We start from the raw sequence: 71349 nt of genomic DNA, 5'->3' as shown, positions 1-71349 counted from the left end.
AAACTGAGATGAGGAGGAACTACTTCACTCAGAGGGTGGTAGGTCCATGGAATATGCTGCCCCAAAAAGCTGTCGAAGCTACATCATTACATAAATTTAAAACAGAAATAGACAGTTTCCTAGTAGAAAAGGGAATTAAGGGTTACGGGGAGCGGGCAGGAATTTGGACATGAGTCTAGGTTCGGATAGGTCATGGCCCTGTGGGTAGCGGAGCGGGCCCAGGGGCCGTGTAGCCTGATCCTGCTCCTGTTTTCGTGTGTCTAATGCTGTTAGATTCAGGAGATAGTCCTGTCATAGTGGATTGGCGGTTAGGATCAGATCAGCCATGATCTTATTGAATGGCGGAGCAGGCTCGAGGGGCCAATTGGCCTACTCCTGCTCCTATTTCTTATGAACCCTGGACATCAGTGAGGGAGCGAATCACAGAGGAGAACAGTCATTTTATTAAACATTTCACACACAGAAACCCCAGCTCCAAAACTTCGCGAGACGCTTCCTGTGAGGTCAGGAGGATGGAGACCAGTTATTGGCGCCCGAGCTAGGGTCCTCGCGCCAGGACTGTGTGGGCAGCTTGCAGTGTGCGTGTCTGCGCAGGTTCGGGGTCTGGGACAAGCTGCCAGGGTTCATCAAACCGTCGCTACAGTCGCCTGACACGGCATTCTGACAGGGTCTTGTGCTGCAGGGATTTCTGTGGCGAGCGCAGCTCCGCTCCACCTGCCGAGTTTCCAGCTCTTGCTGAGGGTATTGTCACTGGCGCATCACTCCGCCTGGTGTCTCCGGGACCTCGTGAGTTAAACTGGCTGAGACCCGGGCGTGTGTAAGCGCGGAGGTTTGGATCATGAGCTGGTGTTCTATTGAAACCACATGCTGAGTTATATTTATATCAGACACTGTGGAAAGCAATGGCCCCGGACCACAGTCTCAAAACTGTCGTACACAATAGGTCAGGGGTCAGGCTGGTTATAAGTCGACAGGTCTGTCGTAACTGTGTGAGCAGCACGCTGGGAATGGCTCCAGACCACTTTAAACAGCACCACACACACCAGTGCAGGGCTCAACTCTCCCCACACACCAGTGCAGGGCTCACCTCTCCCCAAACACACCATTACAGGGCTCAACTCTCCCCACACACCATTGCAGGGCTCACCTCCCCCCACACACCAGTGCAGGGCTCAACTCTCCCCACACACCAGTGCAGGGCTCACCTGTCCCCAAACACACCAGTACAGGGCTCACCTCTCCCCACACACCAGTGCAGGGCTCACCTCTCCCCACACACCAGTGCAGGGCTCACCTCTCCCCACACACCAGTGCAGGGCTCAACTCTCCCCACACACCAGTACAGGGCTCACCTCTCCCCACACACCAGTACAGGGCTCACCTCTCCCCACACACCAGTGCAGGGCTTACCTCTCCCCACACACCAGTGCAGGGCTCACCTCTCCCCACACACACCAGCGCAGGGCTCACCTCTCCCCACACACACCAGTGCAGGGCTCACCTCTCCCCACACACCAGTGCAGGGCTCACCTCTCCCCACACATTAGTGCAGGGCTCACCTCTCCCCAAACACACCAGTGCAGGGCTCACCTCTCCCCAACCACACCAGTACAGGGCTCACCTCTCCCCACACACCAGTGCAGGGCTCACCTCTCCCCACACACCAGTACAGGGCTCACCTCTCCCCACACACCAGTGCAGGGCTCACCTCTCCCCACACACACCAGTGCAGGGCTCACCTCTCTCCACACACACCAGTGCAGGGCTCACCTCTCCCCACACACACCAGTGCAGGGCTCACCTCTCTCCACACACCAGTGCAGGGCTCACCTCTCCCCACACACCAGTGCAGGGCTCACCTCTCCCCACACACACCAGTGCAGGGCTCACCTCTCTCCACACACCAGTGCAGGTCTCACCTCTCCCCACACACCAGTGCAGGGCTCACCTCTCCCCACACACCAGTGCAGGGCTCACCTCTCCCCACACACACCAGTGCAGGTCTCACCTCTCCCCACACACCAGTGCAGGGCTCACCTCTCCCCACACACCAGTGCAGGGCTCACCTCTCCCCACACACCATTGCAGGGCTCACCTCTCTCCACACACCAGTGCAGGGCTCACCTCTCTCCGCACACACCAGTGCATGGCTCACCTCTCCCCACACACCAATGCAGGTCTCACCTCTCCCCACACACCAGTGCATGGCTCACCTCTCCCCACACACACCATTGCAGGGCTCACCTCTCTCCACACACCAGTGCAGGGCTCACCTCTCTCCGCACACACCAGTGCATGGCTCACCTCTTCCCACACACCAATGCAGGTCTCACCTCTCCCCACACACCAGTGCAGGGCTCACCTCTCCCCGCACACACCAGAACAGGGCTCACCTCTCCCCACACACCAGTGCAGGGCTCACCTCTCTCCACACACCAGTGCAGGGCTCACCTCTCTCCGCACACACCAGTGCATGGCTCACCTCTTCCCACACACCAATGCAGGGCTCACCTCTCCCCACACACACCAGTGCAGGGCTCATCTCTCCGCACACACACCAGTGCAGGGCTCACCTCTCTCCACACACCAGTGCAGGGCTCACCTCTCCACACACACCAGCGCAGGGCTCATCTCTCCGCACACACACCAGTGCAGGGCTCACCTCTCTCCACACACCAGTGCAGGGCTCACCTCTCTCCGCACACACCAATGCATGGCTCACCTCTTCCCACACACCAATGCAGGGCTCACCTCTCCCCACACACACCAGTGCAGGGCTCACCTCTCCCCACACACCAGTGCAGGGCTCACCTCTCCCCACACACCATTGCAGGGCTCACCTCTTCCCACACACCAGTGCAGGGCTCACCTCTCTCCACACACCAGTGCAGGGCTCACCTCTCGCCGCACACACCAGTGCAGGGCTCACCTCTCCCCACACACACCAATGCAGGGCTCACCTCTCCCCACACACCAGTGCAGGGCTCACCTCTCCCCACACACCAGTGCAGGGCTCACCTCTCCCCACACACCAGTGCAGGGCTCACCTCTCTCCACACACCAGTGCAGGGCTCACCTCTCTCCGCACACACCAATGCAGGGCTCACCTCTCTCCACACACCATTGCAGGGCTCACCTCTCTCCGCACACACCAGTGCAGGGCTCACCTCTCCCCACACACACCAATGCAGTACTCAACTCTCCACACCCGCCTCACCACCTCACGGAGCTGTGGAATGTTCTGGCAGTCACGGCCTGTCACCGGTGTCGCTGGAGACCAGTCACTCAGCCCCTCGCCTTTCAAATAAGACACTCATTGCATTCTCAAAATGGCGGACCTCGCTTTGTTGGGGGTTCAGGAAGGACCAGCTTCTCCACGGCAACTCGGGATGGACAATAAAGCCACGCACGCTAGCACAGGCTCGGTGATCGCAGCTCCAGGAGCTGGCGTTGGCCGCAGCGTCTACATGTTGGTTAAGGGAGATCATTGCTCCCATCTTTTCGGGCAGCAGGTGTTGGTAATGGTTCTGCTGTTTCTGTTTACGCCTCCCCTAGACCCATCTTTTGTTTCTTTACTTGTCCCAGTACCATCCCCCTCCTGCCTCTCTTTTGTCATTTAATCTCTCCTGCCTTCCACCCTATCACAGACCTTCCCTTTTATTCTTTCCTCCCTTCCCCCCTTTCCCTGCTTTAAACCTGTTACATCTCCAACTTTTTCCACTTCTGACGAAAGGTCATTGACCTGAAACGTTAACTCTGTTCCTCTCTGCACAGATGCTGCCTGACCTGCTGAGTATTTCCAGCATTATCTGTTTTTATTGCTGATTTCACTTTTATGCAACAGCTCGCACTAACTGGAAGTCCAACCTTGTGCAGACAAGCGAGTGGATTATTGAGCCAACTTCCTCGTCTTCATCAAGAATCTCTGTGTTGTGGTTTTAACATCCCCAAAGCTGTTTTGTCTGGCATGCGTCTGAGGGGGTTTTGCTGATCGAGCTCATCTTGTTATCCTGGTCTGATTTGTGGCAAAGATTTGAATTTGCCGTCTCATTGTCTGGTGCGGAGGCTTCCTCTCAATTCCTGGAGAACCCACAGTTGCTGGAACATCTGCCACGCATCCTTTCATTTTATATTCCATTTTTTCAGACAATTTCCCCCTCTTCCAGAAGGCACGGCATCCACAGGCCTCTCCAACCCCGTCCAACCGTCCAATCTCCTACCCTGTCCAACCGTCCAATCTCTGTCTCCGTCCAACCGTCCAACCTCCAACCCCATCCAACCGTCCAATCTGTGTCTCCATCCAAACAGGGAGTCTTGGCAGGCTATTTGACTGTAGGTGGCATCACAGCTGAGCCTAATTTTGCTCACGCTCACACTCACTCACACTTACACACTCTCACACACACACTCACTCACTCACACACTCATACACAATCACACATACTCACACACTCTCACTCTCACACACGCTCACTCACACGCTCACTCACTCACACGCTCACTCACACACTCACTCACACTCACACACACTCACTCACTCACACACACACACACTCACTCACACACACTTACACTCACACACATTCACACTCACTCACTCTCACACACTCACACTCACTCACTCTCACACACACACTCTCACTCACTTACACGCTCACTCACTCATACACACTCACACTCACTCTCACACACACGCTCACTCACTTACACGCTCACTCACACACACACACTCACACTCACACACACTCACACTTGTGAAGGAATAGCCATGATTCAGAGAAATACACGATACCATGAACAAATTTTGAATATTATTAATACAGAATATACTGGGTTTAAAAATCTAAAGCCTCAGAGACACAGGCTGTAAACCCTCAGAGACACAGGCTGTAAAGCCTCAGAGACACAGGCTGTAAACCCTCAGAGACACAGGCTGTAAACCCTCAGAGACACAGGCTGTAAAGCCTCAGAGACACAGGCTGTAAACCCTCAGAGACACAGGCTGTAAACCCTCAGAGACACAGGCTGTAAAGCCTCAGAGACACAGGCTGCAAACAGATTAAGGCTTCTGAGATAAGATCAGTTGGTAACAAAGTTGTAAACAAGCTTTGAAATGGGAATTAGTTAAAAATACTAAAACAATGAAAGATTGAAGCAACCCATTGGTGGTTCCGAAAGGTCTAGAGTTTGGAGGTAACACAATGAGAAGACCCAGTTTAAGGTGTTACCAAATAACACGTAAAACAGAAATACAAACATTAAAAGAGGCATGTGCCTTTGAAAACATGACATCAAGTAAAAGAAACACCTGCTGGTCAAATAGTTTTATGTTAAACTTGGATGACAGGAAACACGATTAAATATGCAACCAATTGAGATAGCTAGAAATGCATGAAACATTCAGTTAAAGTGGTTTTGATTTATATATAGTAAAAACCATACCAACAAGGACACTTTGAAGATATAACTTCAATAGATGACACCAAGGAATTACATTGAGTTTGTATTGAACTTGGAGCAGTAAGGGGAGTCACAATGTCTGCTACAAACCAATAAAGCCAATATTAAGAATTGAATGAAAGCATTTTGTAGGAGTGACATCAAACAGAAACCATAGCTGTCATTGTTTTTATGATAGTTTTTGGTACACCTAAAGGTAGAGAAATAATTATGCATGCAATAGTTGAATAGACAGTAAGAATAGAAAGCATTCGAAAGAGGTATCAATAAAGACAATTAGCTGACATCAGCAGAGAACATCAAAGAAGAAACCACTGCCAAAAGAGTATAAAAATAAGATCTTTTCAACAGAAAGGCAGAACTCGCTGAACGGGCAAAGCGTTTCTCAACTCTTCAGAGGCACCTCTGTAAGTCTTTAACTATGAGTCTTGGGAAGTCAAAGTGATTGATTTTGGTGGATGTTCTGGATTAGAAATAAGTAAGAAATAAGAAATAACGAAGTAAAGATTTGAGAATAAGGATCTCTGAGAAATAAGAAATGTAAGCTAATTGTATTTTTGAATTGTTAATGTTGCGACTGATTCAACAGCTGTTAACTGAATGTCAGCTCTTAAATAAAAATATATATTTTTAGAATTGTCTCAAAGAGTAATTCTGTATAGACTCGCGAACCCAAATTCTGTACACTCTTTTGTAAGGAGTTGCAGAATTCTGGGGTGTATTCTGGACCCTCATAATATCCAGAAGGTTACAGTCAAGTTAAACTTATTAAAAGTACTATCTGGAGAACAGTAACATCTTCAGTCATTCCTTTCCTTTGGGGAGAGATAACCTGAACCTTTAGACCCATTTAAGCATCTTATGGAATTCGGCTATCTCTAACTTAAGTTGAAGGTGAATGTCTGGGGAATACACCTGATCTGGGATAGCCCAAAAGGGCTAGGACTGTAATTATCCCATCACACTCACTCACTCTCACACACTCACACACACGCTCACTCACTCACACGCTCACTCACTCACTCACCCATACTCACACGCTCACTCACTCTCTCACACTCACTCACACACTCACACACACCACTCTCACACACACACCACCCTTGCACACTGACACACTCACACACATCCAGCAGGTTCCTGGACTGGTTGAAAGGGGTTAGTGAGGAGAGTGTTGGAGATGTGGATGAGACCTTGGGAGTCTTGACAGTTTACAATCTGGGGGCACATCAACAATGCACCATGCTGTGTGTGAGCAGTGCATCGTGGGGCTGTGAGTGGCCTCAAACATCCCGAAAGAAATGGCGAGGGATTATTTAGAGGTGGTGGGGGTCTGTTAAAGAGCTGTGAATCCAAACAGAAAAGAACAAAGAGCAGTTTGGCAGGGATGGGGTTAAACCAAAGCTTGACAGGGCCCTGGGCCAGAGGGAGACCACAGACTCTGGATGGAGAGTGAGTCATGGCTCCTCACTCGACCTCGACTCTCCGTCTGAAAATCTCTGGCTAATCCATCTCACAGTCCATTGCAAAGGAGCCTGGTCCTCGTCAGAGAGCAGTCCGATCCCACAGAGAGACTGTGGGCGAATTCAGCATGGCATAGGGCATAGCACCATGTCTGTAGCTGAAAACAACTCAAAACTTCAACCCACTTTCATCACTGTCAGCAACTAGTCTGAAACCTGACCAAGGGTTTGTTAAGTTGACAGTGTTGGGAGGTTTGAAGTTAGTGGGCCGTGCTCCCCTCACGCTCGATGGACTGTCTCACCGATGATGTCAAAGGTTGAATCTCAGTGCGTCTGCCAACTGATGACATCATCAAGCGGAACAGCTCATTCGTAAACAGGGGAGCGGCATCGTATTGGTGAAAGGTCGAGATTTATGCTAACCAAAGGTCATTGACCCGAAATGTTCACTCTGTTTCCAGCATTTTTGTTTTGCTTTAGTTGGAGGTGAAGTTTTAACCATTTAATGACTGAACCTGGGGGTCTGGGCCCAGCCAATCACCTGGCTCCTTGTTGAAAGGTGCCAGATCCTGTTGTTGCTATAGCGCCGGTTAGGCGCAGCGTTGATGGGGATGGAGACGATGAGTGACAGAGAAAGATTTCTGTATCACAACTCAGTAACGTTACAGTGCGTCACACCCCTGCTCTTCGTCCAATAGTGCCATGGGATCTTTTACAGCAACAACAGCAACTTGCATTTATATAGCGCCTTTAATGTAGTAAAACCTCCCAAGGCGCTTCACAGGAGCGTTAGTCAAACAAAATTTGACACCGAGCAACGTAAGGACAGCCATATTAGGACAGATAAAGAGGTAAGTTTTAAGGAGCGTCTTAAAGGAGGAGAGAGAGACATCCACTTGAGAGGGCAGACAGGGCCTCGGTTTAACATTTCATCTACGTATTCAAGGTCCCACAGAACCCAGTGAGGTGGGGGGGGCATATCCTGCAGTGTTTATTCAGGTTCTCACAGATCCCGGTGAGCGGGGAAACATCCTCCAGTGTTTAATTTCAGTGTTTTTAGCAGCCCCAGTCTCTTTTCCGCTCAGCTGTGTGAGGTTTGGAGATTCCAATCACTGCCGTCCTCATTCCTGTGGCAATGTTCTCTGGTTAAAGCCCTAAATCAGAACACAGTGTGTTTCCAGCAGCCCTGCCCCCCCCCCAGCCACCCGAGCTGATCAGACATCCTATTCTTCCCGGTGCCAAACCTCAGCGATTCACTCTTCATCTAATGAGCCCTGGCTCTAGTCTCTGTTGTTCGCTGCAGTCTGTTTCAGCCGCTTGTTCTCTGGCCCCACAGTCTCTGCGGCAGACCAGCCCTTCCGCTCAATGAATTTAAAGAGAGGTCATTGTATTGATTTCTTTGTGGGTTCAATGACGAGACATTTATGAAAGAGAATGTCTTTTAATCTAAAGTCTGTTCAACTCTTTTTAACAGCTTTACAGGAGACATGATGCTAGTGATCCATCTAGAACGAAACTGAAACTAAACTAAACTGCCTTGCTTGTCTTTGTCACATGCCCTCTGCTGGTCAGGCACAAGCAATCAATACATGCAAACGTGCTGGTAAGGCATCATAATCAAATAGGCAAATACCATCTCTATTTGCTGATATCATTACAGTCATTGCCAGGGACTGCCAATGAATCTCGGAGTGGCACTGGTCGCAGGGCTGACGGGTACCGCTGCCAGTCAGGAGAACTCAGGGTGTACGTGTAACCTTGCCACCTGTTACACAGAATCTACAGCACAGACACAGGCCATTCGGCCCAACTGGGCCATGCCTGTGTTTATGCTCCACACGAGCCTCCTCCCAGCCTACTTCATCTAACCCCAGCAACATATCCTTCTAGATAGATTTCTAGACACAAAAGGCATCAATGGGTATGGGGAGAGAGAGCGGGAATATGGTGTTGAGATAGAGGATCAGCCATGATCATATTGAATGGCGGAGCAGGCTCGAAGGGCCGAATGGCCTCCTCCTGCTCCTATTTTTCTGTGTTTCTCCCTCATGCACTTATCTCACTTCTACCTTGAATCCATCTACACTGTTCACCTCAACCACTCCCTGTGGTAGCGAGTTCCACATTCTCACCACCCTCTGGGTAAAGAAGTTTCTCCTGAATTCCCGATTGGATTTATTCATGACTATTATACTTATGGCCCTAGTTCTGATCTCACCCGCGAGTGGAAACACCTTCTCTTCGTCTACCCTATCGAACCCTTTCATCATTTGTGTTGGGAAAAAACTGGCTCCCTTTCAGCTGGCTGAGGCCAGTGGGTTCATTGTTCTGCTTCTCTTCTGAGATGGAGGTGAGAAGTGCTTTGCATATTTAATCAAGTTCAATGGCCCCCTTCCTTTTCCCAGGACTGTCGGGCGAACCCATACATTCTGGATGACTGACAGTTCTTTTGTCACAGCCAACTGCCATGCGTTCTCTGGAGTTTTAACAAACCAGTCCCCCACACATCTGCACTGGGCGATCCCACCACAGGGAAAATGCCCTCAGAAAATCCCATAAAGTCCACAAAAATATTCTCGACTGAGTCCGTTCTTCAGAGAATTTGCGATCTCGTCAGTCCTCCGTTTGATGCTTTTCTTTCCACAAAGCATCACTCGACGAGAGAGCAAAGGCCAAAGTCGCCCACAAGTGAAGCTGTTTCCCTGATTTAAAGTTTATAAACCCCGGAACTGTACCCCTTACTGCGTGTCATAGTTCCCTTCTACCGAGTCAATCCATCAGCGAAATGGCTTCTTAACACATTCAAACGGCTGGGTTCCAATTCCCACCGACAAACTTCAAGTCAAAATACAGAACATTAAGATCCACAGGACGTTACCAAAAAGTCACCGCGCACATCACACAGTACAGCATTGACAGGTGGTAACACATTACAAAAATGCAACAGCGCACATCGCGCAATACAGAGTGCAAAACTATAACCAGAATACAATACACTTGCTTGCAGAACTTTGGTACATTACAAGTCTTGCAGGGAGGAACCATCATCAACACAAATCGAATTACACCTTTCCGGATCGATCTAACACCCCTTGCCACCGCGCTTGGAGCATCTGGCTCCGTCGCCTGCAGCTGGTGTAAAACAATAGCTTACAGGCAACAATTGTATGATAACTAATGCATGGGAACAGATGCGAATCCAGGGAGGAATCGCTATACTCAGACTGATGTCCCACCATGGTGGCGAGAACATCCCTTTCATCTCCTCCCCCACTTCTACTGTCTTTTGCTCTAAAGTGTAAAAATGTTTCTGGGAGAGCTCAACGCTCTTTATTAACTCAGTGAGGTGTTCCGGCAGAAAAGGAATCGTGTACCCGAAATGCTCCACATAGTCCTGGAGACGCGTGAAGGTGTTGTTCACAGTGAGGTGAATGGTCGAGGGGTCGGGGATGGGAGTAATTCGCTCTTGTGCCACTTGAACCTCAGCCTTGGGTTTTGAAGCAAAAACTGCTCTCGCTCACCGGACACCACATGTCCTGGCTGTACCGGTAGCGGAGCGCCTTTGTGGTGACACAGTATGTCCCACTCCCTACGTATGCTACCTGTGGAGGTACATGATCTGGTGCCATCACTTCCATGGTGCAATTGATAGGTTCCGCACCTGCAGAAGCAAACCCACATTCTGGTCGCGCAAAAGCATTCAAGTGCTGGGGACACAGTATTACGTGTGCACCCCGGCTCTGGCATCCGGAGAGGTCAGTGCCTGTCATAGTATGCTCCCACTTTATGACATACGTCGGGACCGCTTTAAAACGAACATGCACTCCCCCACGAATGACCCCGATATTCTCAACCCTGTATACCGGTGCTGGTTGGGATGACCCGCCCATTACCGCCATCCTCACTACAATTCCCATCACTGTATGGTTGGAGCGCCCGCAATCTACAGGGACAGGTTAGGTTTCAGAGGTTAAACGAAGCTGGCACGGGCTCAACGAATTGTTATACGGGTGCAGCGCAGCAAGATGCTTGTTGCTTAACCATGAAGGGACGCGACCTTGCCTCAGGTCCTCCAGGTTACTGCGGCCCTCGCCCAGCAACCATGCTCCGTACAACACACACACCTCATTCCGTGCAGCCTGCTCCGAGGCGTTCCTGTCCTCCCGTATCAAATCATTAACAGTTTTTGCATGCCTCTCCAGCTCTGCAATGACCTCCTTTAAATGAACGGCCATTGCCTGGTCCTCATGAAGCTCTGAACCCACCGCTGTATTCTCTTCCCCTAGAATCTTACGCAGTTGGTTCTTTAACCCAGTGATCTGCATCTGGAGTTGTGCATCATCCATACTATTAATAATACCCGTTCCTGTACTGAACGCTGTGGCTACATCGTTCCAGGTCCCTCTTCTCTGCCTCCCGGACCCCGCACTACCCCCAACATTCAGATTATAAAGCTGTTCTTCCTCTACATTTCCATAGTCCAGTTCATAAAATTCCTGGAACATCGCTTTTAACAGAGCTTCATAAAGCTTCTCCGTCTTCCTTGGACACCACACAGGCAGATGGACTTCAGTCAGTTTCAGGATCACGGATGCCACGACGTAGTGCACGTTCTGAAACAACACTTTGTCAGTAGGGATTAACACCAACCCATTCCCTGGACCCCTGGTGGTGGTGGGACACCCATCTACAGTCGTCTGTACCGTCAGGGCTCTGGGCAGGAGCTTCCTGGTGTATGAGATGAGCTCTGTGGCGTTGATGGTGTTCGGGGATTTTGGGATCACACAGGAGTCCACACTCCAAGCCCAACCAATCCCACCCCCGGCATCCTGCCATCGCCTGCTAAACACGATCGACACACCCGCTGGGCAGATCTTTTCCGACCCCCACATACACACATAAATCCCTCCCTTGGATTCCCACCACTTATCCCAACACACCTTCACTCCTCCCTGAGAACCCGTTATCGTCTGGTACGTGTCATTACTTAGTCCTTCCCAGTCAGCTGTCTGGTCCCCTGTATCCGCGCTCAGTTTCCTGAGCCACCACCACCTTCCCAGTGGAATGTGTCCCCTACAGCTAAGGCACACCCGTTTTCCCTCTGTTACCCTAACCCGGGAGGCGGTAACCCCTATTCTCGGGCTTGGGATGGACACTTCACTCGTCATGGCTGGAATACCGGGTGGAATTCGACCCCAGCCATCCAGGCCATCTTCCCTCGTGGAGATAGACACTTGCCCCCTCCTTTGAGCCACCTCCTGTGGTCACGGTCGGTCTGTCTCCGCCGGTGCAGCTGAAGATAACTGATTCCTCGGTGTCGCCCCTGTGACTCGTGCTGGCTTCAATCATGACGATCAGGACTACCATGGCTGACTTCATCTTGTTCTTAGGCGTTCCCTGAAGACACACAGAATGCAATGTTGTCCTTGGGTGATGCCTCACCTGCCCAGGCGCAGCTACACACGATTAAAATCCAAACTATACAGACAAGCTAAGGCAACAGACAGGAGAGAAAGAAGTTATGTACAGCGCCACCCATCTCCGGGTGGCCACACTAGGTCTCCTCGACCCTGGGCCTCTTACGACTCCGGCTTCCTTCATTCACCGGTGTGTAAGGAGGCGTCCACGGCACCCTCGGTCGTGGGGTCCTGGCACTCCTTCTCACTCCTGCCCCCACAGGCGGAACAACTGGTCCCTCTGTGGGCTCCTCACAGTCCCAGATTAGGGGCTGGAGACCCACACCTGTAGTACAGCTTACCACTCCCTGCTGTTTCCTCCTATCAGCTCTTTCCCCAGGGTTGAAAAGCTTGCACTGATTGATATGGAACCACTTAGTGCGTCGAAGCATTTTGACCGCATACACCATCGGACTCGCCCTATCCACAATACTGTACGGTCCCATGTATAGCGGTTCAAAAGTCCCTACCCTGGCGAAGTTTCTAACCATTACTTGATCTCCGACCTCCCACTCATGGTGCCTCTGAGGCTCAAGCAATAAACGATTTCTACAATGTTGCTTCCCCATGTTACTGGCAGCCTGCCAATGGATCTGTCTGAGATGCTCAAGCAAATTCTTAACAAACCTGTCCCGGTTCACCTCTCTCAACTGACCTTCCGTGAGAACCGGGGCCAGTACATGGCTGGGCATTCTCATGACCCTGCCAGTCACGAGATCATGCGAGGAATACCCTGTGCTTCTAGACGGGCTGGCTCGGACCCCCATCAGAACTAACGGCAAGACCTTCGCCCATTTTCTAGGCGAGTCTCCCGTCTCCGTCAGTAACCTTTCCTTGATGGTCCTATTCATTCGCTCCACAATGCCCAATGACTGCGGGTTGTGTGTGACATGCCATTTACCCTCTACACCTAGCATCTTCAGAGTCGCCTACATGACTGCCCCTGTGAAGTGACTCCCCTGATCGGACTCCACATACTGTGGTAGCCCCCACACTTCTCTCACTAGAATCCTTGCGGCCCCAAAACTGTGGCTATTCGGCATGGGAAGGCTTCTACCCATTTAAAGAACACACCAGGACCAGGCAGTACTTGTAACCCCCCTGAGCGGTGGGCAGCGGGCCGATATAATCGACCTGTATGGACTGCCATGGTCCCTCCACTCTCCTAGTGTGTCCCATGGATACCTTCCTTTTCTGGGGGTCAGGGTTGTTTGCAGCACACACCAAGCAATCCGCGCAGAAGTCGCGGACATCCTCCCTCAGTTGCGGCCACCACCCTGCCTGTTCCACCCGTTGCCAGGTGGTCTCCGGCCCGGGGTGCCCTGCTCCTAGACCCTCGTGGGCCAACTGAAGGAATTCCCTCCGGTGCTGCTGCGGAACTACCCATTGTTCCCCTCTGAAAACCATCCCTTCCTTTACCGTAATACCTGCCAGTCCGTATGGACCCGCTACCTTATCTCCCTTAGCCAGCGTCTCCAGAACAGTCTTTAGGGCGGGATCCCGTTCCTGGACCATCTTTAGGTCCGGGGCCAATGCTACCCCTTCACTCCCTTGGGTCCCACCTCTGTCTCTGATCGCTGCTACCAGACTCGACCCATATGGATCCCAAAACGTGCCCGTTCGAGCACCCTCTTTGGCCAGCACGTCGGCCTGCTGATTGCCCTCCGCACGGGGTTCTGTCTTAGAATGGGCCTTGACTTTGTGGATATAGAAATCCCCCTGGGTTCCTATCGATGTTGAGATCTGTCGCAACAATGGCTTGGTTGCTAGGGGTTCCCCGTCTGCAGATGTGAACCCGCGATGAGACCAAATGGCTAAATATTCTGTGCATGAATTGCAAGTGAACATGCTGTCCGAGCAAATCGTGTAGGGAGCTCTTCGGGGTGGGTAACCAGATACACCACCGCCGACAGTTCAGCGTGCTGGGCGCTCATGGTGCTCAGGAGTTTAATGGCCTTGGCAATGCCTGCCTTTGGGTCAAAAATCCCAGTGAGTCGCTCCCCGGCCACCACTGTACTGGACCCGTCTACATAGAACTCGCGGCCCGTGGGATGGATCCCAGCCCGAAACCCTATGTCTACATCCCATACCCCTTCAGCAGAACATTTGTGGGCCATCCCTGGGTAGATCAAATTTGCGGCGAGCTTGGGCTCACAGAGGCCTTTCGCACTCAAATTCATCTGAGAGAGCAATGAAGTCCAGCCAGCAATGTGTGCACTGCTCGCCGTGCCGTCCTTTATCCTCCCATCCAGAAGCATCTGAGTGGGCGTATGATGGGTTAAGAGAGTTACCGGGGACGCCCCCGTGAAGATTTGTGATCTCCTCACAGCCCAATGTGTGGCAAGCAGGTGCCTCTCACAATTGGAGTACCCCCTCTCTACATCTGTGAGGATTCTTGATGAGTATACCACAGGCCTCAGCTTGCCATGCCGCTCCTGGAGCAGCACTGCGCTCAAACTGTCCCCTGTGGCAGCTACCTCCAAAAAGAACTCCTTTCCCCCATCAATCGCTCCTAAAGCCGGTGCGGTCTGCAGATATCTCTTCAGACGGCTAAAAGCTGCCATGCAGTCCTCATCCCACCCCCAGCCCACTCCCTTGTGGAGCAGTAGAGGAGTTGCCGTAGCAGCATAGTCCTCTATGAAATCGCTGCAGTACCCTGTGAGTCCCAGGAAGGATCTTACCCCCGTTACCATGGTCGGGGCAGGTAGCTCCTGTACCGCCTTCCTCCTCTCCTCATCGATGGCCCTCTCCCCAGCACGCACGGTCAGCCCGAGGAATTTGACTTCCTGCTGGCCGATCTGTGCTTTCTTGGGATTGACCTTGAACCCAGCTTCCTTTAACAGACTCAGCAGCTCAGCCAGCAGTGGGCCGTGCTCCTCCCCCTCGTTGGAGAACAAAAGCAGGTTGTCCACGTACTGCACAAGCTACTGCGGTCTGCCGAACCCTTTTAAACAGTTGGCCATACATTGGTGGAAAATAGAAGGACTGTTGTGAACCCCTTGGGGAAGGCAGGTCCATGTGTACTGCTGACCCTTGAAAGTGAATGCGAACTTATACTGGTCCTCCCTTTTGAGAGGGATAGACCAGAATCAGTTCGACATGTCCAGCACCGTGAATGTTTTCGCGGATGCTGGGATACTCCCGATCAGGTCGGCTACGGCTGCGACGGTGGGGACACAGGCTGGGATGTTCTTGTTAAGAACCCGATAGTCCACAGTGGCTCTCCACGAATTGTCCAGTTCCCTAACCGGCCAAATCGGAGAGTTCACATGTGTCGCTATGGGTCTCAACACACCCTGCTCAACCAGTGTTCACACTGCCGTCTCAAATTCCGCCTCTGCCTCTCTGGGGGAAGTTGTACTGTTTCTGTGGTCGGGCCATGGGGTCTCTGTCTACTCTGACCTCCACCCCATTACCCTCCCACAGTCGTGCTTGTGTGTAGCGAATGCCGCGAGGTTGGCTCGCACATCCGCTATGTACTCCGCCGGGGTAGAATTGACCAAAAGTTCAAGGTCATAACTACCCTTGGGCTTCATCGTGCACACGGTTCCCTTTCCATCGCTTCCCTGGTATAACTACCACCTCCTTCTCCTTTCCCATGCATACTGCCCCCCAAAGACAGTGATTCCGGAAATCCACCAATATCTCGTGGGCCAGTATGAAGTCTGCCCCCAAAATGCCTATTCCCTCCCTCTCCCACCACATCAGGACACATTTCCACTCCATATGGAGTGTACCCAGATTGATGGCTAGTGGGATGGCGAAAGACCCAGCCTGTTCGTTCCCGGTGAACCCTATTAAGTTATATGGGACCCCGCTCGATAGAGGTGATGTGGTCGGGTTATCCGCATAAACAATGGTGCTTGAAGCTCCAGTGTCCAGCAGATAGGTCCCTTGCACCTTCTCCACCCCATTTTCACACACGGTCTCTTCCAAGCATCATAACTTAGTGGACACAGGTAAACAGGCTGAGAAGCCCCTAGTCATGGGTCGGGATTGTTCGGGGCGAATGGGAGTATTCTGCCCGCTGCCGCGTCCACCCTACCCTGCTCTGTCGGAAAGACTGCGCGGAGAGCAGCCACTAATACCGCGAACGGATCAGTGCTGCTTCCTGCCACAGCTGCGGCTTTCTGCACTGGCGCTGGAGGATCCCCTTTCCCGCTCCTTTTGTCAGAGACTGGGCAGTCTTTCCTCCAGTGCCCTTTACTCCCGCACCTATAACAACCCTGCTTCTCCTCTGAGCTACCCCCTCCCTGGCGCCACTCTCTTCTAACGTTGCCTCCACTAGGCTTTAACTCGTGTCCTCTGCCCTTTGGTTTGTCATCCTCACCCCTACCATTCTTAAAAGAGAGTTAACTGCCGGATCACACTCTCTTCTGTGGTCTGGGGATCCCTGGAATCGAACCACCCCTCTGCTTTGGCCTTGATCCTGGGCAGGCTGTTCGCCACCAGGGTTCCCAGCCAATGAGCCCTAGGCTCCCCCTGCAGCTGCGCCCGGTCGGGCACCCCCACACAGGCACTCCGGTAGACGGGCCAAAGCCTGTCGGCGAAAGCCTGCGGTGCCTCCCCAGCTGACTGCAGTGTCCTTTCCACTCGGGAGAAGGGACTTCCATCATTGAGGCCCATAGCCTCTAGGATGTCATCCTTTATCCCCTCTTGCTACCCGCTGAGCGCGACTGGTACAACCTACTATCCAGGGAAAATAAAAGTAATTTGGCTGTCTCAGCTTCGTTACAATTATTGATCCCCCCACCTGCTCCACTTCCATAAAATGGACAGATGGGTCCCCCGTGCTGGTCAGTTTGGTCAGGTAAGAGACCATTGCCTGCAGCTGGGGGGTTGTATATGGGACCACAAAGTCACTCTGCAGTGCTCCTTGCTCTTGACCGTCTACGGGCGCACCATATTTCCGCTGCCGGACAGAGCACATGGGTCCTGGTCCCGGCACTTCGGGCGGTGGTCGAGCGTTCTCCTCTGCCTCACAGTCCTCCTTATCTCCCTCCTGCTCTTCCTCATCTACCCGGGCCACTCCCGGAGCTACCAAGCAGACCATCCCTTTGGCCTTAGATAGAGCATTGGTCAAATTTTGGATCTGCTCCTGGCAAGGACCATGATTACCTATATCAAACCCTCCAGTGCTGGCGACTCTGTATGCCACCTGAATATCCTTCAACTGCTCTCCCAGCACCTTTACCTCACTCGACAAGCGAGCGTTCTCCTCCCTAACCACCCTCTCGTTCCCCTTTGCCTCAGTTACCAGGCATTGCAGGAACTCCTTATGGTTACGGAAGGTTTTCTCCTGGCTTATTCTTCCCTGCTTCTCATCCCTTAGCTCCGTGCACAACCTGCTCCCTACTACAGCCCTTGCGTCTGACTGTGCCTCGGACTCCCTGAGCTCTGCCTCTAACTTAGCAACCTGCTTATCTAGCAGTTGCACGTGTCTTTGTAGACAGACGAGCCATATCGCCTTTTCAATGCTGCGCCTATGCTCCTTTCCTTCCGTCCATTCTGCCGCTGCATCCACCGGACGCTCAGCATGCAACAAGCCTAGCACCCACTTCTTAGTGACGTTAACCTTCTTAAACACATATGAAGAAATCATTTCCTCCATTTGGGATCTTTCGCCAGAAGCACTGTCCATGACTGATTTACACTCCTTTAACCCAGGTCCTACTGCGGTCGCCAAGAGATGTAGGTGTTTTTTTTACACTCTTTTAACCCAGGTCCTGCTGCGGTCGCCGAGAGATGTAGGCGGTTTTTGATCCTAGCCCACTTGCTAGACGGACGGTTCGAATCGCCCCCGCCTTATGGAAGTTCTATACCTGGGAATTATTATTCAGAGTGTAAATGAAATAAGTCACAGACAGGAATGCTTCGGTGAAAAATCAAACTTGTATTTATTTGGTCTAACATACCCTGGCTAAAACATGCACTACTAAACAAAATCACTGTCCCTGTGGAGAATAAAATCCAGGTTACAAACAACATACATACAGTACAAAACTGGGGACTATAACAAGCAGTAATTCCCTTGTTGCTATGGTGACTCTAACTCCACCCCTACCAACGAATTACCCAGTCGCATAAACCCCTTCACCTGACTGAACCAAACGAAGCTCCCACCCTCGAAATAGCCCAAAAACTTCACTTCTGAGAAAAACCCTGAGCCCTTCCACCTCACCTGGGATATTTGGTTACTGGCTTGGCTCGATCGCTTCGCTCAGTGGCTTCTTCCTCTGGTACTTCTTGTTAAGTCGATCTTGGTGGAGCGAGGAAGCGAGAAAGAATGGTGGAAAAGAATCTATCTTTATAGGAGTCTGGCTACCCCTATGTTTTCCTGCCAATCTTAAAAATCCTTTCGTTTCTAAGCACTCCGGTGCTTAATCAGTGATGGGTCGTCCTCGGACCCATGCGTATTGGATTCATGGCCCTAAGTCCGGGATATATCTTTCGGTCTTTGGGAAAATAACTGGCTCCTTTTTGGCTGGCTGAGGCTAGTGGGCTCATTGCTCAGCTTCTCTTCTGAGATGGAGGTGAGAAGTGCTTTGCATATTAGAGTGGCCTTTTAATCAAGTTCAATGGCCCCCTTCCTTTTTCCAGGACTGTCGGGCGAACCCATACATTCTGGATGACTGACAGTTCTTTTGTCACAGCCAACTGCCATGCGTTCTCTGGAGTTTTTAACAAACCAGTCCCCCACGCATTTGCACAGGACGATCCCATAACAGGGAAAATACCTTCAGAAAAATCTCATAAAATCTACAAAATATTCCCAACTAAGTCCATTCTTCAAACAGAGCTTTTGCGATCTCTTCAAGGGGCAGTACTGAGGGAGCGCTGCACTGTCGGAGGGGCAGTACTGAGGGAGCGCTGCACTGTCGGAGGGGCAGTACTGAGGGAGCGCTGCACTGTCGGAGGGGCAGTACTGAGGGAGCGCTGCACTGTCGGAGGGGCAGTACTGAGGGAGCGCTGCACTGTCGGAGGGGCAGTACTGAGGGAGCGCTGCACTGTCGGAGGGGCAGTACTGAGGGAGCGCTGCACTGTCGGAGGGGCAGTACTGAGGGAGCGCCGCACTGTCGGAGGGGCAGTACTAAGGGAGCGCTGCACTGTCGGAGGGTCAGTATTGAGGGTGCGCTGCACTGTCTTGCCCGGGGAGGGGTGGAATTCAGGGGGGTTCCAGAGAGGGGCGTTACGTTCCGTGTATGCTTCACAGGTGCTCCTTGTACACTTGGTGCGGTGAGGTGGCCCTCCATCCAATAATAACCAGAGCCATTACTGGCGCTTTACCCGAGATAAACGTGTAAAATTGCTAACCAGTCACTCGCAACCTTAGACAATACACCAGCTTCTCAGAGCTGAACTTTGACCCAGCTGAACCCCAGGGGGCCGCCCCCCAATCCCAGCGAGCGGGTGCGAGCATGTGCACGGTGACCCCTCGCAGGCACTCTCCTGTGTGACTGTAAATTTTATCCTTCAGGACAATGACTGAGTGCCTGTTTTCACCTTTTGGCCCGATTCGGGATAAATGTTGTTGACATGTTGGTGAATTCTTTACAGTGTCCCAGAAAGTCTCCCGATGTGTTTCAGAGTTCCTCTGCACCAATGACCATGAAATGGTGAGTGTCCCTTTTAAGTGGCGAGTGTCCCTTTTAAGTGGCGCTTGAAATCGACATGGACGGCATGTTTGCTCTCAAACAGTTGCTCGCTGTTAGGAGAGGCTGTTAGTGGAAGCGTCAGCCACCAAAATGCCGTGCAGCCTCTTTAATGAGCGCCAGCAGGCATTTTGACTGACAATCAGCTGTTTAACGATTCTTACAGGCGGCCGCTTCTAGCGCTGGCTTCAACTCCTTCACCAAGATGGCGTCTTGCGCTAAACGCAGGCTAAACCAGCGTTGCAGCTTAACACCCCATTTTGGCCACCTCGGTGGCTCTTTAGCGCCTAAAGTATTCGCCGAAAACCGCCCCCCCCCCCCCCAGATGCCCGTGTGTTTTTGATAAATGTTTCCAATCAGCGAGGCTTCTCCCGTTAGCCAAAGATGGAGCTGTAATTGGGTGAATGTGAACAGTGACGTTCCTGTCCCCCTCTCCCCCTCCTGGCTCCTTGTTGGGGTTCAGTTCCACAGACCCTGCCTGCACTCTGACCCCCCCCCCTCCATCCCGAGTTTGAGCCTGAGTGTGCAGGTAAGACTCAGTCGGGGCGGGGGGGGTCCCAGTTTACAGTTTCCCGGTCTGTCTGCTTTTCCTCACACTACAGGAGAATATGGGCTGGTTTGAGAAGAATCGGGATGGGACAGAGTAGTGGTTGATGGATCCGGAACGCAGGGACATAGATTGAAGGTTAAATGTAAGAGATGGCGGACGGGGAGCAGGCGAATCAGTGGACACACATTCTAACCGTGATACCCCGAGGAATGTGGGCCATTTCCACTCACAGTAAAACAGGAACTGGACAAAATAAACAAACTTTTCAATTTTTATTTTTAAAAAAAGGGAACGTGATATACAAAATCTTTAAATAACGTATTAATATAATCCAGCATAACAAACAGTATCTTAGAATAATAAATATTTTAGTACGTAGGAGTGCTTAAATACTACACCTTTTAACAGGTTGTATATATGGAAGTGTTTGCTGCGGAGAATCACAGGTTGAAGGTGGGTGTACCGATTTACATGCACACTCCCTTACACACTCACTGACATACATGCACACTCCCTTACACACTCACTGACGTACATGCACACTCCCTTACACACTCACTGACGTACACGCACACTCCCTTACACACTCACCGATGTACACGCACTCCCTTACACACTCACTGACATACATGCACACTCCCTTACACACTCACTGACGTACATGCACACTCCCTTACACACTCACTGACGTACACTCCCTTACACACTCACCGATGTACACGCACACTCCCTTACACACTCACTGACATACATGCACACTCCCTTACACACTCACCGATGTACATGCACGCTCTCTTACACACTCACCGATGCACACTATCACATACTCACAGACCTGTGCACGTACAGATGTGCAGGCACTCTGTCTCAGAATTGGGTTAGGTCGATGGAGATAGCAGATTTGTTTTTGGACACTGAAAATTTGCTCACCACAGGACAGGGAAAGCTGCTGTCGTTCACCCAGTTCAGGTTTTGTCGAGTTGCAGGTTGTGTTAAACAGAACCGGAAACTCCACATTACAGCCCTGTTCCTCATTTTGTAAACCAAGATCTACGCAGAATATTTGAGGAAGCAAATGTAACCAAGAGTGAGCTGGTCAGATTCAGACATGTAGTTAGCGACCCACCCACGCACGCATGCACCCGCACACAGACCCACCCACCCACACACAGACCCCCACACAGACCCACCCACGCACAGACCCCCACACAGACCCCCCACACAGACCCCCACACAGACCCACCCACGCACAGACCCCCACACAGACCCACCCATGCACACAGACCCCCCACACAGACCCCCACACAGACCCCCATGCACCGACCCCCACACAGACCCACCCACGCACAGACCCCCACGCACCCCCACACAGACCCACCCACGCACAGACCCACCCACGCACAGACCCCCACGCACCCCCACACAGACCCCCACGCACAGACCCCCACACAGACCCACCCACGCACAGACCCCCCACACAGACCCCCATGCACCGACCCCCATGCACCCACACACAGACCCCCCCACGCACCCCCACACAGACCCCCACACAGACCCACCCACGCACCCCCACACAGACCCACCCACGCACACACACACACAGACCCCCACAGGTAATGGTTGCACCGAGTGTGACCCACATTGAAGAATGGGCAGATGCTATTCCTGCCCGCTCCTGGATCCAGTTAAGGGTGACAGGGACTGTGACTGAAGGGGGATCTGAAGCCTCAATCACCCACTGGCCCCGTCACCAGAACTGCACACTATGAACTCCCAGTCACAAAAAGGCAAGTAAATGCAGCGAGTAAGAGTTAATTCACAGTATTCTTGGAGCATTAAGCTTTATAAAATGTTCTGAATCTCTGATTATTGAGAGAAGCAGGAACCGCGAGGCAGCCAGTACGAGGACTGAAGGGGTAGAGAGGAGTGCGATCAATCAGCAAGGGACGAGCTTGGGATTCAAACAACCTGCAGGCTGCAGGAGGAGGAAAGAGTGAGGTATTAGCCCGGTGCCAGACCCGGCAAAGGTGAAGCTCCTCAGGTACAGTTTGAGCCTGCTCACCTGGTGTGGCTAACTACCCAATAAAACAATTGGTAAACAAATCAGACAAAAAAAAGCACTTTCAAAAGTTAGGATTCTTTTCCCGTTGGTCAGCAGAAATGACAGGAGAGGTCTCAATCAATGTTACCTTTCGGTTATTTTGGGTGCGCGGCCCCTTTAAGGGGCTGTGCGACCCATTCAAAATACCGTGCATGCGCGGTTTGTTCCTATTTAAAAGCCGGCTGTGCGGCCATGTTGCTTAAAGGGAACATTGATCTCAATCCTTTGTCTCGGTCATGTGTGTGTGGCCCAGAACCAGGTTCAGTCCCAGGCCCTCAGCAGCCCGTGAAACACGGGCGAGCCGGGAGTCTTCCATCGTGGAATGTTGCGAAATGGGAGCGACCACACTGACCCCTGACCTCAGGGATGGGGGGGCCGGACCGACCCGACCTCAGGGATGGGGGGGGGGTCAGACCGACCCATGACCTCAGGGATGGCGGGGGGGGGGGTCGGATCGACCCCTGACCTCAGGGATGGGGGGGGAAGGGGTCGGACCGACCCCTGACCTCAGGGATGGGGGGGGGGGGGAAGGGGTCGGACCGACCCCTGACCTCAGGGATGGGGGGGGGGGGAAGGGGTCGGACCGACCCCTGACCTCAGGGATGGGGGGGGGGGGAAGGGGTCGGACCGACCCCTGACCTCAGGGATGGGGGGGGGGGGTCAGACTGAACCCTGACCTCAGGGATGGGGTGGGTCGAACTGAACCCTGACCTCCGGGATGGGGGGTTCAGACCGACCCCTGACCTCAGGGATGGGGGGGTTCAGACCGACCCCTGACCTCAGGGATGGGGGGGGGGGGCGGTCAGACCGACCCCTGACCTCAGGGATGGATTGGCCGCAGCTCCTGCCGGGACACAATCGGTACAAACAGATTAAAATTCTTCAAAAGGTATCGAACATTCAAGCGCACGGCGAGAAAAAGCCTCTCTTTCGACCAGAGAGCAGGTCATCAATGGGACGAAAGGTCTTGAATACAAGTTCCCCACCGGCACCAACGCGCTGTCCAGTGACCCAGGAAGACGAGTGGGCACCACCGAGCGACACTTCACACATTGTCCCCTCAGTGGGTGGTGTTGAGGTGGTCGGGTGGTCCTCAGTAGTCCAGTGCGTGGGGTTGGAGCGACGCTCGGTGCCCATTGGCCAGCTCTCTCTGGGGTTAAAGCCGCTTGCTGTGTTCGGGCTGTTGGGTCTTAGGCCTTGTTCATGTGACTGTAAATCCAGCCCAGGTAGTTGGTGACCTTGGTGTAGACGCCCGGTATTTCCCGTTTCCCGCAGCCGATTCCCCAGCTGATGATTCCGTGCAGGCTCATGAGTCCCTCCGTCTGACAGACCAGCGGGCCTCCGGAGTCTCCCTGCATAGGGGCAACAAATAAAAGTGGGGTCAGGGTATATAGATAGCGAGGCTGGGCAGAGGGTTCGCCCGGGGAAACCATCGCCAGCCTCTACATATCCTTGGCGGAGATCGAAACACAAGCCTTTTCCAGCAGGGCCAGAGGAGCGAATCCCAGCTCTCCAAGCCAAGGTACTGAGGGCAATTATTCAACCCGAGCCCCAGCTCGGCAAGATGGGCTAATTTAGCACAGACCAGCAGTCGAAGCTCACCCCGACGGGTTTCTTTAGCTCACAGGGAGGTGTCTCATCCCCTCACTCCTCACCCATTGAGCATCATCTTTGATTGCTCAGATCACCGTGCGGTTGTTGGTCACTTGTGCTGCTCACTCACTGCTCCATCACTCCCCCCGCCCCCCCCCCAACAGCGGAGTTCAGTACTGGCTGGTGAAATGTTCATACTCTGTCCGCCTGCACTGTGAACACCCAGAGTACAAGTCCAGACTGTGCCCTTCAAAGCTGGGCTGTGAGGGGAGAGGAGTGAGCTGGGTAGCACTGGGGTGAAGCCCTATCAGTGGGGGTGGGAGCGGGACGAGCGGTTGTGATCTGGAATGCGCTGCCGGAAAGCAGATTTAATAGTAACTTTCAAAAGGAGAAATTTGCAGGGCTTTGGGGAAAGAGCAGGGGGAGTGGGATTAATTGGAGAGCTCTTTCCAAGAACCGGCACGATGGGCCGAATGGCCTCCTTCTCTGCTCTATGATTCGATGAATTAAGAGCATCAGAACAGGAAGCCGGTTTGGTTCAGAGTGCGAGGCTTCTTTCTGCTCAGGTTTTATTCCAGGATTTTGGAGCCATCAGTTGGAGCGAGCTTGTTCTCCGGAAGGGGGTGGGAGGTTACCTATTGGGTATCGGCGATTCCCGCCCGATCTGGGCACCGTTTTGGGGCGGGCACACAGCCGCTCAGAAAGTTCCGGGCTCGGCCAGCGTTTCCCCGCCAGGTTTTAGGGGTAGGCCTCGAGCCTGGGCATAAAGTTCCGGCTGCTCGTCACTCACCTTGCAGGCGTCGTCCGTGCCCCGAGTGTCGCCGGCGCAGATCATGTTCTCAGTGACGGTCCGGTTGTGTAGGTGGGCCGTGGTACAGCGGCTAGACGGGTAGAGACGCACGATTCCTTCCTTCAGCTGCTTGGAGTAGAATGGAGAGTCTGCGGAGTAGAGAGAGAGAGAGAGAGAGAGAGAGAGAGAGAGAGAGACAGAGGTTAGAGGTCGTCGTCAGGGAGGTCTCACCTGGTAAGAGAAACGTGTGTTAAAAAAAGAAAAATGAACTTACGTTCCGTTTCCCTGCCGTATCCCGAGATCTCGCACTCAGTCCAGTCTGCAAGGCGCTGCCCCTCCCGCGGCAGGCAGACCGTGCGCACATGACGCGTATCCTTGGCGCATTGCCCAGACTTCGAGCGGAGTTTGATTAGAGCTGGAGGAGAAGACCCCCAAAAAAAGGGTGAGTTTAGTCGGGGTCAAGGCCGTGCAACTCTGACTCTCAAAAACTGTCCCTCCTCGTCTCAGTCACTGTACCTCTGCCCAGCATCCTCCCTCCCGCCACCCCCCTCCCAGAGATCCTCCATCCTCAGCCCTGACAACGGCACTCAGACACCGTCATGTATGCGCGTACGGCAAATAACGGACAGGAGAACATAAGTTAAGAAATTGGACCAGGAGTCGGCCATTTGGCCCCTCGAGCCTGCTCCGCCATTCAATAAGATCATGGCTGATCTTCCATCTCATCTCCACTTTCCTGCACTATCCCCATATCCCTTGATTCCCTTAATATTCAAAAATCTATCGATCTCTGTCTTGAATATACTCAATGACTGAGCCTCCACAGCCCTCTGGGGTAGAAAATTCCAAAGATTCACCACCCTCTGAGTGAAGAAATTTCTCCTCATCTCAGTCCTAAATGGCCGACCCCTTATTCTGAGACTGTGGCCCCTGGTTCTAGACTCCCCAGTCAGGGGAAACATCCTCCCTGCATCTACCCTGTCAAGCCCTGTAAGAATTTTGTATGTTTCAATGAGATCACCTCTCATTCTTCTAAACTCTAGAGAATATAGGCCTAGTCTACTCAATCTCTCCTCATAGGACAATCCCCCCATCCCAGGAACCAGTCTGGTGAACCTTCGTTGCACTCCCTCTATGGTAAGTATATCCTTCCTTAGGTAAGGAGACCAAAACTGTACACAATACTCCTGGCGTGGTCTCACCAGGACCCTATATAATTGCAGTAAGACGTCTTTACTCTTATACTCAAATCCTCTTGTAATAAAGGCCAACATACCATTTGCTTTCCTAATTGCTTGCTGTACCTGCATGTTAACTTTCAGTGATTCGTGTACAAGGACACCCAGGTCCCTCTGAACACCAACATTTCCCAATCTCTCACCATTTAAAAAATACTCTGTTCTATTTTCCCTACCAAAGTGGATAACTCCACATTTCTCCACATTATATTCCATTTGCCATGTTCTTGCCCACTCACTTAGCCTGTCTATATCCCCTTGAAGCCTCCTTGCATCCTCCTCACAACTTACATTCCCACCCAGCTTTGTATCATCAGCAAACTTGGATATATTACATTTGGTCCCCTCATCCAAATCATTGATATAGATTGTGAATAGCTGGGGCCCAAGCACTGATCCTTGCGGTACCCCACTAGTTACAGCCTGCCCACCCGAAAATGACCCGTTTATTCCTATTCTGCCCATTAACCAATCCTCAATCCTTCTGAAAATCTAAATACACCACATCCACTGGTTCCCCCTTATCTATTCTGCTAGTTACCACCTCAAAAAACTCTAATAGATTCGTCAAACATGATTTCCCTTTCGTGTTGACTCTGCCCAATCCCATTATTATTTTCTAAGTGCCCTGTTACCACGTCCTTAATAATAGAAGACCCTCTGGTCCATCCAGCCTGTCCCACTCAGTCCTGGTGTCTTGTGGCTCATGATATATAAACTCTGCACTTCACCCGGAGCCACATGATCTCCTGGGAGGGGCGGGAAACCAGATACGGAAGTTGCAAGGAGAGGGTTAGCAGGGGGCTGTCATTCTACTTCTGGCAGCTGACTCCTTTCCCCAAAGACCATCTCCAGTTCGGTACAGTTCCCAGAGAGTCTGTTCAATGTGTGGGGGCTGACAGGCTCGCGAACTGTCCCTGATCTTGTCCCCTCTTGAACTGGGATAACTGGGTAGTGATCAGGAGCAGGAACCTTGGCCGATAACCCCTCGCCCTCCACTATCCAACTGACTATAGACCGACAGTCCAACACTGTGGCCTGTACAGTTCGGAACCACACCCAGAGAGTGTGTTCGCCCAATAGCCACTGGGGCAGAAGATGTTCATGAGCCACTTGCACTCGGCTCGTGGTTCCGCTGATCATTCAGAGATGGCCACCCAGCCCCCGTCAATACAGAAGGCCCTTGGCACAGCACTTTGGGCCCTTTATGCATGGCATGGTTGGCACCAGGCTTCAGTCAGGCGCTGCACACTGGCACTGCCTAGTCTCCAGCCCCTGTCCCTGCCTCCCATTGGGTGTAAGGGCCAGGCTCTGCAGCCAGTGTAGACGGAGAAGGCCACTTGCGGTGGGGAGTCCCTGTGGAGAAATGCGTTCAGGAGAGAGACTTTAAGCGAGAGATAAATAAGGTCGTACCAATGTCGTGATTGTAAGTGTCTTCATCGAAAGCCTCGTGTATGAAGTACTTTTCCACTTCCAGTGCCTGATCGTTAATGGACGCCTCCATCCGGAATGTTCTCCCCATGATCACTCGGATATTTGTTGGTTTGAAACTGTTGGGAGCAGGACAATACACTTAACGCATTTTAACCATCTTCAACCCTTTCAAAACAGCACGGGAATTCCTACCCAGCCACCACAGAATGGGGGGCGGGAAGACTTGGGGGGGAACAGTCTCCGCGGCTACTGTAACTACAGTGCCAGACCAGCGGAAACCGCGGACTCGGCCGTTTCCCCAATGTTTGCGGCGGCTCTGCTATAGGCTCTGCTATAGGCTCCATGCCCCTCAGCGACAGCCTCACCTGCACTGGTGATGAGGGGCGGGATTTGCACATCGACTGTGCTTAGTGCGGATTGTGTAACGGTGGCTCCTCAGTCCACACGAGTTGGCGTGTTGGGGTTAGCAGCGAGGGCTGGGGATCTACAGGGCCTTGCCTTGTGAGAGACCTTTCTTCACCTCCCCCCCCGCGTGTCTCTCCCTCCTTTAAAACCAAGCCTCATCACATCATCATCTACTCAAACTCATTCCTTCGCAGGGTCTCAAAGCCCTGGAACTCCTCCCCTCACGCAGTCTTCCCTTGCTCCTATGATCTGGAGGCTCTTAAACCCCAGTCTGGGCTCACCTATGCAACATTTACTTTTGTTCCAAAGTTTGTGAAGTGCCTTGGGGAGCGTCTCTCTACCATCGAGGTCCTACGTCAATCTGTGGATTGATCTCGTTTCCTCTATTGCACCATGGGTTTTGGCCGAGGCCCCTCACTGACACGGGTCTCACACTGCGGTCCCACTTACCTATCGTAAAAGCAGTGAGCTGCTGTCAGGACCCAGCAGGATCCGATCAGGCTCCCGCCACACAGGAAGGCATATTCCTTGGACCTCCGGTGGTAGATGAAAATGGCAGCCTGCCAGGGGTGGGAGGTGATGTCGCTGGTTGTTCCGCCCAGGATCCGGTACTGCTGGGGTTTTGGTTGTCTCTTCCCGCAGGTCCCTGTTGCAGACACATGCAGAATGGGGAACGATCAAGCAAATTTAAAATGGGTAATGTCTTTAAATCTAGACAAATACTGCCATCGCTCCTCTGCCAAAGGCACTAACTCTGGGTACTGAGTGTGCGTTTATGTACGTGTCCATCCATGTGTGTGTCCGTATGCCAGTGTGTCTGTGTGTCTGTGCGCATGTGTGGCTGTATGTGTGCGTCCGTCCGTCAGTGTGTGTGTCCGTGTCTGTCCGTCAGTGTGTGTGTCAGTCAGTGTGTGTGTGTGTGTGTGTGTGTGTGTGTGTGTGTGTGTGTGTGTGTGTGTGTGTCCGTGTCTGTCAGTCAGTGCGTGTGTCTGTCTGTCAGTCAGTGTGTGTGTGTGTGTGTCCGTGTTTGTCAGTCAGTGTGTGTGTCCGTCAGTGTGTGTGTGTGTCCGTGTCTGTCCGGCAGTGTGTGTATCCATGTGTGTGTCGGGTCTGTCCGTCAGTGTGGGTGTGTCGGGTCTGTCCGTCAGTGTGTGTTTGTCCGGGTCTGTCAGTCAGTGTGTGTGTCCGTGTTTGTCAGTCAGTGTGGGTGTGTCGGGTCTGTCCGTCAGTGTGGGTGTGTCCATGTTTGTCAGTCAGTGTGGGTGTGTCCGTGTTTGTCAGTCAGTGTGGGTGTGTCCGTGTTTGTCAGTCAGTGTGGGTGTGTCCGTGTTTGTCAGTCAGTGTGGGTGTGTCCGTGTTTGTCAGTCAGTGTGGGTGTGTCCGTGTTTGTCAGTCAGTGTGGGTGTGTCCGTGTTTGTCAGTCAGTGTGGGTGTGTCCGTGTTTGTCAGTCAGTGTGGGTGTGTCCGTGTTTGTCAGTCAGTGTGTGTGTCCGTGTTTGTCAGTCAGTGTGTATGTGTGTGTCCGTGTTTGTCAGTCAGTGTGTGTGTGTCCGGGTCTGTCAGTCAGTGTGTGTGTCCGGGTCTGTCCGTCAGTCAGTGTGTGTGTCCGGGTCTGTCAGTCAGTGTGTGTGTGTCCGTGTTTGTCAGTGTGTGTGTCCGGGTCTGTCCGTCAGTCAGTGTGTGTGTCCGGGTCTGTCAGTCAGTGTGTGTGTCCGGGTCTGTCCGTCAGTCAGTGTGTGTGTCCGGGTCTGTCAGTCAGTGTGTGTGTCCGGGTCTGTCCGTCAGTCAGTGTGTGTGTGTCCGGGTCTGTCCGTCAGTCAGTGTGTGTGTCCGGGTCTGTCAGTCAGTGTGTGTGTGTCCGTGTTTGTCAGTCAGTGTGTGTGTCCGGGTCTGTCCGTCAGTCAGTGTGTGTGTCCGGGTCTGTCAGTCAGTGTGTGTGTCCGGGTCTGTCCGTCAGTCAGTGTGTGTGTCCGGGTCTGTCAGTCAGTGTGTGTGTCCGGGTCTGTCCGTCAGTCAGTGTGTGTGTGTCCGGGTCTGTCCGTCAGTTAGTGTGTGTGTCCGGGTCTGTCAGTCAGTGTGTGTGTGTCCGGGTCTGTCCGTCAGTCAGTGTGTGTGTCCGTGTTTGTCAGTCAGTGTGTGTGTCCGGGTCTGTCAGTCAGTGTGTGTGTCCGTGTTTGTCAGTCAGTGTGTGTGTCCGGGTCTGTCAGTCAGTGTGTGTGTCCGGGTCTGTCAGTCAGTGTGTGTGTGTCCGTGTTTGTCAGTCAGTGTGTGTGTCCGGGTCTGTCAGTCAGTGTGTGTGTCCGGGTCTGTCAGTCAGTGTGTGTGTCCGGGTCTGTCAGTCAGTGTGTGTGTGTCCGGGTCTGTCAGTCAGTGTGTGTGTGTCCGGGTCTGTCAGTCAGTGTGTGTGTGTCCGGGTCTGTCAGTCAGTGTGTGTGTCCGTGTTTGTCAGTCAGTGTGTGTGTGTGTGTCCGGGTCTGTCAGTCAGTGTGTGTGTGTGTCCGTGTTTGTCAGTCAGTGTGTGTGTGTGTGTCCGGGTCTGTCAGTCAGTGTGTGTGTGTGTCCGTGTTTGTCAGTCAGTGTGTGTGTGTGTCCGTGTTTGTCAGTCAGTGTGTGTGTGTGTGTCCGTGTTTGTCAGTCAGTGTGTGTGTGTGTGTGTGTGTGTGTGTCCGTGCGTGTGCCTGCACCTGTGTGAGTGCGTGTATGCCCAGTTGCTGAGTGTTGGGCAGGTGTGTAATTCTTACCAGTTGAGATGCAGTGCTGGATGTTGCAGTATTCCCAAGTGACTTTGCTTCCCCTCTTAATATAACACCAGGGTTTGGAATCTCCATCCGGATTTCTGGAATGACAAGACGACATTGTGTGAGTGTTAGTGAAGAGAGACACAGGGGTAATGGTGTCCTGTCCTCTCCCGACATGCGGCAGGAGTTCCGGGAGGGTGGCGAGGAGTGGGGGACGCTGGCTGGTTTTAATTGTCCCCAACCCAGGGACCAAGTGTCGTGTCCTGACTGAGGAAGGGGTAACTCCGCACAGGCCAAACATTGACAGGACAATTGAGCAGACCAACAGTAACTGAAGGTTGTGGGTTCAAGTCCCACTCCAGACACTTGAGCACATAAATCTAGGCTGACACTGCAGTGCAGTGCAGTGCTGAGGGAGTGCTGCACTGTCGGAGGTGCCGTCTTTCAGATGAGACGTTAAACCAAGGCCCCGTCTGCTCTCTCAGGTGGACATAAAAGATCCCACGGCACTTTTCCGGCACTTATCCCACAATAAACATCACTAAAACAGATTATCTGGTCATTTTCACATTGCTGTTTGTGGGAGCTTGCTGTGCACAAATCGGCTGCCGCATTTCCTACATTACAACAGTGACTACACTTCAAAAAAAAATTACTTTGTTGGCTGTAAAGCACTTTGGGACGTCCGGTGGTCATGAAAGGCGCTATAGAAATGCAAGTCTTTCTTTTTTTTAAAAATTTATGCAGCAACAAAGCGAGGGTAAATGCGAGTGACCCGCAGCGGGAGTTGCAGGAGAGTTTGATTGCTTTTGATGTGAGAGTTTTACCTGCAGTGACTGTGGCTGCCCAGCCCCAGCCGATGGGCGGTGGGTACCCAGGCATTGGTCTGCTTGTTACGGACGGCCTCCGAATCCCAGTTGAGGCAGCGGCTCCCCGACCGAGAGTAGCTCCGGGTTCCCCGGTAATCCGCCCCGGTTTTGGTGTAACACTCAGAGCCGAGACCTGCGGCCAAACAGAAGCCTGGTTAATTATTGCCCCTCGCTGTACCTGTCCCAGTCCCAGGGTCACCTGTCCGCAGGCTGCGGTGTGCGGTTCCCAGGGTCACCTGTCCGCAGTGTGCGGTTCCCCAGTCCCAGAGTCACCGGTCCGCAGGCTGCGGTGTGCGGTTCCCCAGTCCCAGAGTCACCGGTCCGCAGGCTGCGGTGTGCGGTTCCCCAGTCCCAGAGTCACCTGTCCGCAGTGTGCGGTTCCCCAGTCCCAGAGTCACCGGTCCGCAGGCTGCGGTGTGAGGTTCCCCAGTCCCAGAGTCACCTGTCCGCAGGCTGCGGTGTGAGGTTCCCCAGTCCCAGGGTCACCTGTCCGCAGGCTGCGGTGTGAGGTTCCCCAGTCCCAGGGTCACCTGTCCGCAGGCTGCGGTGTGAGGTTCCCCAGTCCCAGAGTCACCTGTCCGCAGGCTGCGGTGTGCGGTTCCCCAGTCCCAGAGTCACCTGTCCGCAGGCTGCGGTGTGCGGTTCCCCAGTCCCAGAGTCACCTGTCCGCAGGCTGCAGTGTGCAGTTCCCCAGTCCCAGAGTCACCTGTCCGCAGGCTGCGGTGTGAGGTTCCCCAGTCCCAGAGTCACCTGTCCGCAGGCTGCAGTGTGCGGTTCCCCAGTCCCAGAGTCACCTGTCCGCAGGCTGCAGTGTGCAGTTCCCCAGTCCCAGAGTCACCTGTCCGCAGGCTGCGGTGTGAGGTTCCCCAGTCCCAGGGTCACCTGTCCGCAGGCTGCGGTGTGAGGTTCCCCAGTCCCAGGGTCACCTGTCCGCAGGCTGCGGTGTGAGGTTCCCCAGTCCCAGAGTCACCTGTCCGCAGGCTGCGGTGTGAGGTTCCCCAGTCCCAGGGTCACCTGTCCGCAGGCTGCAGTGTGCAGTTCCCCAGTCCCAGAGTCACCGGTCCGCAGGCTGCGGTGTGAGGTTCCCCAGTCCCAGAGTCACCTGTCCGCAGGCTGCGGTGTGAGGTTCCCCAGTCCCAGAGTCACCTGTCCGCAGGCTGCGGTGTGCGGTTCCCCAGTCCCAGAGTCACCTGTCCGCAGGCTGCGGTGTGAGGTTCCCCAGTCCCAGGGTCACCTGTCCGCAGGCTGCGGTGTGCGGTTCCCCAGTCCCAGAGTCACTGCTGGTGCCTGCACGGGGCTGCACCAAGCAGGAAGGCAGCGGTCAGCCCGGTTTCACTTGGGGCAGTATGCAGAGCTTCCATATCCCTGTGTTAGGGATGTCCAGGCCAGCTGGAAATCCCATTGCCAAGTTTATCTGTTGACGGAGTGGGGATGGTGGACGAGCCTGCCGCCACTCCCTGGGCTCACACGTGACGGTGAGGGGCTGGAGTGCTGTCACCGTCAGTGGAGCCACACAAGGAGTGGGGTCATTGGGGGCACTGTAGAGACAGGCAATGTGGGGGGCAATGATGGGAGCGGTATTGTGGGGATCGATGGGGCAAGGGGTTACCGGTGATGGGGCGAGGGGTTACCGGTGATGGGGCGAGGGGTTACCAGTGATGGGGCGAGGGGTTACCGGTGCGGAGAGGGGTAGCTTGGGGTGATGTGAAAATGTGGCGCGCTCTCCCTGTGCCCGAGGGGGGACGATTGGTTTGAGAGGAGTGGCGGGACACTTACTCGGTGGGCAGGCGGGAAGGCTGCACTTGTCCCAGGTCAGGATGTGGCCGCTGTAGATGTGGCACCAGGGCACCGTGTCATTATCGGGGTTCCTGCAACAGAGAGAGGTTCACACATCACACATCACACACACCCAGAGAGGAAAGGGGAGAAGGTGGAGACAGTGAACCCGTGAACCCAGTGCCCGACTCGCCTCCCACTACAATTCTCCCTCTGAAGAAACACCCTTTAACACAGCGAGCCAGCCTTAGAAACACGGCCTTTAGACACAGGGAGATCCTGACACGACCCCTGGCCTGTGCTGAATCAGCTGACGCCAGCATTATAGGCAGAGCACTTGGCCTCAGTGCCCTGGGGGTTATAGACGGTGGGTGGGGAAATAAAATCAGTCAGGGGTCCCACTCCTGGCCGGCAGTAAATGAACCCCTTGGAAAGTGTACAGGGGGGAATCGCCTTTGGCGAGCTGGACAAGGAAGGTCGGTATCAGCTGTGATGGGCCCCATGGTAGAAGAGCCTGGCAGTCTCTTTAAGCTTGCAGATGCTTAATGGCTCTTTGAGTGAAGCGGGACTGGTGGCCATAGATCAGGACCCTCAGCAACACCTCGAGGAGAGGAGGGAGCCGTCGATTGGTAGACGCGTGAGCTGGTTCCCAGGCAATTGCCTCCTACCTGCAGAAGTTGTGATTGCCCAGGCCCATCTGTTGGGCGTCGGGCCAGCGGCCATTGTAGCGAGTGCGGGTGACAGCGCTCGAATTCCAGTTGAGGCACTCTCTCCCAGAGCGGGTCATGCTCCAGGTCCCTCGATACGACGTCCCACGGCCCTGGTAACACTGCGCCCTGGTATCTGCAGCACAAGAAATGGGGAGTCAGAGCCGAGAGGAAAAAGAGCCGAGAGTAGGGTGTGGAGAGCCCAGCAACACAGCTGGGCCCCTCGGAGCAAGTCGACTGCACGTACCGAACTCACACAGCTGCCCTCTGTATCCCGTTGGACATTGGCACACATGGTGCTGGGAGTAAATGGCCTGACGACACCTCCCGCCATTGTAGCACTTGTTATGCCCACAAGCTGTGAGGGAGGAAACACACTGCAGTCAGTCGCAGTCCTTACATATCACGGCGCGCGGGACCCGAGTCACTGTGTGGCACGCTGCCCGAGTCACGGCACGGTGCGTGGGCCCCGAGTCACTGTGTGGCACGCTGCCCGAGTCACGGCACGGCGCGCGGGACCCGAGTCACTGTGTGGCACGCTGCCTGAGTCACGGCGCGTTGTGCGGGACCCGAGTCACTGTGTGGCACGCTGCCCGAGTCACGGCGCGATGTGCGGGCCCCGAGTCACTGTGTGGCACGCTGCCCGAGTCACGGCGCGGTGCGTGGGCCCCGAGTCACTGTGTGGCACACTGCTCGAGTCACGGCGCGGTGCGCGGGCCCCTAGTCACAGTGTGGCACACTGCCAGAGTCACGGCGCGGTGCGCGGGCCCCTAGTCACAGTGTGGCACACTGCTCGAGTCACGGCGCGGTGCGCGGGCCCCTAGTCACAGTGTGGCACACTGCTCGAGTCAGGGCGCGGTGCGCGGGCCCCTAGTCACAGTGTGGCACACTGCCCGAGTCACGGCGCGGTGCGTGGGCCCCTAGTCACAGTGTGGCACACTGCCCGAGTCACGGCGCGGTGCGTGGGCCCCTAGTCACAGTGTGGCACACTGCCTGAGTCACGGCGCGTTGCGCGGGCCCCTAGTCACAGTGTGGCACACTGCTCGAGTCAGGGCGCGGGGCGCGGGCCCCTAGTCACAGTGTGGCACACTGCTCGAGTCACGGCGCGGTGCGTGGGCCCCTAGTCACAGTGTGGCACACTGCTCGAGTCACGGTGCGATGCGTGGGCCCCTAGTCACTGTGTGGCACACTGCTCGAGTCACGGCGCGGTGCGCGGGCCCCTAGTCACAGTGTGGCACACTGCCCGAGTCACGGCGCGGGGCGTGGGCCCCTAGTCACAGTGTGGCACACTGCTCGAGTCACGGCGCGGTGCGCGGGCCCCTAGTCACAGTGTGGCACACTGCCCCCGAGTCACGGCGCGGTGCGCGGGCCCCTAGTCACAGTGTGGCACACTGCTCGAGTCACGGCGCGATGCGCGGGCCCCTAGTCACAGTGTGGCACACTGCCCCCGAGTCACGGCGCGGTGCGCGGGCCCCTAGTCACAGTGTGGCACACTGCTCGAGTCACGGCGCGGTGCGCGGGCCCCTAGTCACAGTGTGGCACACTGCCCCCGAGTCACGGCGCGGTGCGCGGGCCCCTAGTCACAGTGTGGCACACTGCCCGAGTCACGGCGCGGTGCGCGGGCCCCTAGTCACAGTGTGGCACACTGCCAGAGTCACGGTGCGGGGCGCGGGCCCCTAGTCACAGTGTGGCACACTGCTCGAGTCAGGGCGCGGTGCGCGGGCCCCTAGTCACTGTGTGGCACACTGCCTGAGTCACGGCGCGTTGCGCGGGCCCCGAGTCACAGTGTGGCACACTGCCCGAGTCATGGCGCGGTGCGCGGGCCCCTAGTCACAGTGTGGCACACTGCTCGAGTCACAGCGCGGCACGCGGGCCCCGAGTCACAGTTTCGAGCATGGGCGAGTTAGAGGGACCAATTAGCCTCCCTGTCTGTACTGATGCTGGTTTGGGGAGTTAAGAATTATGCTTTTATCATCCGAGTTTACTAACTGACTTGGAAGTGCCTCGATGATTTCCAATCTCTTGTTAAAGAGTTTAACGAGGCTGGTCTGAGCGAGGAGCCTGTTTCACACCCACCTTGCACGGGCACACTGTGGCAGTGGATTTCCGAGTGCTCACAGCGGCAGTACTTGATCAGTCTCCCCTCGGTCTGCAGCCACGTCTCATCCTGCAGGTGGATCTCGAAACCAGCAGCGTTCACACAATACCCTAAAACAGTCAAAAACACCGAGTGTGAACAGTGAGCACAGGCTGAAGTGTTAGCGCACGGGGTGAGGGCCGGCAGGTTAGGAGCAGTCCGACACTGCGAGCATACAACAGCACCACGGATCGTAAGTGAGACACGGCAACAACCTGCATTTCTATAACGCCTTTAATGTAGTAAAGCATCACAAGGCTCGTCACAGGAGCATAATAATAGGAACAGGAGGAGGCCATTCAGCCCCTCGAGCCTGTTCCACCAGTCAATGAGATCATGGCTGATCTGTGACCGAACTCCATCTACCCGCCTTTGGCCCGTATCCCAAATACTTTTGGTTAACAAAAATCTATCAATCTCAGATTTAAAATTAAGAATCGACCGAGCATCAATTGCCATTTGTGAGAGAGAGTTCCAAACTTCTATCACCCTTCACTCCTCAAAGGTCTGGCTCTAATTTTTACGCGATGCCCCCTAATCTTAAACAAAATTTGACAGCGAGCCACCGAAGGAGACATTAGGACAGGTGACCAAAAGCTTGGTCAAAGAGGTGGGTTTTAAGGAGCGTCTTAAAGGGGCGGTGTACCAGCTCTCGCTGCCAGTTAATACTGGTCCCCGGTAGTTGCCATTCTAATTGGCCAAAAGGAGCCCCTGCCCACACAGTGGGGAACCCCTCTACCAACCGAATTTGGGCAACAGCCTCATCCAGCTGTGGCCAGCTGCTTCAATCTCACCGAAAGGGACAGAGGACCGCCCTCCCCTGTCCACTTTCCTCATCACTCTCTCCATCCTCCACTCGCGTCGTCATCCCTTTCCCTCCCTCTGCCTCTCACCTACTCACCCACCTTTTGCCCTCATTACAGACCGACTGTGTGCAAGTCTGGGAGTCGTTTCCTGTTACGGCCCGGTTACCATGTGTTTGAATTGCTCGCTAAGCTCCAGCTTTGATTGAAGAGATTCTTTTTTCCCCTCAGAAAGGAGCCAAGCTGTGCGAGGATGGACAGGAGGAGAGGGCACGGCCCCCCAGAGATGGAGCAGGACAGGAGAGGACACTGTCGGAGGGGCAGTACTGAGGGTGCGCCGCACTGTCAGAGGGGCAGTACCGAGGGAGTGCCACATGGTCAGAGGGGCAGTACCGAGGGAGCGCCACATGGTCAGAGGGGCAGTACTGAGGGAGCGCTGCACGGTCAGAGGGGCAGTACTGAGGGAGAGCTGCACTGTCGGAGGGGCAGTACTGAGGGAGAGCTGCACTGTCGGAGGGGTAGTACCGAGGGAGTGCTGCACTGTCGGAGGGGCAGTACTGCACTGTCGGAGGGGCAGTACTGAGGGAGCGCTGCACTGTCGGAAGGTTGGTACTGAGGGAGCGCTGCACTGTTGGGAGGGGCAGTGCTGAGGGAGCGCTGCACTGTCGGAGGGGCAGTACTGAGGGAGCGCCGCACTGTCGGAAGGGCAGTACTGAGGGAGCACTTCACTGTAGGAAGGTAAGTACTGAGGGAGCGCTGCACTGTTGGAGGGGCAGTACCGAGGGAGCGCTGCATTGTTGGAGGGTCGAGGGAGTGCTGCACTGTCCAAGGGTCAATACTGAGGGAGCGCTGCATTGTCGGAGGGTCAGTACTGAGGGAGAGCTGGACTGTCGGAGAGGCAGTACTGAGGGAGCGCTGCATTGTCGGAGGGTCAGTACTGAGGGAGCGCCGCACTGTCGGAGGGTCAGTACTGAGGGAGCGCTGCATTGTCGGAGGGTCTGTACTGAGGGAGCGCCGCACTGTCGGAGGGTCAGTACTGAGGGAGCGCTGCATTGTCGGAGGGTCAGTACTGAGGGAGCGCCGCACTGTCGGAGGGTCAGTACTGAGGGAGCGCCGCACTGTCGGAGGGGCAGTACTGAGGGAGCGCCGCACTGTCCGAGGGCGAGATGTTAAACTGAAGCTAACTGCCTGTCTCAGTCGTTGACAGTTGGCACTTGTTGAAAGGACTAAGTTCTCCCGGGGTGCTGACCAACATTCCTTCCTCAGCCATCGTCACCAAAACCCAGCGCCTGTTCCTTGTTCTCACTGCTGGCTTGGTGGGAACTTGGTGCAATTAAAACGGCTCCCAAACTTTGCCCACAATTAGTCACCACAGTTCAAAGTAATTCGTTGTGAACCGAGTGCCTGTAAATCAGACAGTTTGTGATCACAAGGCGCTTTTCATCAACATGTGGGGACCAGCCATTTCAGCAATGCACGGTTTTGCGGGGTGGCGGGGGGGGCATGCGATATTCACTATATAATCTGATTGGGCGTGGGAATGTTGTGCTCTTGCTCTGCCGTTGTAGCGTGGTGAAGGAGTGAATTAATGACTGCGAACAGCGCTTGGCAACAAGGGGTGTGACTGCTGGGCGCTGCCCGGCGACGGGGACACAACAACTAGGAGCTGGAGATCCCGTTATCAAGGAGGCCCCAGCTGGAAACGGAGCACGTGCGGGACAGCTGGGCTGAAAACAACACGCGCAACAATAACAACTGGCATTTATATAAAACGTCCCAAGGCGCTTCACAGGAGAGTTACCAAACAAAACTCGACACCGAGCCACATAAGGAGAAATTAGGGCAGGTGACCGAAAGCTTGGTCGAAGAGGTAGGTTTTAAGGAGCATCTTAAAGGAGGAAAGAGAGGCGGAGAGGTTTAGGGAGGGAATTCCAGAGCTAGGGCCTCGGCAACAAAAGGCACAGCCACCAATGGTGGAGCGATTAAAATCAGGGATGCTCAAGAGGCTAGAGTTAGAGGAGCGCAGATATCTCCGGGGGGGGGGGGGGGGGAAGTGTTGTGGGGCTGGAGGAGATTACAGAGATAGGGAGGGCCGAGGCCATGGAGGGATTTGAAAACAAGGATGAGAATTTTGAAATCGAGGCACTGCTTAACCGGGAGCCAATGTAGGTCAGCGAGCAGAGGGGTGATGGGTGAACGGGACTTGGTGCGAGTTAGGACACGGGTTTCAGAGAACACTCACACATCGGGGGTCACTCAGGACGAGCACTGGGGCCTCTGCACAGAGAGGAACTCACCTTGACTAGTCTCGGACTTGAAGTATCTTGTCCCTCGTTTAAATCGCAGGTGCTGCTGCTGAAACAGAAAAGTAGAACATCGAATCAGAATCTTACAACACAGAAGGAGGCCATTCGGCCCATCGTGCCTATGCCAGCTCTTTGAAAGAGCTCTCCAATTAGTCCCACATCCCCTGCTCTCTCCCCACAGACCTGCAAATGTTTTGAAGTATTTATCCAATTCCCTTTTGAAAAGTTTTGCCTGAATCTGCTTCCACCGCCCTTTCAGGCAGCATGTTCTAGATCTGTGATGTACAAGTGGAACAGACCGACGCAGTTTGAAAAATATCTCTGTTCTATTTACTGGGAAGAGGGGAGAACGCAAAGTAAAAACAGAAAACACTGGAAACACTCAGCCGGCATCTGTGGAGCGAGAAACAGAGTTAACGTTTCAGGTCAATGACCTTTCGTCAATGCTAAGGTTCAGTCAGACTTTACTGGACCCCTTGGCCCAGCAAGGGATCTTTCTGTAGCTGTGGCTCCGTCTTAAAATGATTGATTTGAGCAGCGGCCAGCCCTCAGAGTGTGAGGTGCCGACACAGAACAGAGCCCGCGAGTTGTGACAGGGAACGGCGATAGTTTCACATTCTCACCGGCTCTGTACCTGGACTCAGCTTCCCAGTTACAGTTCTCTATTTCAGCTCGCTTCAAGATCAGAAGGTTACAAAAATAAACTGAGCGCCTGTTTAAAGAAAGTCTCTTGTACCTGAACAAGAGAGCGAGAGCGAGAGCAAGCGAGAGAGAGAACGTGAGAGCGAAAGCAAGAGCAAGGGAGAGAGAGAGCACGAGAGAGAGAGAGAGAGAGAGAGAGAGAGAGAGCGCAAGAGACAGACCAAGAACGAGTGAGCGACCAAGAGCCATCAAGCAAGAGAGAGCGAGCGAGAGAAAAGAGATAGTGACCAAAAAGAGAGAAATGGGAGAGAGATGGAGAGGAGCGGAGAATGAAGGGGAGACACTTACCCCCGACGCCACAGTGAGAGTGAGGAGCAAAGCGACAGCGCTGGGAGTTCCCAACACAGTCATGTTCTTCCTTTATCCTGGTCCCCAAGTCGTCTTCCTGCAAAACTAAAACATTCATGGCACCATTTAGTATTAGCTGCTGGGCAGGGGTTGTTGTTCAGTTTGAGGTGAGCTCCTCATTCTGTGTGTCTCAGAGCTTGCTGCGCTGGCACAGAACCACAGGCCGTGTCACGGGTATCAGCAACATCTGTCCATACAGTGCCCGATGTGGTCGGCCAACCTTCAGGGACTCATTGTCCAGCCTCTCAGACCCAGGGATTGTTCCGTTACGACACTGCGAGCCTGCTCTTTAAGATCATAGAATTATACAGTGCCGAAGGGGGCTATTCGGCCCATCGTGCCCATGCTGGCCCTTTGGTAGTGCTATCCAATTAGTCTCACTCCCCCGCTCTCTTCCCAATAGCCCTGCAAATTTTCCCTTTTGAAATATTTATTCAATTCCCTTTTGAAAGTGATTATTGAATCTGCTTCCACCGCCCTTTCAGGCAGTGCATTCCAGATCATAACTATATGCTGCGTAAAAAACATTTCTCCTCATCTTCCCTCTAGTTCTTTTGCCAATGACATGAAATCTGTGTCCTCCGTTACCAAACCTCCTGCCAGTGGAAACAGTTCCTTATCTACTCTTGTCAAAACCTTTCATAATTTTGAACACCTCTATTAAATCTCTGCTCTAGTCTCTCCATGTACAGTAACTGAAGTCCCTCATCCCTTCTAGTAAATCTCCCCTGCACCCTCTCCAAGGCCTTGACATCCTTTCTAAACTGTGGTGCCAGAATTGAACACAATACTCCAGCTGGGGCCTAACCAGCGCTTTATAAAGGTTTGGAATAACTTCCCTGCTTTTGTACTCTATGCCTTGATTAATAAAGCCAAGGATCCCACATGCTTTTTTAACAGCCTTCTCAACTTGTCCTGCCACCTTCAAAGATTTGTGTATGTGAATTTGGGGACTTTACGACAAGGACAGCTTGCTCTGCAAGATGGGGAACGGACTTTCTTCCCTGGCGACCAATACCGGAAGAAGGGAATGAGGTGGAGGATCAGCACAGGGTGTCGTGACAAGGACTCCCTGCGGTTTGGAAGTGTTTGGGCGAGAGCAGGGGAATTCCGTACACAAGCAGCGACGGGACGGTGAATTGGAATGGTGTGCTGGGTGAAGCGAGGGTTCAGTGCTGTAGACTTTGGACGACTCAGGCTGTGGTCTGTACAGTGACGGCCCACGCAATTCAGAGGGGATGTGAAAGTGTCGATCAAGTAGTCACGAGCTGGACGTGGAACAGAGACGGTCACAAGGGGCTGCAGAGGAAAGGGGGTGGCCAGTACAGAGGGTTTCATCTGAAATGGCCGGGATTAGTTGCTCAGTATCGCAGATACAGAGTTGATGTAATCCATCCTCCAGTCTGAAACCAAGATGGCCCATTGCCCGCCTGTAAATGTCCATGTGGAGTGGGTTTGGTCAGTCTCAGCCCAGGTCCCAGTCAGTCTGGGCAATCGGAACAAACCCATCGCTGGCTCAGCGCTAACTTGTCGATCTCACTCAAAGTCACATCCTGATGTGGGAATGGAGAAATGTCACATCATCACAGGATGCGTCTTATCTGAGGTTGGGGTTGGGGCAGTGTAGAGGGAGCTTTACTCTGTATCTAACCCGCGCTGTGCCTGCCCTGGGAGTGTTTGATGGGGCAGTGTAGAGGGAGCTTTACTCTGTATCTAACCCGCGCTGTGCCTGCCCTGGGAGTGTTTGATGGGACAGTGTAGAGGGAGCTTTACTCTGTATCTAACCCGTGCTGTGCCTGCCCTGGGAGCGTTTGATGGGACAGTGCAGAAGAAGCTTTACTCTGTATCTATCCAGTGCTGTACCTGCCCATGGAATGTTTGATGGGACAGTGTAGTGGGAGCTTTACTCTGTATCTAACCCGTGTTGTACCTGCCCTGGGAGTGATTGATGGGGACAGTGTAGAGGGAGCTTTACTCTGTATCTAACCCATGCTGTACCTGCCCTGGGAGTGATTGATGGGGACAGTGTAGAGGGAGCTTTACTCTGTATCTAACCCATGCTGTACCTGCCCTGGGAGTGTTTGATGGGACAGTACAGTGGGAGCTTTACTCTGTATCTAACCCGTGCTGTACCTGCCCTGGGAGTGTTTGATGGGACAGTGTAGAGGGAGCTTTACTCTGTATCTAACCCGTGCTGTATCTGCCCTGGGAGTGTTTGAGCAGAAAGTTGGTGTACTAATCGTGCTGGACACTGACACACTATGACCGAGGGACGCTCCGTGTGTTCCGCAGTCTGAATATTGAGGATTCTAAGACTTCACTCTCTCTGGGATTGGTGTGGAGATTTCAACAGCTGCAGCACACATGACGGCCCCTCCCTGCTGGGCCATGTCCAGAGCCCAGACCACATTCTGGGAATGCAGGAGGTCTCCTGCTGTCTGAGGGTGAGGCTCAGAGTTGTGGTTTAGACTTTTCCTGTGACACTTCATCTCATTTGTTTATCTTTCTCTATTTTTTTGTCTATGAACTTTAATTGCTTGCTGCTGGAATACTTTAAAACCCAGTGTGAAAGGGACAGCTAAGTTTGAGGGCTGCACTCTTTCTTTTGCAAGACAAGATGACCAGATATTCAAACTCTCATTGCAGGATATCATCATTTCCCATCCGATTCCTGCAAGCTGTTTTTGGAGAGAGAAGGAGGGGAAACCTGTGTAATAAAGACTTGCACTTCTTTCGCGCATTTCACAACTGCAGGACGCCCCAAAACGCTTCACAGCCAATGAAGTACTTTTTGAAGTGTAGTCACTGTAGTAATTCCATAGGATTCCATAGGATAAAAGGCACAGGATCAGGCCATTCGGCCCAACGAGTCCACTCGAGCCTCCTTCCGTCTTTCCTCATCTAACTATCAGTATAACCCTCCATTCCCTTCTCCCTCATACGCTTATCTAACCTCCCCTTAAATACATCGATACTATTCACCTCAACCACTCCCTGTGGTAGCGAGTTCCACATTCTCACCACTCTCTGGGTAAAGAAGTTTCTCCTGAATTCCCTATTGGATTTCTTGCTGACTATCTTATATTGATGGCCTCTAGTTATGCTCTTCCCCACAAGTGGAAACATTCTCTCTGTATCCACTCTATCAAAACCTTTCATTATTTTAAAGACATCTATTAGGTCAGCCCTCAGCCTTCTTTTTTCAAGAGGAAAGAGACCCAGCCTGTTCATCCTTTCCTGATATGTATACCCTCGCATTTCTGGTATCCTCCTTGTAAATCTTCTCTGCACCCTCTCCAGTGCCTCTATATTCTTTTTATAATATGGCGACCAGAACTGTACGCAGTACTCCAAGTGTGGTCTAACCAAGGTTCAATACAGGTTTAGCATAACTTCCCTACTTTTCAATTCTATCCCCTCTAGAAATAAACCCTAGTGCTTGGTTTGCTTTTTTATGGCCTGTGTCACTACCTTTAGCGGTTTGTGTATTTGTACTCCGAGATCCCTTTGTTCCTCTACCCCACCTAGACTCGCACCCTCCAAGTGATAAGTGACCTCCCTATTCTTCCTACCAAAATGTAATACCTCACATTTATCTGTGTGGAACTTCATTTGCCAATTATATGCCCAATCTGCAAGTTTATTAATGTCCTCCTGTAATTTGTTGCAGTCCTCCTCAGTATTGACTATTCCCCCCCAATTTGGTGTCATCCGCAAATTTAGAAATTGTGTTTTTGATTCCCAAGTCTAAACAGCAGTGGTCCCAGCACTGATCCTTGTGGAACACCACAACCCACCTTCTGCCACTGTGAATAGCTACCCTTTACTCCTACTCTCTGCTTTCTGTCCTGAAGCCAGCCAGCAATCCATTCTGATACTTGTCCCCCAACTCCGTATTCTCTGACCTTGTTCATCAGTCTATTATGGGGTATCTTATCGAAGGCCTTTTGAAAATCCAGATAAATTACATCTACCTCATTACCCTTGTCTACTCTCGCTGTTACCTCTTCAAAAAAATCAATGAGGTTGGTCAAGCAAGACTTTCCCTTTTAAAATCCATGTTGACTATTCATTATTATATTTTTGGTTTCTAGATGTTCTTCTAATTTCTCTTTAGTAGGGATTCCATTATTTTTCCTAATGTAGGAAACGCGGCAGCCAATTTGCACACAGCAAAATCCCACAAACAGCAATGAGATAAATGACCAGATAATCTGTTTTTTTTTAAAGTGGCGTTGGTTGAGGGATAAATACTGGCCAGGACACTGGGGAGAACTCCCCTGCTCTTCTACGAAATAGTGCCATGGGATCGTTTACATCCACCCAAGTGGGCAGACAGGGCCTCGGTTTAACATCTCATCCGAAAGACGGCAACTCCAACAGTGCAGCACTCCCTCAGCACTGCACTGGGAGTGTCTGCCTAGATTATGTGCTGAAGTCCCTGGAGTGGGCCTTGAACACACTTCCTTCTGACTCAGAGGCGAGAGGTGCTGCCCACTGAGCCACAGCTGACACCTGACACTGAGAGTGAAGCACTGGTGTGTGACGTGGAGTCAGTGTGGAGATTGCGAGCTGGGCTGTCTGGTTTGTGTGCAGAGTTAGCGCACACTAGGGGGGGTTCACAGGGAGGACAAAGGAAGTTCTCGACGAGTCACGATCTGGCTCAAGCGATCCTGAACAACCGTGTGTAATCGGTGCATGAACACAGGCCAGAAATTAAAACTCTGGCATGGAGTTCCGCACAGCCCACTGCAGGATGCTGATAGTATCCTCACCCACTGCCTCGGCCAAGGGAAGGGAGCAACACGCATGGGGCATAAATGGCAGAGGTACAGTAACAGGGACTGTGGGTCGTCAGGGTAGGCAGCGAGAGATTCCTGCTGCACAATCTGTATAAACCTCATTGTACAAGATGCTGAAAGTGTTTCCAGATCCCAGGCTGCTGAGTCAGCGAGCGAGAGCGACTCGAGTCAGAACCACACGGAACAGGCAGTTTGTCCTGATCCCACCCAGGGCCCAGTACCAAGTACCAATGGGGGGGGGGGTTCAGGATTGTGAGCACTCCCTGTACTCACCCATCACACTGCACAGCTCAGTTCTCTGGCCCTCTCTTTCTCACACACTGTCTCTAAAGATGCAAACAGCCTCTCTCCATCGCTCTCCCCTCTTCTCTCACTGAAGTCTCGCTTTGCACCCAGAAACCAGTCAGCCAATATCCTCGTCTCCCTCTCACCAGTCTGCATCCCAGATGGGTTGGACCAGAGAAACTGCATTAAACCCTCTGCAAGTCTGGCCCCCTGCCCAATTTCTGGAAGGCTTCGTAAGCAGAATATAAAGGGGAGAGAGGGCAGGAAGCACTGCAGCCCTCTCTCAAATGGTAACGCAATCCTTTTCTGTCACTGTGTGTGTGTGTCTAACTGTTTTGCCCAAGTCTTTCCCCATCCCCAATTTCAGGAGCGGAGAACACGTTAACTCGGGGGGCACCCGTCCCCTCAGTGTGCTGGAATCCGCACCCATTGCGTCACCTCCGATTCAAACTCATTCATTCCCAGATGTTAACCCTGTGGAACTCGTCCTCGCCTCCCTCAGTCCACTGGCTTGAACACCCCAAGCCTGTGGCCATCTCATCCCCACTTCCTGATTCACCTCCTGTTCTGTGCTGCCCTGTCCAGCTCAGTCACTGCACTGTGGGCCACCTCGGAGGGTGAAGCATTCCTCTCACACGGGCCGTGCATCACCAAGACAACAGACGCTTGTATTTCTGCTCCGTCAAAAATGAAAAAAAGCAAAACAAATCTCTCGCTTTGCGAACAACTGGAGCAGCACAGAATCAACCAGCACGGGAGTCCATTCGGCCCATCGTGCCTGTGCCGGCTCTTATCCAATCAGTCCCACTCCCCTGCTCTTTCCCCGTAACCTGCAAATTTCTCCTTTTCCAAGTATTTAGCCAATTCCCTTTTGAAAGTTATTATTGAATCTGCTTCCGCCGCCCTTTCAGGAAGCGCGTTCCAGATCACAACAACTCGCTGCGTAAAACAAATTCTCCTCATCTCCCCTCTGGTTCTTTTGCCAATTACCTTGCAGCACGTCGGCCGGCAGCTCCATTTCGGGTAACTCGCAGTCCGGATGGGGGGGGGAGGGGAGCCGGGCATGGTGGTCAGAGCGGGAGAAGCAGGCCACCACACGTGGAGCCGGCAACAGTGAGGAGGAGGCCGCGGTGAAGGAGGAGGACGGAGCGGCTGAGGGACATCGTGCTCCCACTGCCACGGGAAGCCATTGTATTGACTCTGAACGCGGCGCTGTCTGTATAGCTGACGCGCCCCGATGGGGAACAAGCATTCCATTGTACTTGTTACATATGGCAAATAAATCTAATCTGAATCTGATCTGATCTGAAATCTGTGTCACAGAATCACAGAAACCCCACAGTGCAGATCGAGGCCATTTCGGCCCATCGAGCCTGCACCGACACATATCCCACCCGATCCCCGTAACCCCTACACCAACACATATCTCACCCTATCCCCGTAACCCCACGTATTTAATCCCCCTAACACCAAGGGTCAATTTATCATAGCCAATCAACCTAACCTGCACATCTTTGGACTGTGGGAGGAAACTGGAGCACCCGGAGAAAACCCACGCAAACACGGGGAGAATGTGCAAACTCCACACAGACAGTCGCCCGAGGCCGGATTCGAACCCGGGTCCCTGGCGCTGTGAGGCACTGTGTGGCGCTGTGTCCTCTGGCTACTGACCCTCCTGCCAGTGGAATCTACTGTCAAAACCATTCATGATCTAGAACGCCTCTATTAAATCTCCCCTTAACCTTCTCTGCTCCAAGGAGAACAAGCCCAGCTTCTCCAGTCTCTCCACATAACTGAAGTCTCTCATCCCTGGCACCATTCTAGTAAACCCCCTCTGCACCCTCTCCACAGCCTTGACATCCTTCCTAAAGTGCGGTGCTTAGAATTTGATGCAATACTCCAGTGTTTTATAAAGGTTTAGCATTAACTTCCTTGTTTTTGTCCTCTCTTCCTCTATTAATAAAGCCAAGGATCCCATGTGCTTTTTTTTTTTAAAAACAGCAATCTCAACTTGTTCGGTCACCTTCAATGATTTGTGTACGTACACTCCCAGGTCTCTGTTCCTGCACCCCCTTTAACATTGTACCCTTTAGTTTATATCGCCTCTCCTCAGTCCTACCAAAATGTATCATTTCACACTTCTCTGCGTTAATTTTCACCTGCCATGTGTCTGCCCATTTCACCAGTCTGTCTACGTCCTCCTGAACTCTGTTACTATCCTCACTGTTTACTACATTTCCAAGTTTCGTATCATCTGCAAACTTTGAAATTATGCCCTGTATAGCCAAGACTAGGTCATTGTTATATATCAAAAAGAACAGTGGTCCTAATACTGATCCCTTGGGAATACCGCTGTATGCTTCCTTCCAGTCTGAAAAACAACTTTTCACCACGACTGTCTGCTTTCCGTCCCTTAACCAATTTCATATCCATACAGCCAGTGTGGCTTTAATCCCATGGGCTTTAGTTCACCGCAGATTCCAAGTTCTCTCTCCGTCTCTCGGATCCTTTCCTGCGTTTTATCCAGATGAAAAGTTCAGTTGAGCGAGTGATTAAAGTCCCCCCCCTCCCCCCCCCCTCCGGTTGCTAAGTAATGACTAATCTAGCTGGCATTGCTGGAGCCCCAGATGGCTGAGAGTGAATCGGGCCTCACTGTTGTCTACAAGCTGCGCTCAAAGATAACTGGCTACAGAAGGACAAGAGGTGGAGCCGTTGCATGATCTCTCGCCTTACCTCTGTCACAGATTCTCTCCTGCCTGGCGGTGAGGCCTGGGCCCACCTCAGAAACACAGGCCCACACGAGCCCTGCACTTGGATCAGGGGAATAGTCAACAGTGCAAATCTCCGGCCAGCCCAGCCGGTTAGTCATGCAATGTTTCACCACAGAAATAGTTTAAGAGCGAGAGGAAAGCTAGTTAATTCTCTGCCTCAGGGGAGGGGGGGGGGGGGGGGTGGAGGGAATGGAGTGAAAAACTCAGAGTGAGATTTCCCAGCTGCAGACCATTACCCTGCTGCAGGTTTGCAGACTGGGCACTTTCCACTCCTAAATCCACTGAATATTAACAACAGCAAGAAGACTGACGCAGGGACAAGCTTTGGACAAGATCAGCACAAAACTGGCCACATCCGAGCCACTTTCTAGTCAAAGCAACATTTCTGTGGGAGTCTGGTAAAGATTTGGGACCTTCTGAACTTTGGAATGTTCCTCTGTTCCAGGAAGATCTGGGAAGACTGTAGGGATGGCGTTTGCCAACATTTATCCCTCAACCAACATCACTAAAACAGATCATCTGGTCATTATCACATTGCTGCTTGTGGGATCTTGCTGTGCGCACGTTGGCTGCCGCGTTTCTTACATTACAACAGTGACTGCACTTCAAAACAAAAAGTACTTAATTGGCTGTAAAGCGCTTTGGGACGTCCTGAGGTCGTGAAAGGCGCTGTATAAATGCAAGTCTTTCTTTCTTTGCAACTGTTAGTTGTCGATAGCTCCTGTATCTGTAGAGCTATCGAGGGCGGGAGGAGGCTCGTGTGCAGCACAGACCTGTTGGGCCGAATGGCCTTATTCTGTGCCGTAAACTCGATGTAATTCTACACCCTGCTACCCTGTCCCCTCCCCTGAGGGGCAGCAGACCCAGACCGCTGGCCTCACATCGATCGCCCGCCCTCCTCCCAGTGTCCTCGCGGTGCCGAAATCAGGACCCATCTCACCGAGCCCAACTCTCACTCACTCTGCAGCTCAGCATTGTATCGCTGCTCATCGCCCCCTCAGTCTCCCTCCCCCTGCAGGCCCTTAGCCCAAGCTTGCTGTCGGTCACCACCTTCTGATTCGCCTCGCCTTATCACCAACCTTTCCAGCCCTGGTGCCCCGGCCCTTTATCTTGGTGTCGAGTCGTTCCAACAGGATCCAGGCTCCTTCTGGGCAGGGTCCAGGGTCTCTCTCTCGCGCTCTCTCAGGGCAGGGTCCAGGGTCTCTCTCTCGCTCTCTCTGGGCAGGGTCCAGGGTCTCTCTCTCTCGCTCTCTCTGGGCAGGGTCCAGGGTCTCTCTCTCTCGCTCTCTGGGCAGGGTCCAGGGTCTCTCTCTCTCTCTCTCTCTCTCTCTCTGGGCAGGGTCCAGGGTCTCTCTCTCTCTCTCTCTCTCGCTCTCTCTGGGCAGGGTCCAGGGTCTCTCTCTCTCTCTCTCTGGGCAGGGTCTCTCTCTCTCGCTCTCTCTGGGCAGGGTCCAGGGTCTCTCTCTCTCTCTCTCTCTCTGGGCAGGGTCCCTCTCTCGCTCTCTCTCTCTGGGCAGGGTCCAAGGTCTCTCTCTCTCTCTGGGCAGGGTCCAGGGTCTCTCTCTCTCTCTCTGGGCAGGGTCCAGGGTCTCTCTCTCGCTCTCGCTCTCTCTCTCTCTGGGCAGGGTCCAGGGTCTCTCTCTCGCTCTCTCTGGGCAGGGTCCAGGGTCTCTCTCGCGCTCTCTCTCTCTGGGCAGGGTCCAGGGTCTCTCTCTCTCTCTCTCTCTGGGCAGGGTCCAGGGTCTCTCTCTCTCTCTCTGGGCAGGGTCCAGGGTCTCTCTCTCTCGCTCTCTCTGGGCAGGGTCCAGGGTCTCTCTCTCTCTCTCTCTCTCTCTCTCTCTGGGCAGGGTCCAGGGTCTCTCTCTCTCTCTCTCTCTCTCTGGGCAGGGTCCAGGGTCTCTCTCTCTCTCTCTGGGCAGGGTCCAGGGTCTCTCTCTCGCTCTCTCTCTGGGCAGGGTCCAGGGTCTCTCTCTCTCTCGCTCTCTCTGGGCAGGGTCCAGGGTCTCTCTCTCTCTCTCTCTCTCTCTCTGGGCAGGGTCCAGGGTCTCTCTCTCGCTCTTCTCTGGGCAGGGTCCAGGGTCTCTCTCTCTTCTCTCTCTCTCTCTGGGCAGGGTCCAGGGTCCTCTCTCTCGCTCTCTCTCTGGCGGGTCAGGGTCTCTCTCTCCTCTCTCTCTGGGCTTGCTCTCTCTCTCTCTCTGGGCAGGGTCCAGGGTCTCTCTCTTCTACTCTCTCTGGGCAGGGTCTCCAGGGTCTCTCTCTCGCTCTCTCTCTGGGCAGGGTCCAGGGTCTCTCTCTCGCTCTCTCTCTGGGCAGGGTCCAGGGTCTCTCTCTCTCTCGCTCTCTCTGGGCAGGGTCCAGGGTCTCTCTCTCTCTCTCTGGGCAGGGTCCAGGGTCTCTCTCTCTGGGCAGGGTCCAGGGTCTCTCTCTCGCTCTCTCTCTCTCTCTCTCTCGCTCTCTCTGGGCAGGGTCTCTCTCTCTCTCTCTCTCTCTCTCTGGGCAGGGTCCAGGGTCTCTCTCTCGCTCTCTCTGGGCAGGGTCCAGGGTCTCTCTCTCTCTCTCTTTGGGCAGGTCTCTTCCTGGTGTCTTGGGATGGAGGGGCAGTGGTTTACAGAGCGGAGCAGTGAACTCTCACATACTGAACGTTCTCACACCTTCCCCTCAAGCCCAGGTATGAAGCAGCAGGTCCCCGAGTGAGAGGCTCCTTTAATACAAGGAGCACCGAGAGCAGGAAGAGCCTGAACCAGCTTTTCCCTTTTTGACAATCATTGGCAGATTCACATTCTCCCTATTTGTTTCTTACAAGTCTTGGAAGCAACGTGTTTAAATCTTAAACTGTTTGGACAGCAGAGAGTGAAACCAGCAGATCCCTCACAGCCCAGCATGGATCACACACAGACAGCAGGTGGCAGTGAATCGCTAACCAGCAAAGGACATGGAAATTGTCGCTGGACTTTGGCGAACTGCACTGGAAAGGCACCGGCAACTTTCGATACCCTGGCCTTATCATATCCAGGGTAGCTTTGTATCTCCAACAAGAGAGAGTCTAACCACCACCCCTTGACATTCAACGGCATTACCATCGCCGAATCCCCCACCAGCAACATCCTGGGGGTCACCATTGACCAGAAACTTAACTGGACCAGCCACATAAATACTGTGGCAACAAGAGCAGGTCAGAGGCTGGGTATTCTGCGGCGAGTGTCTCACCTCCTGACTCCCCAAAGCCTTTCCATCATCTACAAGGCACAAGTCAGGAGTGTGATGGAATACTCTCCACTTGCCTGGATGAGTGCAGCTCCAACAACACTCAAGAAGCTCGACACCATCCAGGACAAAGCAGCCCGCTTGATTGGCACCCCATCCACCACCATAAACATTCACTCCCTCCAACTCCGGCGTACCGTGGCTGCAGTGTGTACCATCTACAAGATGCACTGCAGCAACTCGCCAAGGCTTCTTCAGCAGCACTTCCCAAACCCTCTACCACCCAGAAGAACAAGGGCAGCAGGCGCATGGGAACACCACCACCTCCAAGTCACACACCATCCTGACTATATCGCCGTTCCTTCATCGTCACTCAGTCAAAATCCTGGAGCTCCCTACCTAACAGCACTGTGGGAGTGCAGACTGCAGCGGTTCAAGAAGGCGACTCACCACCACCTGTTCGAGGGCAATTAGGGATGGGCAATAAATGCTGGCCTTGCCAGTGACGCCCAGATGCGATGAACGAACAAAAAAACCCAATGAAAATGTATAAAATAAGTTTGGTTTCTGGTGCGGCATTCAAAATCCCTACTTTTTGCACAATTTTACCAAACAGGGAGATTACCCACCACCCGCGTCCACCTCTCCCTCTCCCTCTCCCTCTCTTTGTCCTTTTATCCTTTACATTCCGGCTGAATCCGTCCTATGCACAAGCAAACAATTGTGTTTATTTCACCGGGTCCCATCTCCTTGTAAAATTTACACAAATGCTGATTTCATACACTTTGGCTATCAGTAACAAGAACTTGTCACCCTAGAACATAAAGAACATATGTCCCAGTTTCAATCGGTGCCCCAGGACCCTGTGCTAACCCCCGGCTCAGTGTCCGCACTTCAACCCCCTCTTTCTCCAACATAAGAGAGACCGAACCTGCTGGAGTTCCGCTGGAAGGTGGTGTCAAGACAGGGAGTGGGGGCAGAAAGCGGGGGGGGGGGGGCAGAGAGCGGGGGGGGCAGAGAGCATTGTGGGGGGGCAGAGAGCGGGGGGGGTGGGCAGAGAGCGGGGGGGCAGAGAGCATTGTGGGGGGGCAGAGAGCGGGGGGGGGGGGTGGGCAGAGAGCGGGGGGGGCAGAGAACATTGTGGGGGCAGAGAGCGGGGGGCAGAGAGCATTGTGGGGGGGCAGAGAGCGGGGGGCAGAAAGCATTGTGGGGGGGCAGAGAATGGGGGGCAAGGAATGGGGGCAGAGGATAGGGAATGGGGGCAGAGGATAGGGAATGGGGGGCAGGGGATAGGGAATGGGGGGGCAGAGGATAGGGAATGGGGGGCAGCGGATAGGGAATGGGGGGCAGAGGATAGGGAATGGGGGGCAGAGGATAGGGAATGGGGGGCAGAGGATAGGGAATGGGGGGCAGAGGATAGGGAATGGGGGGCAGAGGATAGGGAATGGGGGGCAGAGGATAGGGAATGGGGGCAGAGGATAGGGAATGGGGGGCAGAGGATAGGGAATGGGGGGCAGAGGATAGGGAATGGGGGGCAGAGGATAGGGAATGGGGGGCAGAGGATAGGGAATGGGGGGCAGAGGATAGGGAATGGGGGCAGAGGCTCCATGGCATGGACGCACTGATGGTGGGCAGGGAGTGAGCCCGACCCCCGGGTCCCTGCCGCACCGAGCCGGGCTGCAGCCCCGGGAGGAGGTGGCGGTGGCCGGAGCCGGGCGGGGGGTGAAGCCGCCCCGTGTACTCACCCAGCCGGCGGGCTGTCGCTCTTTCCAAGTCCCGGCGCCGCTCCGCGAGTCTCTGCCGCTCCGGCCCCAGCGCTGCAGGTTATGTAGCGGGCTGGAGGCGGGGCTGCGGGCGGGGCTGCGGAGGACGTCATGCGGAAACGGGGAATTCCGGTCCGGGGGAGGCAGCCTGGTCCCCGCCAGAGCAGGAGCGGGAGCCCGGAACTGGGAGACTGTCACTGGGAGACTGTCACTGGGAGATTGGCACTGGTAGACTGGCACTGGGAGATTGGCACTGGGAGACTGTCACTGGGAGCCCGGCACTGGGAGACTGTCACTGGGAGCCCGGCACTGGGAGACTGGCACTGGGAGACTGTCACTGGGATATTGGCACTGGGAAATTGGCACTGGGAGACTGGCACTGGGAAATTGGCACTGGGAGACTGGCACTGGGAGATTGGCACTGGGAAATTGGCACTGGGAGACTGGCACTGGGAAATTGGCACTGGGAGCCCGGCACTGGGAGATTGGCACTGGGAGACTGGCACTGGGAGATTTGCACTGGGAGCCTGGCACTGGGAGATTGGCACTGGGAGATTGGCACTGGTAGACTGGCACTGGGAGACTGGCACTGGGAGATTGGCACTGGGAGACTGTCACTGGGAGCCCGGCACTGGGAGACTGTCACTGGGAGCCCGGCACTGGGAGACTGGCACTGGGAGACTGTCACTGGGATATTGGCACTGGGAAATTGGCACTGGGAGACTGGCACTGGGAAATTGGCACTGGGAGACTGGCACTGGGAGATTGGCACTGGGAAATTGGCACTGGGAGACTGGCACTGGGAAATTGGCACTGGGAAATTGGCACTGGGAGCCCGGCACTGGGAGATTGGCACTGGGAGACTGGCACTGGGAGATTTGCACTGGGAGCCTGGCACTGGGAGATTGGCACTGGCAGCCCAGCACTGGGAGATAATCACTGGGAGCCTGGCACTGGGAGACTGGCACTGGTAGATTGACACTGGGCGATTGGCACTGGGAGACTGGCACTGGAAGCCTGGCACTGGGAGATTTGCACTGGGAGACTGGTACTGGGAGCCCGCCACTGGCAGACTGGCACTGGGAGATTTGCACTGGGAGACTGGCACTGGCAGATTGGCACTGGGAGACTGGCACTGGGAGACTGGCACTGGGGGACTGGCACTGGCAGATTGGCACTGGGAGATTGGCACTGGCAGATTGGCACTGGGAGCCCAGCACTGGGAGACTGGCACTGGGAGCCCAGCACTGGGAAATTGGCACTGGGAGACTGGCACTGGGAGATTGGCACTTGGAGATTTGCACTGGGAGACTGGCACTGGGAGCCCGGCACTGGGAAATTGGCACTGGGAGACTGGCACTGGGAGCCCAGCACTGGGAAATTGGCACTGGGAGACTGGCACTGGGAGACTGGCATGGGAGATTGGCACTGGGAGACTGGCACTGGGAGACTGGCACTGGGAGCCCGGCACTGGGAAATTGGCACTGGGAGACTGTCACTGGGAGACTGGCACTGGGAGCCCGGCACTGGGAAATTGGCACTGGGAGATTGGCACTGGGAGACTGGCACTGGGAGATTGGCACTGGGAGACTGGCACTGGTAGATTGACACTGGGTGATTGGCACTGGGAGACTGGCACTGGGAGCCCACCACTGGCAGACTGGCACTGGGAGATTTGCACTGGGAGACTGGCACTGGCAGATTGGCACTGGGAGACTGGCACTGGGGGACTGGCACTGGGAGACTGGCACTGGGAGACTGGCACTGGGAGATTGGCACTGGGAGACTGGCAGTGGGAGATTGGCACTGGGAGACTAGCACTGGGAGGTTGGCACTGGGAGATTGGCACTGGGAGACTGGCACTGGGAGACTGGCACTGGGAGATTGGCACTGGGGGATTGGCACCAGCAGAGTGGCACTGGGAGAGGGAGCCCAGCACTGGGAGCCTGTCACTGGGAGACTGGCACTGGGAGATTGGCACTGGGAGCTCAGCACTGGGAGATTGGCACTGGGGGACTGGCACTGGGAGATTGGCACTGGGAGACTGGCACTGGGAGATTGGCACTGGGAGACTGGCACTGGGAGACTGGCAGTGGGAGATTGGCACTGGGAGACTGGCACTGGGAGACTGGCACTGGGAGATTGGCACTGGGAGATTGGCACTGGGAGACTGGCAGTGGGAGATTGGCACTGGGAGACTGGCACTGGGAGACTGGCACTGGGAGATTGGCACTGGGAGATTGGCACTGGAAGACTGGCATTGGGAGATTGGCACTGGGAGACTGGCACTGGGAGACTGGCACTGGGAGATTGGCACTGGGAGACTGGCACTGGGAGACTGGCACTGGGAGGTTGGCACTGGGAGATTGGCACTGGGAGACTGGCACTGGGAGATTGGCACTGGGAGCCCAGCACTGGGAGATTGGCACTGGGAGACTGGCACTGGGAGACTGGCACTGGGAGGTTGGCACTGGGAAATTGGCACTGGGAGACTGGCACTGGGAGACTGGCACCAGGAGACTGGCAGTGGGAGAGGGAGCCCGGCACTGGGAGATTGGCACTGGGAGACTGGCACTGGGAGATTGGCAATGGGGGATTGGCACCAGCAGACTGGCACTGGGAGAGGGAGCCCAGCACTGGGAGACTGGCACTGGGAGACTGTCACTGGGAGACTGGCACTGGGAGACTGGCACTGGGAGACTGGCACTGGGAGCCCGGCACTGGGAAATTGGCACTGGGAGCCCGGCACTGGGAAATTGGCACTGGGAGACGGATTGGGAGATTTGCACTGGAAGACTGGCACTGGGAGATTGGCACTGGGAGATTGGCACTGGGAGATTGGCACTGGGAGACTGGCACTGGCAGACTGGCAGTGGGAGATTGGCACTAGGAGCCCGGCACTGGGTGGCTGGCACTAGTAGCCCGGTACTAGGAGCCCGGCACTGGGATATTGGCACTGGGAGGTTGGCACTGGGAGCCCGGCATTGGGAGATTGGCACTGGGAGAATGGCACTGGGAGATTGGCACTGGGAAACTGGCACCAGCAGACTGGCACTGGGAGAGGGAGCCCAGCACTGGGAGACTGGCACCAGGAGACTGGCACTGGGAGACTGGCACTGGGAGACTGGCACTGGGAGACTGGCACTGGGAGAGGGAGCCTGGCACTGGGAGACTGGCACTGGGAGATTGGCACTGGGAGATGGAGCCCGGCACTGGGTGCTAGACATTAGGGGAGAGGGAGTCAGGAGCCTTTGTGCTGTGACTCCAGTCTCACTGCTGCTGATGAAAACTTTCTAAACGCCTGACACCAGCAGGGAATGGGTAGAGGCGAAATGTTACTGCTCGTAAACCAGAGCCACGTCTTCAGAAAGTGCGAGGGCTGTCCAGTTTATACTCTTGACATTTTCGGTAGCCCACTAAAAACCAGCTAGGGCTGGGCTGGATGGAAACACTGAGGGGCGGGGTGGGGTGGGGCTCCCGGCTGGGCTGTTCTGGGGGGCGGTCCCAGGGGATGTCCCGGGGGCTAAGGGGGAGGGGGCGTTCCCAGCAGGAGAAGGTCTCGCGTGATAGAACTGAACTGGGCAGAGTGGGTGTAACTGGGAGAGGGACAAGGGGTGCGGGGGGGTGGGGGGGGGAATGATTTGACCAACAAAAAGCTTTGCTCCAATTACTAGTCACCAGTTCAAACTGGTTAAGCTGATCAACCCGTTTAACAGTTCATAAGTGGAATTCTGGAAAGGATGAAGTCTGCTGTCAGCGATCTGTGGAACATGTTCAACACAATAGCCCAACGGAAGCGTTCCCCACCAAAAGAATGCTGCACTGTGAGCAGCCCTGCTCATCCTTACCCAGGCTCCCCTCACTCTTTCCTTCATGTACAAGCTACAAACTTTAAAAGTCGAGCACGACACCGCCACTACTTGCTGATCTAGCTCACCTTCTCTCTGATCTCCCTCCTGTCCTGTCGCTATGGACATTGCCCTTGGGGCTTTCAATAAAGATCAGGACATTCCCAGTCATTTTCAAACACTGATCAGAACAGTTCAAAACAGGAGACTTTGTTCTCCAAGTGACAGTGAAGTAATTTTTTGCTTAGTTCAAAGCAGGCAGGAACATAGGAACAGGAGGAGGCCATTCAGCTCCTCGAACCTGCTCCGCCATTCAATGAGATCATGGCTGATCTGTGACCTAACTCCATATACCCGCCTTTGGCCCATATCCCTTAATACCTTTGCTTACAAAAATCTATCAATCTCAGATTTAAAATTAACAATTGATCGAGCATCAACTGCCATTTGCGGAAGAGAGTTCCAAACTTCTACCACCCTTTGTGTGTCGAAGTGTTTCCTAACTTCCTGGCTCTAATTTTTAGGCTATGCCCCCTAGTCCTAGACTCCCCAACCAGCGGAAATAGTTTCACACGATCTATCCTATCAGCTCCCCTTAATACCTTGAAAACTTCGGTCAAGTCACTCCTTAACCGTCCAAATTCCAGGGAATCATAGAATCTTAGAATAGTACAGGACAGAAGGAGGTCATTCGGCCCATCGAGTCTGCGCCGGCTCTTTCGAAGAGCAATCCAGTCAGTCCCACTCCCCCGCTCTTTCCCCATATCCCTGCAATTTTTTCCTCCTTCAAGTATTTATCCAATTCCCTTTTGAAGGCTACTATTGAATCTGTCTCCACCGCCCTATCAGGCAGTGCGTTCCAAATCCTAACCACTCGCTGCATAAAGAAGTTTTTCCTCAGGTCGCCTCTGGTTCTTTTGCCAATCACCTTAAATCTGTGCCCTCTGGTTATCGACCCTTCAGCCATTGGAAACAGTTTCTCTTTATTTACTCTATCCAAGCCCTCCATGATTTTAAACACCTCTATCAAATCTCCTCTTAGCCTTCTCTGCTCTAAGGAGAACAACCCCAGTTCCTCCAGTCTATCCACGTAACTGTATTTCCTCATCCCTGGAACCATTCCAGTAAATCTCTCCTGCACCCTCTCCAAAGCCTTCACGTCCTTCCTAAAGTGCGGTGCCCAGAATTGGACACAATACTCCAGCTGGGGCCGAACTAGTGTTTGATAAAGGTTTAGCATAACTTCCTGGGTTTTGTACTCTCTGCCTCTATTTATAAAGCCCAGGATCTCGAATGTTTTATTAACTGCTCTGTTAATGCGTCCTGCCACCCCCGGGTCTCTCTGTTCTTGCACCCCCTTTAAAATTGTATCATTGAGCTTGTATTGTCTCTCCCCATTCTTCCTACCAAAGTGTATCACCTCACACTTTTCTGTGTTAAATTTCATCTGCCATGTGTCTGCCAATTCCACCAGCCTGTCTGTGTCTTCTTGAAGTCTATCACTATCTTCCTCACTGTTTATTACACTTCCAGGTTTCGTGTCATCTGCAAATTTTGAAATTGTGCCCAGTACCCCCAAGTCCAAGTTATTAATGTACAATCAAAAACAGCAGTGGCCCTAGTACTGAACCTTGGGGAGTTCCACTGTATACCTCCCTCCTGTCTGAAAAACCATTCACCACAACTCTCGGGTTTCTATCCAATTAGCCAATTTTGTATCCATGCTGGTATCTCTTTTATCCCATGGGCTTCAATTTTGCTAAGAAGCCTAATATCTGGTACTTTATCAAACACCTTTTGAAAGTCCATATACACACCAGCAACTGCACTACCCTCAGCCACCCTCTCTGTTACCTTATCAAAAAACTCAATCAAGTTAGTCACACACGATTTGCCCTTAACAAATCCATGCTGGCTCTCCTTTATTAGTCCATGCTTGTCCAAGTGGCTGTTCATTTTCTCCTGGATTATTGCTTCTAAAATCTTCCCCATCACCAATGTTAAAGTGATTGGCCTGTAATTGTCAGGTTTGTCCTTCTCCCCTTTTTGAACAAAGGTGTAACATTTGCAATCCTCCAGTCCTCTGGCACCACCCCTGCATCTAAGGAGGATTGGAAGATTGTGGCCAGCACCTCCGCAATTATTTTTTATTTGTTCCTGGGATGTGGGCGTCGCTGGCAAGGCCAGCATTTATTGCCCACCCCTACTTGCCCTTGAGAAGGTGGTGGTGAGCTGCCTTCTTGAACCTATGCAGTCCGTGTGGTGAAGGTGCTCCCACAGTGCTGTTAGGGCAGGAGTTCCCGGATTTTGACCCAACGATGATGAAGGAACGGCGATATACTTCCAAGTCAGGATGGTGTGTGACTTGGAGGGGAACTTGGAGGCGGTGGTGTTCCCATGCGCCTGCTGCCCTTGTCCTTCTAGGTGATAGAAGTCGCGGGTTTGGGAGGGGCTGCCGAAGAAGCCTTGGCGAGTTGCTGCAATGCATCTTGTAGATGGTACACTGCAGCCACGGTACGCCGGTGGTGGAGTGAGTGAATGTTTAAGGTGCTGGATGGGGTGCCAATCAAGCGGGCTGCTTTGTCCTGGATGGTGTCGAGCTTCTTGAGTGTTGTTGGAGCTGCACTCATCCAGGCAAGTGGAGAGTATTCCATCACACTCCTTACTTGTGCCTTGCAAATGTTGGAAAGGCTTTGCGGAGTCAGGAGGTGAGACACTCGCCGCAGAATACCCAGCCTCTGACCTGCTCTTGTTGCCACAGTATTTATGTGGCTGGTCCAGTTAAGTTTCTGGTCAATGGTGACCCCCAGGATGTTGATGGTGGGGGATTCAGTGATGGTAATGTCGTTGAGTGTCAAGGGGCAGCGGTTAGACTCTCGCTTGTTGGAGATAGTCATTGCCTGGCACTTGTGTGGCGCGAATGTTACCTACCACTTATCAGCCCAAGCCTGAATGTCGTCCAGGTCTTGCTGCAAGCGGGCATGGACTGCTTCATTATCTGAGGAGTTGTGAATGGCGCTGAACACTGTGCAATCATCAGCGAACATCCCCATTTCTGACCTTATGATGGAGGGAAGGTCATTGATGAAGCAGTTGAAGATGGTTGGGCCTAGGACACTGCCCTGAGGAACTCCTGCAATGATGTCCTGGGGCTGTGATGATTGACCTTCAACCACCACAACCATCTTCCTTTGTGCTAGGTATGACTCCAGCCAGTGGAGAGTTTCCCCCCTGATGTGCCTCAATAATTCCGAGACTCGATGTTAGCGAAACAAAACAAGGCTTTTATTAACTTAGAAGGTAACACGCAGTGGAGAGAGGTATCTTCCATCTGGAGGTCTGCAGTACTGGATATGAGGCCAGACTGAGCTTGCTTACATAGGGGCCAGGTATGGGCGGAGCCCTACACACAATACATTACAATATACAATACAATGGTGAGGAGACGGAACTGAGGTAAGGGAACTGAAACCTGAAACCAACCACAGTCACAGGCAGTGATGAATGGAATATTTCATCACACCCCCCATTCCCATTGTTCAGTTTTACTAGGGTTCCTTGATGCCACCTTGGTCAAATGCTGCTTTGATGTTAAGGCCAGTCACTCTCACCTCACCTCTGGAATTCAGCTCTTTTGTCCATGTTTGGACCAAGGCTGTAATGAGGTCAGGAGCCGAGTGGTCCTGGCAGAACCCAAACTGGGCATCAGTGAGCAGGTTACGGATGAGTAAGTGCTGCTTTATAGCACTGTCGACAACACCTTCCATCACTTTGCTGATGATTGAGAGTAGACTGATGGGGCGGTAATTGGCTGGATTGGATTTGTCCTGCTTTTTGTGGACAGGACATACCTGGGCAGTTTTCCATATTCAGATTTTCAGATAGATGCCAGTGTTATAGTTTAACTGGAACAGCTACCCTTACTTCCTTCAGCAACCTAGGGTGGATCCCACCTGAATACAGCCCTCGTTTGTGTAATCTCTCCTTGTAATTTAACCCCTGGAGCCCAGATATTATTCTGGTAAACCTATGCTGCACTCTCTCCAAGGCCAATATATCCTTCCTACGGTGTGGTGCCCAGAACTGCTCACAGTGCTCCAGGTGTGGTCTAACCAGGGCTTTGTATAGCTGCAGCATAACTTCTACCCCCTTGTATTCTAGTCCTAGCAGGGATTCCAAACTGTTGCCAATGTCTTGTAATTATGTCCCCTGAAAGAGTGCTGTTCCATATTTGGCCTGCGTATCATTATCTAGTGGAACTAAGAAACATGCACAACTTTTGTGTTCACCTTGCTTCCTCCAGAAATACAGATTCAGAAATTTACTGTGTGTCAAGGGCAGTGCTTTGCAAACTCCACAAACACAGAGCAGGAAACTGGTTGCGTTTGTGTCCCTTGGGATGGTCCAGAGAGGGAGATGTTTGGGACATGTGGGTCAGTCCAGCCTGGTGTTCCCCAACAACAGAGATGTGTTACAGTGAGATGCGCAGTCTGTGAGGTTAGAGAATCCAAAACTACAAGAGTGGCCATTGATTCAGAATTAGATGATTGGAATCAGGTCCCACCTCATATCAGTTATCATTATCTTCAGGAGTGAATGAGGAGTGAGTGAGGAGGGAGTGAGTGAGGAGTGACTGAGTGAGGAGCGAGTGAGGAGGGAGTGAGTGAGTGAGGAGTGAGTGAGGAGTGAGTGAGGAGGGCGTGAGTGAGGAGTGAGTGAGGAGGGAGGGAGTGAGTGAGGAGTGACTGAGTTAGTGAGGAGTGAGTGGATGAGTGAAAATGAGTGAGGAGTGAGTGAGCAGTGAGTGAGTGAGGGAGGGAGGAGTGAGTGAGTGAATCCTAAACAATGACTCCGGACCCAATGAAGTCTTATGGCATCAGGTCAAATATGGGCAAGGAAACCGCTTGCTGATTACCACATACCGCCCTCCCTCAGCTGATGAATCAGTACTCCTCCACGTTGAACACCACTTGGAAAAAGCACTGAGGGTAGCAAGGGCACAGAATGTACTTTGCGTGGGGGACTTCAATGTCCATCACCAAGAGTGGCTCGGTAGCACCACTACTGACCGAGCTGGCCGAGTCCTCAAGGACACAGCTGCCAGAGTAGGCTTGCAGCAACACGAGGGAAAAACCTACTTGACCTCATCCTCACCAATCTACCTGTCGCAGTTGACAATATTGGTCGGGCTGACCACCGCACAATCCTTGTGGAGATGAAGACCTGTCTTCACACTGAGAACACCCAAATGAAATAGATTCAGAACAGATCTAGCAGCTCAAAACTGGGCATCCAAAAGGCACTGTGGGCCATCAACAGCAGCAGAACTGTATTTCACTACAATCTGTAACCTCATGGCCCGGCATATCCCTCACTCTACCATTACCAGGCAGCCAACCCTGGTTCAATGAGGAGTGTAGAAGAGCATGCCAGGACCAGCACCAGGCGTACCTGAAAATGAAGTGCCAACCTGGTGAAGCTACAACACAGGATTACATGCATGCTAAACAGTGGAAGCAGCATACTATAGACAGGGCTAAGCCATCCCACAGCTAATGGATCAGATCAATGCTCTGCAGTCCTGCCACTTCCAGTCGTGAATGGTGGTAGACCATTAAACAATTAACAGGAGGAGGAGGCTGCATGGACATCCCCATCCTCTATGATGACGGAGTCCAGCACGTAAATGCAAAAGACAAAGCTGAAGTGTTTGCAACCAACTTCAGCCAGAAGTGCCGAGTGGATGATCCATCTCGGCCTCCTCCTGAGGTTCTCACCATCACAGATGCCAGTCTTCAGCCAATTCGATTCATTCCACGTGATATCAAGAAACAGCAGAGCGCACTGGATACTGCAAAGGCTGTGGACCCCGACATCATCCCAGCTGTAGTGCTGAAGACTTGTGCTCCAGAACTAGCCGCGCCTCTAGCCAAGCTGTTCCAGTACAGCTACAACACTGGCATCTACCTAACAATGTGGAAAACTGCCCAGGTATGTCCAGTCCACAACAAGCAGGTCAAATCCAATCCAGCCAATTACCGCCCCATCAGTCTACTCTCAATCATCAGCAAAGTGATGGAAGGTGTCGTTGACTGTGCTATCAAGCGGCACTTACTCAGCAATAACCTGCTCACTGATGCCCAGTTGGGGTTCCGCCAGGACCACTCGGCTCCAGACCTCATTACAGCCTTGGTCCAAACATGGACAAAAGAGCTGAATTCCAAAGGTGAGGTGAGAGTGACTGGCCTTGACATCAAGGCAGCATTTGACCGAGTGTGGCACCAAAGAGCCCTAGTAAAATTGAAATCAATGGGAATCGGGGGAAAACTCTCCACTGGCTGGAGTCATACCTAGCACAAAGGAAGAAGGTTGTGGTTGTTAGAGGCCAATCATCACAGCCCCAGGACATTGCTGCAGGAGTTCCTCAGGGCAGTGTCCTAGGCCCAACCATCTTCAGCTGCTCCATCAATGAACTTCCCTCCATCATAAAGTCAGAAGTGGGGATGTTCGCTGATGATTGCACAGTGTTCAGCGCCATTCACAACTCCTCAGATAATGAAGCAGTCCGTGCCCACATGCAGCAGGACCTGGATGACATTCAGGCTTGGGCTGATAAGTGGCAGGTAACATTCGCGCCACACAAGTGCCAGGCAATGACTATCTCCAACAAATGAGAGTTTAACCACCGCCCCTTGACATTCAATGGCATTACCATCGCCGAATCATCCATCTTCAACATCCTCGGGGGTCACCATTGACCAGAAACTGAACTGGACCAGCCACATAAATGCTGTGGCAACAAGAGCAGGCCAGAGGCTGGGTATTCTGCTGCGAGTGTCTCACCTCCTGACTCCCCAAAGCCTTTCTACCATCTACAAGGCACAAGTAAGGAGTGTGATGAAATACTCTCCACTTGCCTGGATGAGTGCAGCTGCAACAACACTCAAGAAGCTTGACACCATCCAGGACAAAGCAGCCCGCTTGATTGGCACTCCATCCACCACCTTAAACATTCACTCCCAACACCACCGGCGTACCGTGGCTGCAGTGTGTACCATCTACAGGATACACTGCAGCAACCCGCCAAGGCTTCTTCGGCAGAACCTGCCAAACCCGTGACCTCTTCCACCTAGAAGGACAAGGGCAGCAGACGCATGGGAACACCATCACCTGCAAGTTCCCCTCCAAGTCACACACCATCCTGACTTGGAAGTATATCGCCGATCCTTCATCGTCGCTGGGTCAAAATCCTGGAACTCCCTCCCTAACAGCACTGTGGGAGCACCTTCACCACACGGACTGCAGTGGTTCAAGAAGGCGGCTCACCACCACCTTCTCAAGGGCAATTAGGGATGGGCAATAAATGCTGGCCTTGCCAGCGACGCCCACATCCCAGGAAATAATTTTTAAAAATGTGCTGGTCTTGCCAGTGAAGCCCACATCCCGTGAATTAATAAATTAAAAAAACTCACTCACCCACTCACCACTCACCACTCACCCACTCCCCACTCACTCACCACTCACCCACTCACCACTCACTCATGTTATATTGAAAATCAACAACATTTTGATAAAGAAAGAACTTGACCTCTGGATGTCCTGAAGTGCTTCAGACCCAATAATGTACTTTTCAAGATTAGTCACTGTTCTAATGCAGGAAATGTTTCTGTCAATTTATGCACAGCAAGATCCCACAAATAGCAATGAGAAAAATGACCAAATAATCGGTTTTAGATGTTGGTTGTTGTACGGATAACCGTAGCTGTCGTAAAGACAGCGGGGTTTGATTGACAGCTGGTTGACGGCTGACATCATATCTGGGGGCGGGATCCGACGCCATCTTGGCCATGCTTGAGGTACTGTATCAGGAGACACAGAGTCAGGACTGAATAAATGGCACTCCACTACAACTGCTTGGGAGACTCGTAATAACGTTATTAAGATAACATTATATGGTACCAGGATTTATAGAACTCACGATAAGGACATACTACAACAATGGAAGGAATAAAACCTCCAGCTAGCCTGCAACTAGAAGGAAATGTGGATGAAAATTGGCGTGTCTTCAAGCTACGCTTTCTTCTCTACCTCACAGCGATTGACGCTTGACTAGCTCTGGAACACGTAAAGTAGCTTTGTTGCCAACAGTGGCTGGCTCGCAGGCAATCGAGCTGTTTAATACATTTACGTTTGCAGCCAAAGATGATAAAAATGATCTGGACAAGGTGATAGAACGGTTCGACGAATACTACACTCCAAAAAAGAATGAAACGTATGAGAGACTCGTGTTTCGCTCCCGCGTGCAAAAGCAAGGAGAATCCTTTTATGTTTTTTTGACAGACTTGAAAATAAAAGCACAAACATGCAACTTTAGGGACCTGAAGGAATCGATGATACGTGATCAAGTCGTTTTTGGAATACTCGACAAGAGGGTGAGGGAGAGAATGCTTAGAGACAATGACCTAAATTTGGATGCAGCAGTGAAAATATGTCATGCTAGTGAACTCTCAGCCATGCACACGAAAACTTTCAAAGGGAGCAGCACAGCAGCGGGCGGGAGCGCCCTGGGGCTGAAAAACCTGCCGGTGGATGTGGTACACAAAAGGAGCACAAGAGGGCCCACGGAGTTCAAGACGATGATGCCTTACGAATGCAGACAGTGTGGTAATAAACACGTAGCCAGACAGTGTCCTGCTTATGGGAAGAACTGTGCAAAATGTAAAGGCAGGAATCACTTTGCCAAGATGTGTTTTTGGGAAGAGAAAACTGAAGGTAAAAAGACAGTGCATGCTACTGAGACTGAAGAGACAGGACCAGAGACTTTGTTTGTTGGAATGGTGCAAAATTAGTCAAAACAGGGCAAAAATGCTAATGAAGTGCACTCTGTAGGACCAAAGACTGAAGTTTGGATAGCCCCCTTGCTGGTTAATGGCTCCATTGTTCCCTTTAAGCTAGATACAGGTGCTAAGGCAAACCTCATGAGTTGGAGTGATGCACGGAATCTCAAAGTGCGACCTAAAATACTGAACAAGACAGTGTCTTTGAAGGCATACAATAGACAAAGCATTGAAACAAAAGGAACGTGAAGGCTGAATGTTAAGGTAAAAAATCACATTCACCCTTTGACCTTTGTTATAGTGCCTGAAGGACATGAGTCACTGTTGGGGGTGTTATGTCTGAGATTGGTGATAGGTACTCGACTACCTTGGCCTGAGCACATGGAGTTTGATAGTGCTGTTATCATTGTATTGTGTATAGGTATTCGATTGCTTGTGCCTGGAGGTGTGTGTGTGTGGCAGCCATTATAAAAGCACCATGAACTGAACTCTGCTGACGGTCTCTGGATTATCTTTGAAAACGCAACATTTGGCGACAAGGATGGCTGAAATCTCTCTTCCACCACCTCCTCCCTTCCTTGCACTACCAGGTGAGCCCCGATCCCATGGGTTCGCTGGTTACAGTCCTTTGAAACCTACCTCATTGCTATTGGACTAGAAACTGTGAGTACGGCTCGAAAAAAGGCACTGTTATCACATTGCTTGGGAGCGGAGGGCCAGCGTGTTCTTGGGACATTATGCACAGCAGACTCAATCCAAACATATGATGAGGCTGTGGCTCTGTTAAGCACACACTTCTCTGCCCCACAAAGTGCCCTCCTGCGGCGATTCATTTTTAGACAGCGTCACCAACTCCTTGGCGAGTCTGTGCATCAATACGTGGCTAATTTGAGGGGGTTAGCTAGCTCGTGCAAGTTCGGTGCACTACAAGATGAGATGGTGCATGATCAACTAATAGAGCACACAAACAACGTGAGAGTGCGTGAAAGACTGTTACTCGTGTCCGACGATCTGCCGTTGTCACAGGCAGTCAACATTGCCTTTCAAGTGGAGTCTGCAGCTGAATGTGCAGCGAAACTAGCACACACACCCAGTGACAGCGCCCTCGGCCCCGACAGCTCTGACACAGTAATGCTCGCGCGACGGCAGCAACGCGCGCTACCGCGGCAACAGTGTGGAAACTGCGGATCTCGTTCACATGCTACCAGAGCGCAGAATTGCCCCACGCGCGGCCAAGCCTGTCGCAATTTTGGAAAACAAAATCACTTTGCCAATGTCTGCCGCTCTGCCCCGGTTGCTACAAATGAACACTCTCAGTCCTCAAGCACTATAATTCACAACGTGAGCTCTGGGCCAGTAGTGGCTTTCAAGTCATGCACAATTAACCTGAATGATGTGTGCATCCCGCTGTTGTTGGATACCGGTGCCAGCATCTCACTGCTGAATGTGGACACATTCAAACGCTTTTTCAGCTCCCTGCCACTCTCTGCGCCCTCCACTACCCTTTGCGGGTATGGTAATTCGAAAATTGGACTAGTGGGCTCAGTCAACCTCACTGTACGCTATGGAACAAAAGTTTTGCCAGATTTTTGTTTTCATGTGGCACGCCAAGGAGCTAACCTGATGGGACTGGATCTTTTCACTGACCTGGGTTTTTCTCTCTTGGACACCGGCGGGTCTGCGATTCTGCACGTCGCCTCACCGTGGCGCCAAACATGGCCAGCACTCTTCGAGGGTCTGGGCTGCTTGACTGCCTTCACCCACCAGCCCATGGTTGACTCCACCATTACCCCTGTCATTCAGCCACTGCGCCGCATCCCACTTGCTCTCCGTGACGGGGTCACAGCTGAACTAAAGCAGCTACTGGAAGCCGGCATCATCGAACCAGTTAATGCCTCCCCATGGGTCTCCAACCTGGTGGTCGCAACGAAATAGTCAGGTGGTCTACGCGTCTGTGTCGATCTTCGAGCAGTGAATAAGGCCGTAATCCCTGACAAGTATCCACTGCCCACGTCAGAGGAACGCACAGCGCAGTTCTATGGTTCCATCCTGTTCTCGAAACGGGACCTTCGACAGGGCTATCTACAGGTTCCCCTCCACCCCAGCAGCAGGGACCTCACTGCTTTTGTGACACATGCTGGTGTCTTTCGGTACACCAGGATGCCATTTGGACTTAGCTCTGCACCCAGCTGCTTCCAAAAGGTGATGTCCTCTGTGCTCGCGAGCATTCCTGGGGTGGCCATCTACCTGGATGACATCGTCGTGCATGGGCCCTCGACCTCCACTCGCGACGAACGCCTTCACAGAGTTTTCACAGCTCTAGCAAAACACAAGCTCACACTGAATGGCGAAAAGTGTGTCTTTGCTGTTTCAGAGATCGAATTTGTGGGGTTTCGGTTGTCGGCTGACGATATATCCCCACTCCAGTCAAACGTGGATGCCATTCACAACATCCCAGAACCCAGCTCTGCAGCACAGGTTGCCTCCTTCCTTGGCATGACTGGGTACTACCTGAAGTTTTTGCCCCATTACTCAGCCACCACAGCCCCACTGCGCCAGCTCCTGCGAAAGGATGAGCCCTGGGTGTGGTCACAAGCCTGTACGGAAGCTGTTCGCCTCCTCAAATCGCAGCTCACGTCGCCTCCAGTGTTGGCTCACTTTGACGTCGCCAGCCCCACCCTCGTCACCTGCGACGCTTCCGCTGCAGCTGTGGGGGCGGTGTTATCGCAGATACAGAATGGAGTGGAGAAACCAATCGCCATTGCCTCCCGAGCCCTTAGCCCCACCGAACAGAAGTACTCAGTAGGCGAGCGTGAGGCGCTGGCGTGCGTCTGGGCATGTGAGCGGTGGCACCTGTACACGTATGGCCATGCCTTCACCCTGCGAACCGATCACCAGGCTCTCACTGCCCTGCTGTCGACATCCGGCACGGGCCACAGACCACTGCGTCTACACCGCTGGTCTGACCGCCTCCGCCAATACAATTTCAGTCTCCAGTTCACACCAGGACGTGACAATGTTATTGCAGATCTGCTCTCCCGCACTGTCTCTGCCCCAGCCCCACTCGTCGGGTCTGAACATGTGGAACAGGATATCGTCCAGATGCTACACACGCCTCTCCAAACCACAGTCTCTCTCCAGAAGCTCAAAGAGGCCACTGAACAGGATCCGGCCCTCTCCCAGCTGTGCACCTTCATCAGAGATGGCTGGCCTCGCAAGGTGCCTGAGGAACTGTCTGCCTACTCCAGAGTTAAAGAGGAGCTCTCCTGCTGGAATGACTCCTGTGTTGCACGTGGGCTCTGCAGTGTGGTCCCAAGTGCCCTTCGTGTGCGTGTTTTATCCATGGCGCATGAGGGCCACTTGGGCATAGTGAAGCTCAAACAACGATGCCGAGACCTAGTGTGGTGGCCGGGTATCGACAGGGAAATCGAGGCCCTGGTCAAGGACTGTGCAGTCTGCCTTGTAAGTGGCAAGACTGGCCACCAAGCTCCCCCACCCTTGCAACCCCTTGCCTGGCCCTCTCAGCCCTGGGAGCACCTGCAGCTGGACGTCTGCGGGGAGATCCATGGTGTCCCCCACCATCAACGGTTCCTAGTGGTGACCTATGACCTGCACTCAAAATGGCCAGAGGTCACTGCCGTGGGCTCCGTCACCTCTCGGGTCATCATTGATATCCTTGAGTCCCTCTTCTCCCGCTGGGGGCATCCAAAGGCCATCACCACAGGCAATGGCCCCCAAATGGTCTCTTCGGAACTCTCCTCTTACCTTGAGAGCAAGGGCATCCGTCACATTCGCACAGCGTACTACCACACCGAGTCAAATGGGGGGGGGGGTGGAGCGTTTTAACCAGACACTGAAAAATGGCCTCAGAGCACACCTATCCCAGGGGTGTGCATTTGACAAGGCCCTCCTCCACACACTGCTGCACTACAGAGCCTCCCAGCATTCCACTACAGGGGTCTCACCCGCATCCCTCATGCTAGGCCGTGAGCTCATGCTGCCCCTTGGCAGGCTCCGCCCCTCGCTAGCTCAGAGCCCTGCTCCACTGGCTCAAGCCACAGTCGCTAGACAGCAGGAGAAGATGAAACTCTGCTTTGACCAGTCAAAGAGGGCCAAGGCGCCCAACATCTCAGTCTCCGATTGGGTCAGAGTCCGCAGGCATCACCGCAATAATAAGATGGCATCATTCTTGTAGTGTATGTACCTTTAAGAGAGAACTACTTTTACAGCTCCTGTATACTGTAGTACCGGCAGTGACCACGCCTGTATATAAGCCTTGAGCATGCCTCTGTACCCCAGTCTTGAGATTACCCTACTCCAGTAAATACCTGTTGATTGTTAAGTTACAGCATCCGTGTGGTTATTGAAAAACATCACACTCTCAGAATCACGGATCTAACAGTGGCGACGAGTGTCGATTCGAATCTACCTGCAACTCTGCATTTCCCTTCGAGGATTCGCTCCGGGAGGGCGGTGGAAGAAAGTCGAGGCCAGAAACACGGGCGTTGACCACGAGCAACCGCCCAGTCGTCCGGCAGAGAGTGAACATCGCAGAGGAGGCTGTGGAGAGCCGGGCTTGGTTCCCCAGCCATGACGATCAGCAATAGACTGACGACAGGTACAGCGCAGACCCTTCCCGGACAGCGGCGGCTGGAGCCAACCGATGGCTGAGAGAAAGCCGAGCAGCATCGACGGGGTAAGACAGAGGGTGAAGCGCACAGGGCGCAGCCGGGGGTTGAAAACCGAGCGGCGTCGAGGAAAAGCAAAACGGAGAGAGAGAGGGTAAAGCAGCAGCCGGGTTCAGGACCGAGCGGCGGAAACGGGAAAGGCGCACAAAAAAAAAAGAACGTGCAGAGCACAGCCAGGGCTCAAGAGCTGAATAGTGTCCGCGGGGAGAAGAAGGGAGAGCGCGGGAGACGCCATTGAGCCGCGGAGAAGAAGGAAGAGCGCGGGAGACGCCCTTTTTAGAAGCCGCAGCGGAGAAGAAGGGCGAGCGCGGGAAGGAAGGAAAGCACAGGAGACACCATTTTGTGCCAGCGGAGAAGAAGGGGAAGCGCGGGAGACGCCATTTTTGACAGTTAAATCACACCCAGGGATGCCGAAGAGTGGCAGTATCTCTACGTTCGACAATGAAGTCGAAGATTGGGCGACATATGTGGAACGTATTGAGGTGTACTGCAGGGCGAATGAAGTGCCAGATGCTAGGAAAGCACTGGTTTTGTTAAATTCCATGGGTGCAAAAACTTATGGGTTACTGCGAAACCTAATAACCCCAGAGAAGCCTGTGAACAAGAATTTCGAAAGCATAGTA

At 53.2% G+C, this 71349-nt stretch overlaps 1 protein-coding gene across 2 annotated transcripts; it reads right to left on the bottom strand.

The window, feature by feature from the left end:
• Positions 1 to 22151: 22151 nt before the first annotated feature.
• Positions 22152 to 53442, bottom strand: plat (plasminogen activator, tissue). 2 transcript variants are annotated; one of them, XM_085971308.1, is made up of 14 exons: positions 53336 to 53442; positions 40469 to 40573; positions 39470 to 39527; positions 36309 to 36440; positions 34480 to 34590; positions 34194 to 34368; positions 33526 to 33617; positions 31708 to 31882; positions 30884 to 30978; positions 28593 to 28788; positions 27717 to 27853; positions 25340 to 25480; positions 25066 to 25214; positions 22152 to 24034 (listed from the first exon to the last, which is right to left on the bottom strand). In XM_085971308.1, the coding sequence occupies exons 2-14, from the start codon at positions 40529 to 40531 to the stop codon at positions 23873 to 23875; spliced, it is 1686 nt and encodes a 561-aa protein (XP_085827434.1). In that variant the 5' UTR covers positions 40532 to 40573; positions 53336 to 53442; the 3' UTR covers positions 22152 to 23872. The 2 variants fall into 2 exon arrangements, with proteins under 2 accessions (XP_085827434.1, XP_085827435.1); XM_085971309.1 differs by having other exon boundaries at positions 39470 to 39524.
• Positions 53443 to 71349: the final 17907 nt, after the last annotated feature.

Source organism: Somniosus microcephalus, chromosome 30 (genome assembly GCF_052327205.1).
Source record: "Somniosus microcephalus isolate GS21.2 chromosome 30, FLI_Smic_1.0, whole genome shotgun sequence".
NCBI lineage: Eukaryota > Metazoa > Chordata > Chondrichthyes > Squaliformes > Somniosidae > Somniosus > Somniosus microcephalus.
Note: the sequence above shows the minus strand (reverse complement) of the source record. Positions and strands in the feature narration are given on the sequence as shown.

Excerpts from the sequence above, each read along its gene's own strand:
- plat (XM_085971308.1), bottom strand. The coding sequence starts at position 40,531 with ATGACTGTGTTGGGAACTCCCAGCGCTGTCGCTTTGCTCCTCACTCTC. Across the intron at positions 34,591-36,308 it reads CCACAGTGTGCCCGTGCAAG|CTTGTGGGCATAACAAGTGC; the intron begins GTGGGTGTGAAA and ends CCTCCCTCACAG. Across the intron at positions 34,369-34,479 it reads AGGGCAGCTGTGTGAGTTCG|ATACCAGGGCGCAGTGTTAC; the intron begins GTACGTGCAGTC and ends CTTGTGCTGCAG.